This window comes from Musca autumnalis, unplaced genomic scaffold (assembly GCF_047663935.1).
Source record: "Musca autumnalis isolate F117 unplaced genomic scaffold, ASM4766393v1 scaffold_1, whole genome shotgun sequence".
NCBI classification, from domain to species: domain Eukaryota; kingdom Metazoa; phylum Arthropoda; class Insecta; order Diptera; family Muscidae; genus Musca; species Musca autumnalis.
Window position 1 is genome coordinate 10,090,166 of NW_027411644.1, and position 72,089 is coordinate 10,162,254.

Sequence of the window (72,089 nt, forward strand, 5' to 3'; positions counted from 1 at the left end):
ATAAATTTCAGGATTCCAGCTCTATCCGTCCACCTAAATTTAAATTGTATCATATTTAGTACCATTTAGTACTTTATTCCAAATTTCAGGATCCCAGCTCTATTCGTTCCCCCAAATCCAAATTGTACCAAAATTAGTACTTTTCGTACCCATGAGTACGAATTTCCAGGACTAACTCAATCCTACACTCCAAAAGTAATTAAATTCCAAATTTCAGGATTCCAGCTCTATCTGTTCACCCAAATCCAAATTGTACCAAATTTAGTACATTCCGAATCCATAAGTACGAATTTCCAAAACTTCCTCAATCCTACACTCCAATAGTAACATTAATTCGAAATTTCAGGATTCCAACTCTATCCGTTCAGCTAAATTTAAATTGTACCATATTTAGTACCATTTAGTACTTTCCGTACCCATAAGTAAGAATTTTCAAGACTAAGTCAATCATACAGTCCAACAGTAATCTTAATTCCAAGTTTCAGGATCCCAGCTCTATTCGTTTCCCCAAATCCAAATTGTACCAAATTTTGTACTTTTCGTACCCATAAGTACGAATTTCAAAAAACTTCCTCAATCCTACACTCCAACAGTAACCTTAATTCGAAATTTCAGGATTCCAACCTAAATTTAAATTGTACCATATTTAGTACCATTTAGTACTTTCCGTACCCATAAGTACGAATTTCCAAAACTCCTCAATCCTACACTCCAATAGTAACCTTAATTAGAAATTTCAGGATTCCAACTCTATCCGTTCACCCAAATATAAATTGTACCAAATTTAGTACATTTAGTACTTTCCGTACCCATAAGTATGAATTTCCAAAACTACCTCAATCGTACACTCCATCAGTAACCTTAATTCGAAATTTCAGGATTCCAACTCTATCCGTTCAACTAAATTTAAATTGTACCAAATTTAGTACCATTTAGTACTTTCCGTACCCAAAAGTACGCATTTCCAAGACTACCTCAATCATACACTCCATAAGTAATTAAATTCCAAATTTCAGGATTCCAGCTCTATCCGTTCACCCAAATCCAATTTGTACCAAATTTAGTACCGTTTACTACTTTTCGTACCCATAAGTAAGAATTTCCAAAACTACCTCTATCCTTCACTCCATCAGTAATATTAATTCCAAATTTCAGGTTTCCATGTCTATCTAAATCCAAATTGTACCAAATTTGGTACCATTTAGTACTTTTCGTACACATAAGTATGAATTTCCAAAACTACCCCGATATCTCAATCGTACACTTCAACGGTAATCTAAATTTCAAATTTCAGGTTTTCAGCTCTATCTGTTCACCCAAATCCAAATTGTACCAAATTTAGTACCATTTAGTACTACTCGTACACATAAGTACGAACTTCCAAAATCATGTCCTTATATCAACGCCACTTCCCAACCTTGATTCCCATACCAAATATGAAGATTGTAGCTATATCCGCTCAAAATATACAATTGGTACCAAATTTAGTAACTTTTCGTACACTAATAGTTCGAATTTCCAAAAACCCTTTGGTACATCTTTCTAACTCTCTATCAGTTACCCTCATTCCAAATTTCAGAATTCTAGCTCTTCCCGTTTGCCTAATACAAAGGGTACCATATTTAGTACCTTTTAGTACTTTTCGTACCCTTCTAGGTCGAATTTCAAAAAACCCAGCCTTATCTCACCCCTACACACTGACAGCAACCCACAGTCAAAATTTCAGCTTTCTAGCTTCAGCGGTTTCGTCTGGGCGATGATATGTCAGTCACTCAGTCACTCACTCACTCACTCACTCACTCACTAAGCTCTTTTATATATATAGATAATTGTTTCACTAACATCCCAGAAGGGACAAGGGAGACTTCTCTCATATCAATGAGTGCACCCCGATTCATATTCGCTCAATGATATGGGACCCACAGCTTATCTCCGAGCCCGAACGGCGTGTCCTAAGACACCACATGTAGAGAAGTTTTACATTTACTCAGAAATTTTCGCAAACCTTACTGAAGGATATTTTGCCACCGTTGAAAATTTTGATTTTGCCTGGCTGAGGAATCGTTTTGAAAAAAGATGACGAAGCGACCCATGCTGCAATGTATGTATAAAAATCCAATTGGACAATTAAAACGTTAGGGCACCATGTAATTTGCAATAATGCAAAAACTGGGAATGGGCAAATGTGGTTCTCCACACAAAACCCATTATATAATAAGCAGTAGGCCCGTTACCTAACATACACGTTATTGCAATTTGCATCAGAGGGAAGATCAGTAGTTCTATTTCCATATGTAGTCTACTTTACCGGCATATGCCCTCCAGGAAATAAAATATAGACCATTTTTTGTACTTTTCATACAAAAGTAATGGTTCATTTTACCCGCTAAATATTATCAGAACATCATCCAAAATTGTAAGCATCTACTTCAACCTAAAGTCTTACCTCGTGCAAAATGTCGTAATTATTGAGCTATAATTGCGACCTCTTGCGTGTTTATGATTACACTACAAAGAAATAACAGGGTATACTATTAGACTGTAACTGTGCTATCTTATCATGTACACCAACACAATTGACATCAATAGAAAGGTCAAGCGTTCCTCTTCCAAGCATAGCTTTCTTGCCCGGAATGTCTCTTCTAGGAATAAAGATAAAAGCTGTACATTAAAATTTTTCACAATTTTCACACAAAAGTTGTGGTCAATTTAACCATCTAAACATTATCTGATCGCCATCTCAAATTGTAGGCTTCTTCTTTGTCATATTCTCTTAGCTTCCTTAAAATTTCGAGGCGATCGGACTATTATTGCGACCTACAGAGCGGCTATAAAATCGGATAAAAATTATCTTTTTGGTACATTTCACCCGCTAAATATTTCACGATTATCACCAATTAAAATAGCGATCTATTCTGATCTGAAACCGACCGCCTTACCCAATTTAGTGACAATCGGTCCATATTTGCGGCCTGGAGTTTGATTACAATTTATAATGGACAGACGGACACACGGACGGACGGACACATCTCAAAATCGCTTTATCTCGCAGAGATATGAAGATTGGTGTACCACATTGGGGGTCTCCGACGAGTATTTCGCGGTGTTACATGATTTTTTACCAAAACAAACTTATAATACCCTTTCCACATAGTGGTGTAGGGTATAAAGAGGTTCCGCACAAACGGCTTTGATTTTTTAAATGAAATGAAACAAGTAAAAAAGTATCAGTCGGCTTTGCCGACAGAGATATACCCTCAGCCTGTGTAAATTGAAACATTTTTTTCACAAAAAACTTATGTATTTAGGGGGTTTAAAAATTTTGGTCGTATGAACCGACAAAAATGTTGATTAGGATTAAAGTTCAAAAATTTTGCGGAAAAGGTACTTAAAGGAATGGACCGACATAGACCATGGGGGTGCCATAGGGGGTTTTTACACCCTTCGGGCTGTTTTCTCAAGAAGTATGAACTTGCCCCTGAAACAACTTTTACCATCGTAATTGCGGCAGCGAATGTAAGTTTTTTCAACAAAAATCAAAGTGATTCAATAGCAGGTCTTAAAGTGAACTTATCCAAAATTTTGTGTGGGAGGTACGGGATGGAGTGGACATATATAGTCCATATTCGAACCTGATCTATATCTGGTAGATATTATGAGAATGTGTTTAGTATGGACCAAATCGGTCATCGGTTATCGTGCGCACAATTTTTCCGAATATTTTTGAACTTTTGTGGGGTAGGTACCTGAAGGAGTGGACCGATTTGGCTTATCTACGAACTTAAACTAAGTTTGGAAACAATATTACGAAGGCCAAATTTTGGCCGGAATCGGCATTTCCGTTCGAGAATTATCTTGCGCTTCCACCCATAAACATGGTGTTATAGGGTTTGTTTCCAACTTTCAGGCTTTTTGCAGGAAGTATGGACTTGCCCCTGAGGAAACTTGTACCTTCGTATAGGGAACAGTGAATACAAGATGTTACAACAAAAACCAAGGCGATTCGGGAGCAGGTCCTAAACTGAACTTTTCCGAATTATTGTGAGGGAGGTACTCCAAGGAGTTTGCCGATTGAGTCCATATTGGAACCTCATCTAAGTCTGGTAGAAATTTCATAATGTGCAATGTATGGACCAAATCGGTTACTCCCTTCAAGAGTTATCGTACGCACAAATTTTCCGAACATTTTCGACCTTTTGTGGGGGAGGTACCGGAAGGAGTGGACCGATATAATCCATCTTTGAACTTGAACTAAGTTTGGACAAAATATTACGAAAGCCAAATTTTGGACCGAATCGGCAGATCCGTTCGAGAGTTATCTTGCGCTTCAACCACTACACACGGTGTTATAGGGCTTTTTGTAACTTTCAGGCTATTTTCTCAGCAAGTGTGGACTTGCCCCTAATGAAACTTACAGCGTCGTATAGAGAACAGCGGATACAACTTGTGTAAACAAAAATCAAAGCGATTCGAGACCAGGTCCTAAACTAAACTTTTCCGAAATTTTGTGTGGGAGGTACCCGAAGGAGTATACCAATTGAGTCCATATTGGAACCTCATCTAAGTTTGGTAGAAATTACACGATGTGCAAAGTACGGACCAAATCGGTTATTCCCTACAAGAGTTATCGTGCGCACAAGTTTTGCGACAATTTTTGAAAATTTGTTGGGGAGGTACCTGAAGGAGTGGACCTATATGGCCCATCTTCGAACTTAAATCGAATCTGGACAAAATATTTCGATACCCAAAATTTGAACCGAATCGATTGATCCGTTCGAGAGTTATCGTGCGCACCAGCCAGCCAGACAGACAGACGGACGGACATTGCTAGATCTACTCAAAAATGTCTGAAACGGATATCGTACAAACATACTTGGGGTCTAAAACCATTATTTCGATGAGGCACATTTTTGGTCGTATCAAAGTGTAAATACCCTCTTTAGCCTAAAGGCTGAGGGTATAAAAATATGTATTCAAAAATTGTTCCTTTTTTTACGAATGAATGGGCTTTTGCCTAACAATGTAAAATAGTCATAACGCTAGTATACACCTTATCAGCTTGTCGTTTCCGGTTTGAGCAGCTCGACTGGTAAGCCATCCGCTCCAGAGACCTTATTTTCTTTCAGGCGACTTATTTCGGTGCACACTTCATACATCCTTTTACGATTGAATCTGTGGAATCTTCGTCGTCCTCCAACAGTTTGAAAAAATTCCTTCAATAACCTGCGTACATCTTCTGTTACTTGATTACATTGCTTGTCCCTACAGGAGACTGTGCCTGTAGCAAAGCTATCAATTTTAGAATCTTTGGTAAAATTTTTGGACCTCTTCTTGTACCTCACATCTTAATTTTTTGCACTCCCGCTTTTACATTTCTGTCTTTTCCAGCAGAAAAGATGTTTCTTGCTTCCCAATTTCTCCGAGACCTCAATTGTACGCTACGCGTTGCTACTGATTGTAGAGTAGTTCTATCTCATTTCTTGTGGACGGCACAGTTGTTGTTATCTAGCTGACGTATAGACCTTATCAGCGTGTCAGCTGAGGTGGTAGGTCATCGGCTCCAGAAGTCTTATTATTCTTCAGCCAGCTTGTTTGCTGTCTTTACCTCATCTTGACCGGGCGGTACACACTCCATATCACCTTTTGGGATTGGATCTGTGGTATCTTCGTTGACCTGACCTGAGCACACTCTCTGTTAAGAATACCTTGTTTGCCCTTTTGAGGCTGTACCTGTACCAAGGCCATTAGTTCTATGTTCTACTCTTTGGTAGAACTGTCGGATCTCTTCAGGCACCTCACATCTTGATTTTTTGACTCCCGCTTTTTATTTCTCTCTTTTTCCTGTGAAAATAGAAGTTTCTTCTCAATCCTTTTCTCCAATGCCTCTCTCGTGCGCTATTGCAGATTGTAGACTAGCTCTTTTTGTCGCATTCTTCTCTTCGGTAGTAGGACAGTGGATTTTGCCTGTGTGGGCTATATTTTGCCACTGTACTGATATGTTATTGGAACGAGGAGGGTTTTCTTTAAGTAATTGGGCCAGTTGAGTGGAATATTTTGTGGATGTCTCTTGTGATTCAGCGTACCGATGACCACCTTCTTTGTTGTGTGTATTCGTACTTTATTTGCCACGTTTTCGGGATTCGGGTACGTACATTTTCTGCCACAAGGTAGTAGTTGTTGTTGTGTTTTTGTACCCTACACCACTATGTGGTAAGGGGTATTATGTGTTAGTGCATTTGTATGTAACATACAAAAGGAAGCGAGATAGACCCATAGTTCCTTCTAGGGATATACACAGAATCACTTTCTGAGTCGATTTATGCATGTCCGTCCGTCCGTCCATACGTTCGCAACATACAGGTCGCATTTGTTGACCGATTTCGCTGAAAATTGGGGAATACCATTTTTTTAGACGTCGGAAGATCAAGTTCGAAGATGGGCTATATCGGTCCAAGTTTTGGTATAGCCCCCATATAACGGCACCTCCCGATTTGAGGTATTTTAAGGATCTTAACCGCATTTGTTGCCCAAACCAGCTGAAATTTTACATTTGAGGTTCCCAATGGCCGCGAAATTGCTCCACTAAAAATTGTCAAGATAGGTCCACGGTTCGGTATAGTCCCCTATATAACGATACCCTCGATTTAAGGTATTTTATGGATCTTAGCCACATTTTTTGCCCAAACTAGCTGAAATTTTACATTTGAGGTTCTCAATGGCCGCGAAATTGCTCCATTAAAAATTGTCAAGATAGGTCCACGGTTCGGTATAGTCCCCATATAACGATACCTCCCGATTTAAGGTATTTTAGGGATCTTAGCCACATTTTTTGCTTGAACTAGCTGAAATTTTACATATGTGGTTCCCAGTGGCCACGAAATTTCGCCACTTAAATTGAGCCAAATTATATCGAAATCGGTTCAGATTTGGATATAGCTCCCATATATATGTTCGCACGATTTCACGTATTTGCTGCACCAAACACGCTATATACGTCCGATTTTGATGAAATTTGGAATGTTTGACTGAATTCGGTCTAGAAATAAGTGTGCCAAATTATATCGAAATCGGTTCCGATTTGGATATAGCTCCCATATATATTTTCGGCCGATTTCACGTATTTTCTGTACCAAATACGCTATATATTTCCGATTTCGATGAAATTTGGAATGTGTGACCGAATTCAGTCTAGAAATAAATGTGCCAAATTATATCGAAATCAGTTCAGATTTGGATATAGCACCCATATATATTTTTGGCCGATTTCGTGTATTTTCAGCTCCAAACACGATATATAAGTCCGATTTCAATGATATTTGGAATGTGTGACTGAATTCGGTCTGGAAATAAATGTGCCAAATTATATCAAAATCGGTTAAGATCTGGATATAGCTCCGATTTATATTTTACATATTCACAGTGGTGTAGGGTATTATATAGTCGGCCCCGCCCGACTTTGATCCTTTCCTTACTGGTTTTATTATGTTTTTATGTTCGTTCCTCTGTTCAATCTGCCTATCTCCAGTTCCAGAAAAATGGCTGATTTGATGGGATGTAGCCACAGATCCTCTAGAGTTGGATGGGTAGGTTTGGCGGGGCAGTTGAAAAGGTGTTCTGTGTCGTGCGGGTACATGCCGCATACTGGTCAGATGTCAGATGTCAAACCTGCTTGTTATGCTTGTTGATCTAGGGGTTCCCTCCTGTATCGTTGGACCACTCCCTCTAGAGCATGGATATCCATCCTGATCTGCTTGAATGTGTCGGGCCTACCCACAAGCAGGTACTGCAACGAAAGCATTTCATTGTGTTGCATTACTGGAAGAATCTTTGCCTCCTCATGTAGATGGTCCACTGAAGATTTGAGGAGGCACCCTGTTGCTGTTCTCAGGGAGGCATTCTGGAAAGTTTGAATCTTTTTTCCAATTCGTATCACATAATCTGGGGGACCAGACTGGAGCCGCATAACTTACAACAGACCGACATATCGCGTTATATGTGGTCAACTAGGTTTCTAGGCACTTGGGGTGCAGATAGCTGTGGCGTATGCGCACGACGTGAATGTAGTGTCGAATGTGACCCCTAAAATTTTAGGGCAGTTTGTGGTCGGAATTCTGCTAACGTCGGCCACGACATTCAACTCACGTCCAAACTGCGCTGTCTATGTGGTGAACAGACTGGCTGTAGATTTTGTGGCGGAAATCTGAATATACCTCGAATGGAAAAAGGTGGTAACATCGGTTAAATAGTTGCCACAAGGTAGTGATCCGGGTCGATGATTCCTCCTAGGAACGAGTCAAAATGCTTGATGAATGTCTTCCATTTATCGCAACGATATAAAGTGGGTTTCTAGTCCTTCAATCTGGTGTTCTTATGAATGTCGCGATGCTTAAGTCTGATACTGCAAAGTACAATTTTTGGCGATACGAAGTATATCAGCCTTATTCCATTGTCAGATGTTTCATTGTGGAAACGGAATTTCCAGATTTTTGGGCCAAATGTATTCCTCTTTCCAAATTTGGCATTAAAATCGACTAGAATAATTTTAATGACATCGGCAGGACACCGGCCTTATGTAAGGCTCGTAAACTATAACTTTGGTCTGCTCGACTTTGTCCTAAGTATTGTATGGGTGCAAATAAAACTTATGTTAAAACATTAGTTTTTTTTCCAAGTATTTCATCCACCAGATTTCTTAACCTCCGACTGAGCTGAAAGAGGGACGTGGGCTTTGTCAGGTCAGGACCGTCCATTTGTGTGTTACATCCCCTACGTCACCCGTTCCCACTTCATACATTAAAAAACCACACAATTTTCCATGTTGCTCTTTTTTGGTTGAGTGTTAGCCTACGGAGTGTACTGATAATGTCCATCTTCGAACTTGTATAAAAACGTGTCATAAAACCATAAAACCGAAAAATATTTTTCCTGTATACCCGTTGAGCATGCAATACAAATAAAATTTAATAAAAAATATCCCTCAAACAATAACCCTTCAGTGTAACCAGTCATATCCTGAGAACAAATATAAAAATAAGTAAAAGCTACAACATTTATTTTCTACATCCATAAAGTGCTCAACATCAACAAAATTTAGTGCAGTTTAAAAGTCTATTTCCACATCGACATCCCTACAAAAATATTTGCCAGCAATTATTTGAAGCCTGTTATAGCCTGAACCCTCATTGTTTTGCTGCAAATAAAATTTAATTTGTTTAATTATGTTAATAATAAACTTGCAAATAATGTTGTGTACAATTCTCACAATACATACAAATGAGGTGGGGGACAGCTTTTGTTTCCTATTCTTCGCCTCCTTCACACTTCATTTGTGGCAAAAGTGTGTTTGTTGGTTTATTTGCGTAAACATTTACGCATAGTTTTGTAAACAATTTTATAACTTTTGTAAAGGTATTCAAAGACAAACACCCACACCGATGTCATAATGGCAAATGCCAAGAATACCAATACCGGAGCAAAATGTTCCATATCAACTTCAACATCATTTTTGGCCAATGCTGCACAATCGATCTTTGGTACTTTCCATACAAGGTCACTGTATTTCAAGATGCCAGATTCACGAAATTTCAATATGGCACTTTTCAAATATTCAAAATAGGGTGATGTTTTCTCCACGCCGATACCGGTTGTAAATGGGTTACTAAAGGAAATCTCTTGAAGTTCACAGAATTGGGATTCAGTCAAGATATCTGGAAACAAAAAAACAAACACATATCATGGAAATTATGTGTAATAATTAATGACGACTAACATGTGCGGAAAAACTAATACGAAATTATGTATGTGTTACATAAAGTCATACATACACGCATTACTTATTTCACTTAAAAAACATTTTCCACTTCATCATCTCTCTCTCCCTCACCCTCCGCTCATACATACCCACCAATAGCTGGTATACCCGACTAAGTGTTACATGGAAAGCAAAACCTCCCTTGGCCACACGCTGTACACCTTCTTCCAAAGTCAGAATATTTCGTTTGCCATTCTTGCAGATGCGATTCTTGAAAATGGTGCGTACCAACGGATTTGTAGTAGTTGTTGTTGTATTGAACATGTCATAATTATACCAAGCATTTTCCATACCAATCTCCAGACTACTATTGTACAGGGCATCTAGGGTGGTGATGGTGCGTGGCGCTTCCGATAGCAAAGAGCTAACAATAAATGCCGCATAAAACTGCATCAGCAATAGGGCAAACACAGATACCGAGGTCAATAACAAACGCGTCGAATTGGCATGAAAATGCTCAGGTGTAGGACCCTGCATAAATGCCGCCTCCAATATGGTCAATACAATAAAATCCAGTTTATGTTCGGGAACAAGTTGTTGTAATGTTGTGGCGGCGCTCTGATGCGGCTGTAGTGTTTTCAATTTCCAATAAAGTTGATATTCGGCATGTACATGTATGCCCAGCATAATTCCTGTGATTACAATTATGGCCAGCACTGACCACCACACGGTAACTGTTAGGGGTTCAAAGAAGATATTACGTATACCGGTACGTTTTGGATGGCGCAGAAGAAAGCGAACTCTGTAATAATACAAAAGGCGTGTTATTGTTTTTTTACAGCTGAAGGTAAGGTGTTTTATTATCATGTCTAAACACAATTCACTTACAATTCAACATGCACCTCTGGCGTATAGCTGATTATATGCAGACGTTCGCTCATATAACGTAGTGGCAATAATGTAAATTCAATTTCATGATTGTTAAGAAGGCCTAGAACTCCGGTCCATGTTCCATTAGTAAATAATCCCCATTCATCCTCTATACGTAGGTGAAAGCTAAAGTGAAACATTGAAAAATAATCAAATGGTTTTGCAGATAGTTTTTTACCCCAGTCTATGGCAATATGAAAGAAAAGAATGTGTATACCCTACACTACACTATGTGATGAGGGCATTATAAGTTGGTTTTGGCCAAAAAGTTGTAACGCATCGAAAAAATGTTCGTGAACCATACATATATGTATATACCAAAATGAACGTCTCGACGAGCTGAGTCGATCTGGCTTTGTGCGTCCGTCCGTCTGTCCATCTAAACCTTGTAATCGCAATTTTGATCGGATCGTCACCAAATTTTGGTAGTTGGCCAGATAATATTCAGAGGTCGGCAGCTGCAAAAATTGTATTTGGATAAATAGTCAAACTTTCATTACAAAACAAATATCTACGTTTCTAAAAGGGGTATACCACAAGAAAAATCTGGCAATGAGAGAAGAAAATATCACCTTTACAACGATGTAAAATATGTTTTCGTAGGTGATCAAAAAACGGATACAAGTTTTCATTTTTGCGATCTTAATTGTAATGACAAATATCTCAGCGTTGGTTGGAGACATTCCAAATGCAGTACTTTTATAAGAAAGTAGAAAATCACACCTTTACAACAATGGAAATTAGGTTCGAGTACGTGGTTTAACAACGGAGATATCACAATAGTCGGTCATGCATCCCATTTTCACTTTTTTTATAATAACGCTACATATCGCAATTTTGATCGGATCGTCACGAAATTTTGAGAGTGTATATGGGACCCACAGAGGAAGAAGCCTATTAGGTTTAGTGACGGTCGGATAATATTCAGGAGTCTGAATAAGCAAAAAAATCTTATTTGGATAAAACGTTAAAGTTTTATTACAAAGCGAATATCTACGATTCTAAAAGAGGTATACCAAAAGAAAACCTGGCAATGAAAGAAGAAAATTTTACCTCTACAACGCGGAGATATCGCAGTAGTCGCCAATCCAACACAAGTTTTCATCTTTGCTATCTTAATTGTAATGACGAATATCTCAGCGTTGGTTGGGGACCTTCCAAATGCAGGACTTGAACAAGAAAGTAGAAAAATCACACATTTACAACGATATAAATTAGGTTCGAGATATCACATTTTCCCTTTTTTAATCACGCTACATGTAGCAATTTTGATCGCATAGTCACGAACTTTTGAGAGTGTATAAGCTTCTAGAATGAGTATTCCAACGGCAAAGCTTGTCAGTGGAAGAAAAAATATCATATTTACATTAATGTAAAATTGGTAGGCGAAGGTGGTCAAACAAGAGAGATATCACAACAGTCGGTAATGCATCCAATTTTTGCATTTTTGTAATCACGCTACAGCTCGCAATTTTGATCGGATCGTCAAAAAATTCTGTTGGCCAGAGAGGAATGCGCATATTGAGTTTGGTGGTAGTCAGATAATATTCCCTAAAAGAAATGTTTACCAGTGAAAATCTTATGCACGGGAGTAGTAATGTAGGGTATCACATAGTCGGCCCCGTCCCGACTATAGTCTTTGCTCACTTGTGTGTGCTATGTATGCCTGTTTTGGCATACATTAATTACTGTTTTGGCTACAATTTGTGTCTTTGTGTTGGATCGAAAATCTCAATGGTTTGGCCGTTATACGCCAAAATGTCAAAAAAGTGGATAAAAAAACTTAAAGTCAAAATCGGGAGTCTCGATTTTCACCGTAGACCTATAGTCTAATCAATCCCAGGAATCAGAAACGCGAAGGGCCCATTAAGGTTTTAAAATCGCCCCGGCCTAACCCTCAGCCTGTGTGGATTGAAATACTTGTTTCCCCAAGAAAAACTTACGTATTTAGGAGTATTTTCAAAATTTTGGGCGTATGAACCGGCAAAAGTATGGATAGGCTTAAAGCTCAAAAACTTGCGGGAATATCAATAGATAGAGCTTGGGGGAGGTACCGGAAGGAGTGGACCTATAAGCACCACCTTCGAATTGCATCTTATATTAGAAGAAATATTAGAATATCCAAAGTGTGGACGAACGCAGTATTCGGTTCGAGCTTTCCAGCTATACATATTATGCCATATGGGATTTTACAACTTTCGGACTGTTTTCTCAAGAAGTATGGAATTGCCCCTGAAAAAACTTTTACTGCCGTAGTTGAGGCAGCGAATGCAAGTTGCTTCAACAAAAATCAAAGTGATTCGAGAGCAGGTCTTAAGGTGAATTAATCTAAAATTTTGTGTGGGACGTACCCGATGGAGTGTACAAATATAGTCCATATTCGAACCTGATCTACATCTGGTAGATATATAAGGATGCGTAAGGTATGGAAATTGAAGCATTTGAAATATGGGTCTATCGAAGAATTCTAAAGGTGCCCTATACATCGCACACTTCAAACCAAGAAATTCTAAGACGAATGCATCTCGACAGACAACTCTTGAACACTGTCAAATCAAGAAAAACCGCATACCTTGGACACTTGATGAGTAATGATAAATACAAGTTTATGCAATGTATTATTAAATGTACCATAGAAGGACAACAACCAAGAGGCAGAAGAGAGATATACTGGCTAAGTAACATCCAAGAGTGGACAGGATACAGATGTGAAACAAATCTGCTACATGCTGCTAAAAACCGAGAGCTGTCAATAATTTCATAATATAAAATATTAAAACATATTCAGATGTAATACTATAACATTGTATGGTCGCTTAATATCTGAAAAACGGATTAGCAAATAAAGAAGAAGAAGGTATGGACCAAATCGATCACTCCCATCAAGAGTCATAGTGCGCACAATTTTTCCGAACATTTTTGAACTTTTGTGGGGAAGTATTGACTTGCCCTGATGAAACTTATACCGTCGCACAATGGTTCAAGAAACGATTTTCCTGGCCAAAAATCAAAATTTTGTTTTGTCACAGTTATTTAATTTCTATATGGGATTCGATAGTAAACATATTGAAACTAAGGAAACCAAAAAATTAGGTCAAAATATTGAAAGATGCGAACGTGGGATGCCCGTAAAGACGAACATTTTTCCCATGTTTGAGAAATACGTAATTTTTGCAAACTTCTGGAGAAAGAAATAGCTATTTCTCGGAAACCATAACAGATATTGCGTTCATTGTTCTTTTTTAGGTATGTTAGATTGTGGCTTTTAAACATAGTGTAAACGAATTACTGTAGAGTTTACACAACATGAGCTATTTTATTTTTCCTCAGGTAATAGTTTGAAAAATGTTATTACTCCTACGAAAAGCCACATAACCTATGAAAAAAATGAGACATTGATCATAAAAATCGATGAACATCTCACGTTTTTATTTACAATTAAGTGAAGGTATCACATGTTGAATCGTATGTATCTCTCTGGAAAAATACTTTGACGGTTTTTTATGATTCTCACAATTTCTACATTAGTGAAAAAAGGATAACTCATTTTTATGATTGCGGTAGGGAGCTAATAAACTTTCATAAATTTATGACTAATTGCTCTACTGGTTCATTTATGAGAGTTACTCCTTTACGTTCAATGTATGAAGGAAAGGATTTGCATTTTTATTGATGTGTGTTTTTCTGTTGACTACAGAAACCACATTTGTTAGCCTTATTTTTATGGAAATTTTTTAAAATTTTACAACGCACACGTGCTGAATCAGGTATAATGTCACCATAAATAAGCCCACTTATAAGTACCTGTTAGAAAAATATTGAAAAATTCTTGTATAAATAGGTGTTCATTGATCGTTTTGTGTCATTCAACAAGTGTCGAAAACCCCCCCCCAAAAAAAAAAACAAATATAAAAAGTGAATAGTGAAAGTGAAGTGAAAAGGGAATTATAACATGTCATTCAAGAAGAGTGCTTCCAACGCAGAGAAGAACAAAGAAACCTGGACAAAAAATCTAGTCCAGTTTCAAGCGCCATTAAGAAGAGGCATAGTGGCAATTGTGGAAACAGCAGTGAGTGAACGGAGTCGCTTGCCTCTGAAGATACACGTCATTGGTCGCATCAAATCTCTTCAGTCTACAGCAAAAGGACAGACAGAGAGGATCGCTGTAATTGCTGTAGAGCTTAAGGTTCTAGGGATGAAATATTGAACTTCCCGCATATATCGGACCAAGCCATTCAGGCAAAACTAATAACTCTTCTGAAAGACTACGAGCGCTGCAGAAGAAAACGAAACTTTGATCCAACGAGGGAACTGTTTGACATCACCAATGTAAAGGGCGAGTGGATTACAAAGAAGGCGAGAAACTCTCAAACTGCAAATTGGGGGCAAAGGCCGCGTTGGTTATTCAAGCGGCAAACCTGCTGGTATCAATACTATTCACACGTCCAAGCGAAGGAAGACAATAAAAGCGAGTGCGCCCACATTTACCAGTTCAGCGATATCTGATTGTTCCGAAGGTGGCTCAGATTTTTACGACAGTAGTACAGATAGTCCTTGGGAGGATGAAAATTCAGCATCAACTAGCAAAGGAAGCATAAACAAACAGGCATTGCAAGAAGCCTTGTTACAAGTTCAAAGATTTCGTCCGATGTTCCAGTAGCTTTCCACTGAAGGCATTTAAATCCCAACCCCATGTCAGTCAGAGAAATCCACATGGCTATCTTCAAGGAAGCTGCTCGGTTGAAGAACCACTTGGTAAACACGATTTATCTGCAGAAGTGGAGCATGCATTTTGATGGGAAACACTTTGAGAGCTATGAATATCAGACAGTGGTCCTCAAGAACGAATTTAAAGAAATTAGATTGACTGGGCTCAAATTGAAAAATGGGAAAGCTAAAACAATCGCAGAAGGTCTCCAGAATGTGTTAGAGGAGTTCAACCTCTGGGGATCAATTGTGATGATTGTTGCCAATACAACAAGCGTGAATACCGGCAAAAAGACAGTCGACAGCAAATGTTTGAAGCGAAAGGTTACACCGCACCCAAGTTCATCAGTTGCCAGGACCATGTGCTGGATCGAGTTCTTCGGGTTGTTATGGACGACGAACTCCATTCGTATACAACATCACCAAACACCGAATACTTTCTTGTGAAGGATTTGATGAAAAACTATATTCAATTGAAAGTAGCCTTCAGTAATGGTACAACATTGATTAAAGAAACAGGTCGCTGGAGAGACGACATGAAGTTTCTCTTCCACCTTACTCGTGTTTTCCGCCATTTCACTGAGAAGAGTGAGATTCCTTTTGTAGATTTTAGGCAGATCCCAAACATTTGCAATGCACGCTGGAACTCTCGTGCCATTCTAGCTTTACTTGCTTTTATACTGATGCCTGAAACCCGGAGAAGATTGCGTAAAATCTGTTTATCCATTTCCTACTCATGGGCTGATCATTGTTCCAGTAGTCAATTGTTCGGCTCCGAAGATTTCGAAGAACTATCTGCAGCTCTGAATGACTACCCAAAGCTCTCAAATGCTTGAATACTCATTGGAAAAAAGATGAATTTCCAATCGACATTGCCCGAAGCAACCAGTATGCAAGACTTATAAAACTCCTCCATTGACAATGTGAATATTTAACTTTCTTTTGTGTTTTATGATCCCTGTTATGTTAGTATATTTATTTTATTTACTATTTATTTTATTATTTATATATTTTTTAATATCTACTTATAGTGACTCCAAAAAATGACAAAAATGCATAAATAAAATTTTTCAAATGATTTTGTGCGTGAGGTTTTTTTATCCAAATTAAGATTTTATGTAATCTTATGTAAAAGTTCATCCCAACATGATACAGGGATATGAGGTTGTAAAAACGTCATAACCCTATTGACCATATTTAGTATATAAGAAGATATAAAAAACACAGAAACACTGATATTTTGATGAAAAATAGTAAAAAATTCAAAAGTTCATCTTTGACCTTGAATTTCTCTGCACCTACCACACCGAATTTGACCGCTTATAATTCACCGGAAAGCTGATTGTGTTATCTGTCTAACAAAAAAAATTGTAAAAATATCTCTATGCGTTCAAAAGATACAGAATTTTGACCAGGAAAAACGATTCTGAACCACTGTGCGTCGTAAGGGGCCGTGAATACAAGTTGCTACAACAAAAATCAAAGCGATTCGAGAGCAGGTCCTAAACTGAACTTTTCCGAAATTTTGTGTGGGAGGCACCCGAAGAAGGGGACCATTTGAGTCCATACTGGCACCTCATCTAAGTCTGGTAGATATATTATTATGTGCAAAGTATGAACCAAATCGGTTACGCCCTGCAAGAGTTATCGTGCGCACAAATTTTTCGAACTTTTGAGGGGGAGGTACCAAAAGGGGTGGACCGATATAACCCATTTTCGAACTTAAACTAAGTTAGGACAAAATTTTACGAAAGCAAAATTTTGGACTAAATCGGTTGATCCGTTCGAGAGTTATCGTGCGCACGACCCAGCCAGACAGACAGACGGACGGACGGACATTGCTAAATCAACTCCAAGTTGTCTGAAACGGATTTCGTCCAAAAGCATTATCTCGATGAAGCACATTTTGTCCGTATGAAAGTGTATATACCCTCGTTAGAATAAATGCTGAGGTTATAATAAAAGAAGTAATCCTATAGGTTTTTCTTCCAAAATATTCAATTACAGAATGCAAGTGAAATCTTTTTTTTGCAAACTAAAATTTATTTTTTGTTACTATAACATCCAAACTTTTATCTCGATCATTGTAATTTTGGTCGCATTTTTTGTAACTTTGGCGGGTAAATAGACCTATATTTTGAAATAAAGTCGGATTACATTTAAAATTTTGCCAATTTTTTGTAAATTCCGCGAATGTTGAGTAACATTTTACAAATATTTTGCGGTCTACTCACTTACGTCCCTTCGTGATAACTTTTTAGTGACAATTGTGCTTTGCTTTTTTATAATTTTTTTCTTAAAAGCAGAAGTAAAACCGCTATAACTTTTATCCGCAAAACCAAAAATTTGCTCGCGAGCGGACTTTTACAGGGAATTTTTTTTTTCTTAAAAATCGTTGATATAGCGCGAAAAGATAATATTATTTTTTTTGGAAATGGCATATGAAAGAATTGGCAACATTTCCCATATGTGAGTAAAAATCACAATAAAAATTGATTATTGAAGTAAAATATACAAACGTTGAATTCAGGTGCCACCATGGTTTAACGGACTTTACATCCAACTTGAGCACTGTTCGATACCCCTAAACTATTGTAAGCGGCGTGTTCTGAGTATTTCAGCCATGTACCATTTCTTTACAATCGGAATCTTAAAATGCCTTTCGGACTCTGTGATTGAAAGCAGGTCCCATATCATTGACCATTTATGAATCGGTGTGTACTCATTGATAAAAGAGAGTTCTCATATGTAGGTAAGCAAAAAAACTTGGTGCATAATTCCATGGACACAAGGAACGATGTATCTATTTCGTCAACACATGTAAAATTTAAGTCCATTTTCTTAGATTTTGAAAAAACCCTAAAAAACTCATGTCTGCTGTACAAAATTATTGTTACTTTTGATATTGGTGTTTCGTCACAACTGTTTTACCTGAAATTATAAATATCCTGTGTTATAGACATAAGCTGATATGTCTTCCTTTGCATAAAATCATTTTGCAAATAACGTTTGTTGTCGTTCAAATATTCCGAAATCGACATGTTTAGTGTTGGAGAATAGTTAACGAGCTACAATGTAATAAAAACAAAATAAAATCCATAAGATAATTGAAATAAATCGGACTTACTGCGGTAGCCACTGCAACTGATGTGTTTTCAAAGTTACGCCTCCGCAATACAAATAGTTGCATAAAATCTTTTTCAACCAAAAAACCATTCTCCTGCGAAAAATTCCCTTTATACTCCACGGTCAGTTTATTATCATTACATGTTTGGCATATTTTATAAATATCAACCAAATCCAAGAAACACCTAAATAGCAAGATAAGAATTTTCATATTGTTCATAACATCAATTTTTGATTGTCTCACTTTTTCCTCTTCACGGCCACCGTAACATCCGCATTTATTAGTATATTCAAATTTCCAAAGACCGCTTGAATGTTATCCTTTAAATTTGGTTGATTGTTTTTATTGCAATCATTTTTCAAGACAATAAACCATGAGAGGGAATTATTAAAAAGCAAATTTTCCGATGATTTTATCAGGAACCGATTCTCCATGGTATCACATGCGGAATGGGTTATAAAAATACCCATTCGAGGAGAATTTCCTCGAAATAGTTTCTTAATATCCGTATCACTTTTCAAATTGTTAAGGTTAAAGAACGTAAGATAGTAATGAGATGTTCGGTTAGAATCTTGATGTAAAGTTTCGAACGAGTAGTGATTTCGTGCAGCTCCACCATAGATTATAATGGCTTGTTTTAGATTTTTAAACTCCAGATATTTTTTAAAGGCCTGCAATTCACTGGATCTTCCATAGCAAGCTGACTGGCCCAATATTGTAATTATGATACCCAAATTGAAACACAAGATTTTAAATATGTTAAACAATTCCATATTGTCGCTGTCGTTGTTGTTAATGTTAATGGTTAATGGTAAGGTAATATAATGCGTTGATGGTCAGGGATTTCTTGTATATATATCGAATAACCATATGTCTAGCAGTCACACGATTAATGTCATAACTAATTGCGGACATCAAAAGCAGTAATAGCTGGGCTGTTAGACCAAATTAACTGTTTCTCTCCTATGTACACTAGGGTTATACAATTTTTACAATCTTGTCATTACCTAAGATTAGACCAATCTTAAACTTGCTTTTCAAAATAGGCAGGTTTAAGCCCATAGTCGTTGTTTTAATATTTTTTAAACAACTTTAATTTATTAGGGGAAAAATTGGCGATGTTTACCAAGGGGTAAGGCAGGGAAGCCTATAGTTTCGGACCTCATCAGTCCAAGGGGTAAGGCAGGGAAGCCTATAGTTTCGGACCTCATCAGTCCCTTGTTTATTGTTTTTCAACAAGAAACTTTTTATACCCAAGTGTGAATTGTTCGCTCAAATAGATACCTGACCAAAGAAACAGTCTGATTCAGAATTTCTTTGGCACTACCTAAATTCGAACAACTTCACTTTAGATATTAGGTAGTGCCATAGAAATTGTCAAACATAGTGTTTCTTTGGACACGTATCTGTTTGAGCGAACAATTAGCGCTTGAGTATAAAAAGTTTCGTGATGAAAAACAAGAAACAAGGGAACTGATGAGAGTCTGTGGCGAGATCCGAAACAATAATCTTCCCTGCCTTACCCCTTGGTAAACAAAGCCAATTTTTTCCACTAACAAATTAAAGTTGTTTTAATAAAATATTAACGGAACGACTTAAGCCTGACTATTTTGAAAAGCAAAATAAAAGCCGCCATCCAATATAAAAACTCCAACCCTCATAAAATCTTAATTATAAAGTGAAGCGATAAAAAACCTCATGATCCGTTGAAAATGTTTCTATATGAGCCTTTTGAAGTCACCATTGTCAGATATATAACTAAAACAACTTTGAAGCCACGCGAACCAAAGTGGCACAACCTTTTGTATCTCACTAAATATACCATTTTATATCATACTAGCAAAATACCCGCTACTTCGTATGCGGAAAAGGAATAATATACACATAAACAATATATAATATGGTGAACAGTGAAAATTTTGATGTACTAATACCTATTTGAATTGATATTTAATTTCATTTAAATACTGTTCGTACAGGTTTTGTTCGAATTTCAACAAAGACCTCTACACTTCAGCAGCGGCCTACATTTTAAATTCCAGTCTAAGTTTTATTAGAACGGTATGGGTATTTTGGAATTTGTGATATAAAAATGTAGAAAACCTTTATTCAAAAGATCTTACCCTATATAACAGTTAATTTTTGAGACGTTTTATTTTAGGCCTTTTTGTTCTCAGGGTGTAAAAATCTTCTTGTAAAACATTAGCCGCATAAATTTTCCGTTTTCAAATGAACTTACTATAACGATCAGAATAGACAACAAAAATAAACGATCAGAATAGACAACAAAAATAAAAAATAGACAAAAAAAAATAAAAACAATTTTGTTGAAAAGATACGTTTGACTTGTTGATTTCAGTACATTATTTAGAAACCGAATTCGTGGTAAGTCCACATTTACATTAGGCAATTTTCCTTGCGGCAATTGCCAGTTTGTTGGTGAGAGTTACCATATGCCTCACCTCTCTCACCTTCAAACTGACAATTGCCGCAAGGAAAATTGCCTAATGTAAATATGGACTTACATAAAAACAATAGTACACTATTTAGTAAAATTTTAAAACTCAAGACCTTAGCTCAAATTTCACAGTTTTAACTCTATTTGTTCACCCAATGCCAATGGTACTACATGTAGGAACCTTTCATACATTGAAAGGTGGATTTTCATAAACATTCTGATCTTGTTAAGTTTCATTTATCGATTCACTCAATACCAGTGCTTTAATATTTGGTATTATTTAATACTTCTAGTACACTTATTGTACGACCACCTCTAACAATGAACCTGACAAATAAATAATAAATCGGAATTCCACTTCTATTCCTTAGCCCAATACCAAACTTATTGCAATTTTGTACTTTTCACACCCTAATTATATAATTGCAGCTTCAATGCTACAACCAATGTCAACACAACGTCAAATTTAATACTATTTAGTACATTTTCTATTTCTCAATAAATCAGCCAGCCCTCAGCCTAATTTCAGAATTTGTATGCATTTCAAAAAATCCCTTGTCTAAACAGCATCACAAACCCTCATACAACAATTCGAAATTCAATTTCTATCCCTTCATGCAACACCAAACTGATAGCAAATTTAGTACTTATAATATGTACAGTATCGGCCAAAACTAAAGCACCCCCTCAGTAAATTTTTTTGAAATGATAATTATTTTATGAAAACTAAATTATAAATTTATTTTTTATTTTTCTTTTTATTTATTTATATCTTTATAATTGAAAAATACAAAAATAAGGAGTTCAGAATTTAATAAACAAAAGTTAAAATTCAAAAAACATTTTAGGTCGCAAATATAAGCGGACAAAACTAAAGCACCCCCCAATTTGAGGTGCAGCAAAAACTATTGAAATCAATATTTCGTTGCTTATCCTCTATTCTGAATGACACAATCACATCTTTTAGGCATAAAGGATACTAAATTATTAATTATTGCAGGCGAAATAATCGGTTTTCGGAAAATTTAGCTTAAATCCTCAAAATACTGAAAATCGGAAGGTACCGTTATATGGAGGCTATACCCAAACATGGACCCAGGTCCACGATTTTTGGTGGATATGTTTTGTGACCACTTAGAACCCCAAGGTCCAAATTACAGCTAATTTAGTAGGAAAATGTGGCTTAAATATCCGAAATACCGAAGATCGGAAGGTACCGCTATAAGGGGGCTATACCAAAACATTAGCCGATATTGTTCATATTCATCCAAAAATGATGCTACAGCATTCTCTGGTCAAATACTAAATCCCTTAGGTTTAAAAATTAGGAAAAGAACGAATTGCAAAAGAACGGTAGACGCCGGCTTATTCAGCCGACGACCAGCAAAAAACCTTCCGCCTCCATGTTTTACAGTGTCTTTGCAATATTTAGGATTTAACGGTTGCCCATTTGGTCCAAGCCTTTTACCATCTGAATACTTTAAATTAAACATAGATTCATCGGAAAACAGTTCAAATGGGTCTTGGCGAATGCCAGTCTGGCTCCTTCATTTTTAGTCGATATGAAAGGTTTTTTTTGCTGGTCGTGGACTGAATAAGCCGGCGTCTATCGTTCTTCTGCAATTCGTTCTTTTGCTAATTTTTAAACGTTAGCGTATTGTATTTGACTAGTGGATGCTGTAGCATCATTTTTGGATGAATATGAACAATATCGGCTAATGTTTTGGTATAGCCCCCTTATAGCGGTACCTTCCGATCTTCGGTATTTCGGATATTTAAGAAACATTTTCCTACTAAATTAGCTGTAATTTGGTACTTAGGGTTCTTAGTGGTCACAAAAGATATCCACCAAAAATCGTGGACCTGGGTCCACGTTTGGGTATAGCCTCCATATAACGGTACCTTCCGATTTTCAGTATTTTGAGAATTTAAGCTAAATTTTCCGAAAATCAATTATTTCGCCTGCAGTAATTAATAATTTAGTATCTTCTATGCCAAAAAGATGTGATGTGTCATTCAGAATAGAGGATACGCAACGAAATATTGATTTCAATATTTTTTGTTGTACCTCAAATTGGGGGGTGCTTTAGTTGTGTCCGCTTATATTTGCTACCTAAAATATTTTTTGAATTTTAACTTTTGTTTATTAAATTCTGAATTCCTTATTTTTGTATTTTCCTATTATAAAGATATAAATAAATAAAAAGAAAAATAAAATATAAATTTATAATTTAGTTTTCATAAAAAAATTATCATTTCAAAAAAATTTATTGAGGGGGTGCTTTAGTTTTGGCCGATACTGTATAAGTTTAAAAATAACTTCCTTATATCCAAAACTATATCCAAACCGCGATTTAACATTTTTCGTACACATAATTTCCAAAACTTCCTCTCTATCTCCACTATAAACGCCAACTGCTATATGAATACCGAATTTCACAATGTCAGCTCTACTCTTTTACACAATAACAATTTGAACCAAATTCTGTGTTAGTTTCATTTAATTCATAATTTTCGTACACTTATTGTACTTATATCCACAACTACATTCATATCTAAACCTATATATATATAAGCGGCTATAATACCAAATTTCCGAATTCCTCTATCATAATACAATAAATACTTTTCGTATGAAAGTACGAATTTCAATTACTATCTCCAACAGTAATTCCGAATTTTTAAGGATTCCACCTCTATCCGTTACCACATGTACGAACTTCCAAAACTATTCCAGTTCTACACTCCAACAGTAACCTAACTTCCTAAATTCCAGCTATCTCCGTTCACTCAAACCCAAATTATGCCATATTTAGTACCGTTTAGAACTTTTCGCTCTAATACGTACGAATTTCCAAAACCACCTCAAACCTACACTCCAATTTCAAATTTTAGTATTCCAGCTCTATCTGTTCACCCAAACCCAAATTGTACCAAATTTAGTACGAATTTCCAAAACTTCCTCAATCTTATACTAAAACAGTAATCTTTATTCCACTTTTAATGATTCCAGCCCTATCCGTTCACTCAAATGGTAATTGTACCAAATTTAGTACCATTATAATACTTTCCGTACCCATAAGTACTAATTTCCAAAAGTACCTTAATCCTACACTCCAAAAGTAATTTAATTCCAAATTTCTGGATTATTAATTATTTTTTTAATATAATTTATTATAATTTCAGGATTCCAGCTCTATCTGTTCATCCAAATCCAAATTGTACTAAATTTAGTACCATTTAGTACTTTCTGTACCCAAAAGTACGAATTTCCAAAACTTCATCAATCCCTAACTCCATCAGTAATCTTAAATCCAAATTTCAGGAATCCAGCTCTATCTGTTCACCCAAATCCAATTTGTAAAAAATTTAGTACTTTCCGTAGCCATAAGTACCCAAATCCAAATTGTACCAAATTTAGTACCATTTAGTACTCTTCGTACACATAAGTATGTATTTGCAAAACTACTCCCATATCTCAATCCTACACTTCAACATTAATCTAAATTTCAAATTTCAGGATTCCAGCTCTATCCGTTCATCCAAATCCAATTTGTACCAAATTAAGTACCATTTTGTACTTTTCGTACCCTACGAATTTCCAAAACATCCTCAATCTTCACTCCATCAATAATCATTCTAAGTCCAAAATTTCAGGTTTCTAGGTCTATCCGGTCACCCAAATCCAAATTGTACTAAATTTAGTAACATCTAGTACTTTTCGTACACATAAGTATGCATTTCCAAAACTATGCCCATATCTCAATCGTACACTTCAACGGTAATCTAAATTCCAAATTGCAGGTTTTCAGGTCTATCCGTTCACCCAAATCCAAATTGTACCAAATTTAGTACCATTTAGTACTACTCGTACACATAAGTACGAACTTCCAAAATCATTTCCTTATATCAACACCACTTCCCAACCTTGATTCCCATACCAAATTTGAAGATTGTAGCTATATCCGCTCAAAATATACAATTGGTACCAAATTTAGTAACTTTTTGTACACTTATAGTTCGAATTTCCAAAAACCCTTTGGTACATCTTTCTAACTCTCCATCAGTTACCCTCATTCCAAATTTCAGAGCTCTAGCTCTTCCCGTTTGTCTAATACAAAGGGTACCATATTTAGTAACTTTTAGTACTTTTCGTACCCTTCTAGGTCGAATTTCCAAAAACCCAGCCTTATCTCACGCCTACACACCAACAGCAACGCACAGTCAAAATTTCAGCTTTCTAGCTTCAGCGGTTTCGTCTGGGCGATGATATGCCAGTCACTCACTCACTCACTCACTCACTCACTCAGTCATCACTAAGCTCTTTTATATATATAGATATAATTTTATTTCATATATCAGATCAATTTAAAGTGTTTTGTGCGGGACCGTTTTCAATATTTAAATGGAATACAATTTATTATTTACTGTGATATTGTACGAACTTTGAATGAAAGGAGCTTCCACGTGGGAAGTTTTTGCGGATTCTGAAACTACAATGTTCATATATGCGAAAAATCAAAATACAAAAAAAAGCCGGAGCGCTTTTTAAAAAAATCGCGGTCACAGTTTACATTTTTAGGGTTTGTTTAGGTTTTCACGATTTTTGTGGAAACCGCAAGTCCTTTCGAAATGAGATTTAAGAAAATGTTGTAGCGGTGAAAATTCTCTGCTAGATTGACCTTTACGATATTATCGTAGGTTTCACCTGTTTTGAGATATAGAAATTCAAATAGGGACAATGTACTGACTGTATTGCCTCCTTATAAAACAATGTCATGCACGGTGCGCCCTTACTAACTTTAAATGAAAACCGGAAGGGTCGGAAGGTCTTGCGAATTCTGAGACAGCAATGTTAATATATGAGAAAAATCCAAAAACAAGAAAAATCGCTGGAGGTATTTTTAAATACATAGCGGTAAAAAATTCACATTTTTAGGTTTATTTTAGTCTTTCGCAATTTTGCTTGAAAATGGCAATTCTTATCGGAATAAGACTAGAAAAAATCTTATAGCTGTGAAAATTCTCTACAAGATTGGCTTTCGCAATTTTTTTCTAGGTTGTACCATTTTTGAGATATATAAGTTAACGTTGGGAAATTGCTGTCATGACATTGTTTTATAAGGAGACGATACAGTCAGTGAATTTTCCCAATCTGAACTTCCTTTAACACCCGTTAAAGGTAGTGAGCTAACATGTGCCGCGGGTTCACCCATAAGAACGTTAAAAACTTGGGTTTGGGCGTCGGGTTAGTAACCCTCCCCTAGAAAACAACAGCCTACTATGAAAAACGAAAGAAAAGAAAAACAAACCTCTCTAAAGTTGACGAACCCCGCAAACGTTTTAAGGACCATGATCTGCGAATCTACACCTGGAATGTTCGCTCTCTTTATAGAGAAGGTGCAGTTTACGCATTGGCAGATGTACTTGAAAAGTACAAGGCCGACATTACCGCCATACAGGAAATACGATGGAACGGGAAAGGCGTCACAACAACACCTAAAGGTGACGCACTGTATTATAGCTGCCATGACACAAAGCATGAGTTTTGTTGCGGATTTGTAGTTGGTCGGAGGTTAAAACATCTGGTCTCCAGCTTCACCCCAGTGAATGAAAGACTCGCTGCAATTCGATTAAAAGCAAAATTCTTCAACATCAGCTTTATTTGCGCTCATGCTCCCACTGAAGACAAGGACGAACAGACCAAAGATATATTTTACGAGCGCTTAGAAGAAACTTGTAACCGTTGCCCTGCCCATGACATTAAAATTATACTAGGCCCAACAGTCGGAAAATTCAGTCTCCACAGTGAAACATCTGACAATGGTATGAGGCTGATAGACTTTGCAGCTGCAAGAAACATGGTAGTTATCAGTACCACATTTAAGCATATCGATATTCATAAAGGCACCTGGCTGTCGCCAGATCAAAGAACAAGAAATCAAATTGATCACGTTGTGATCGATCGTTCCGAGGTGCAAACATAGAGGACCACTACCTTGTTGCAGAAAAGGTACGTACCTGATTAATAGACTGCGGAATCCTATGCAAATGCATATATGGTTAGGATGGTCGTAGAGAAAATCTGATTAGACAGAAACTCGTTTTATTACAAAATAAAACGAATTATGCCCAGAAATTTTTGCATATTTTGCATATTCTGCATATCGTGCATATTTTGACATATTTGTACATATCTGCATAAAATGAGCATATGCAAAACCATATGCAAAAATATATTCAAGGGTTTGTGGTCTAAATATCCCACCGAAATGGCTGAAATTTGGTATTAAGTCTTCGTTAGGGGTATGCAACTTTACAACTGAAATCTGTCCGCATAGGTCCACGTCTTCACATAGTCCCCATAGAACGGTACCTACCGATATTCGGTATTTTGAAAGTTGTGCCCTCAATATCCCTCCGAAATGGCTGAAATTTGGTATTAAATCTTCGATGTGGGTATAAAACTTTCCACCTGAAATTTGTCGGTATAGGTCCACCTCTTCATATAGCCCCCATAGAACGGTACCTCCCAAATTCCGGAATTTTGAAGGTTGTGGCCTCAATATTCCACCGAAATGACTGAAATTTGGTATTTAGTTTTCGTTGGGGGTAAAAAACTTCCCAATTGAAATTTCTCGGCATAGGTTCACGCCTTCATATAGCCCCCATAGAACGGTACCTCCGGATTTCTGGTATTTTGAAGGTTGTGGCCTCAATATTCCTCCGAAATGGCTGAAATTTGGTATTAAGTCTTCCTTGGAGGTATTAAACTTTCCACCTGAACTTTCTCGATATAGGTCTATGTCTTCATATAGCCCCCATAGAATGGTACCTCCCGATTTTCCGTATTTTGAAGGTTGTGGCCTCAATATCCCACCGAAATGACCTAAAATTTGTCAGTTTGGGTGCAGGTATTTTGAAGGATGTTGCTGTGGTTATACATTTCTCTATTTTATTGACTTGAAGAGAATTTTAAACAGAAAAATTTTACACACAAAAATTTTTGTACCTATTATTGAAATATTTGTTGCATAAGAAAATATGTAAAATGCATAAATTTTGCATATGCAAAAATTTATGCATTTTGCATAATTTTGCATATGTCATATGTTTCGATTGCAATGTAATCAGAAGCCAAAAATATGCCCAGTCTCAAAATTTGACATGAATCGGACCAAAAATAGGGGTTGCATAAAATTCCGCTGTCTACTGATTAAACGTAGGAAACAAAGTGCGAACAGGCACAACACGGAAGTTGGCTATCGGTAAGCTGCAATCACAACAGATAACCACAGCATATTCCACTCAACTACCCCAATTACTTAATTAAAGCACTCCTCATCCCGATAACATATCAGCGCAATGGCAAAGTATTGCCCACTCTATGCAAACAGCCGCAAACTCCATACTTGGATACCAGAGACCTCCACCAAGGAATACATGGTATGATCAAGAGTGTCGTGCTGCTATCGAAGAGAAAAATGCGGCATATAGGGCTAATTTACAATCCGTAGCAACGCGTAGCGCACGAGAGAGGTATCGGGAGAAAAGGAGAGAGGAGAAACGTCTTTTCCGCAGGAAAAAGAGAGAGATGGAAAAGCGGGAGTGTGAACAAATCGAGATGTACAGGAGACAGAATGAAGTCCGAAAAATCTACCAAAGAGTGAAACATCAAACTGATGGCTTTGGAACTGGCACATCCTCCTGTAGAGACCAGCAAGGTAATCTGGTAACTGATACAGATAGTGTGCTAAGGATATGGAAAGAGCATCATACCACAGATCCAATCCCAGAAAATGGGATTGAATGTATACCACCCGCCAAGAGTAGGTAAAGACAGCAATAAACCGGCTGAATAATAATAAGGCAGCAGGATCTGATGGCCTACCAGCCGGGCTGTTTAAAACCGGAGGCGACACGTTGATAAGGTGTATGCATCAGCTAGTTAGCTCCATCTGGCAGGAAGAACGCGTACCCGACGAATGACACCTGAGCCTCCTGTGTCCCGTCCATAAGAAAGGAGATAAGACTTTATGCTCCAACTATAGGGGCATAAGTCTTCTCCCTATCGCATACAAGATAGTGTCAGGGATATTGTGCGAACGACTAAAGCCCATGGTCAACGAAATAATTGGACCATACCAATGCGGTTTTAGACCTGGCAAGTCCACCATTGACCAGATATTTACCCTGCGGCAAATCCTGGAGAAGACCCAAGAGATGCATATCGACACCTACCACCTTTTTTTCGATTATAATGCAGCCTTCGGCAGCCCGCTACGTTCAAAGGTATTCCAAGCCATGTCTGAATTTCGTATCCCCATTCGGCTTTGTAAAATGACTCTAACTGACACAAGATCTTCAGTTAAAATAGGAAAGAACCTCTGCGAAGAGTTTTGTACCAAAAGAGGTTTCAGGCAAGGGGACAGCTTTCGTTTGTACTTTTCAACATCCTGCTAGCAAAGGTTATACGAGAGGCAAACGTCAAAAGAAGTGGCACAATCTACACCAATAGCCACATGTTACTTGCTTACGCTGATGATATAGACATCATGGGACGATCAGTAAAAAAGTAACCGATACCTTTATGAAGGTCGAAGGAGAATCTGCTAAAGTGGGTCTGGCGGTAAACGGTGAGAAGACCAAGTTAATGGCGTTGACGCGCGTCTATTGAGCTCGGACCAACTGTGGAATTTGGTTCCTATAATTTTGAGGTAGTAAAAGACTTCGTCTACCTCGGCACCTCCGTAAACACAACAAACGACATCAGCTGTGAAATGAAAAGAAGAATTGTATTGGCTAACAGATGCTACTTTGGCACTTTAAATACAAAGCCACAACACGTCAAACAAAAATAACGATTTACAAAACAATGATACTACCCGTGCTGATGTATGGTTCCGAAGCCTGAGTACTTGCGCAAGGAGATAACGCAGTGCTTGACGTGTTTGAGAGAAAAATTCTTCGAAAGGTCAACGCAGATCGGCTACGGTGAATATCGACGTCGTATAAACCCCGAGCTGTATCTGCTATACAACGACATCAATATAGTTAAACGTATCGGATGCAGCGATTGCGTTGGCTAGGCCATATAATAAGAATGAGCGATGATGAACCCGCTAAAAAGGCGTATAAATTCGATTCACATGGCGGTGCACGCAGAATTGGCAGGCCAAAGAATAGATGGCACAAACAAGTGGATGAAGAGATGACAAGACGCGGTATTCCAAAAAGCGAAGCACGAAACAGAGAGAATTGGAGATCTTTTCTTAGTTCGGTCATGGAACAAATGTTCTGTAATGGGCCAGCTAAGTAAGTAAGTAAGAACTTCTATATATTTAAAATTATAAAAAATGGTAAAACACATAAAAATGTGAACTTTTGCCGCTATTTATTTAAAAAGCACTCCAGCAATTTTTTGGGGTTTTTGATTTTTACCATCTATGAACATTGCAGTTTCAGAATCCGCAAAAACTTCCCAGGTGTAAGCTCCTTTCATTTAAAGTTGGTTCAAGAGCACCGTGTATAGTCAATAATAGGCAAAAGGTCACTCATTCATGCAATAGGAAAATGTTTAAAAAAATCATTTCATTTCATAGAATTTTTTTTAATTTTTTTTAATTGGTTTGTGCGTTACCATTTTCAATATTTAAATATAATAAGCGTTATTTTAGTTATTAATAGGCAAGAGTTCATTCACTCAAAGATGGAGAAGTCATAACCCTAATGTATACATGTATGTCTAGATTGGAAAAAATAATAGAGCCATTTAATCACCTGTCAGAAAAATACACTCGATTTGACACTTTAAATTGCATCGATTTCTAGAAGATTCAGCAAATGATATCTTCCGATTCGAAAATTGAAAACAATAAAAAATTAAATAATTGATTTCTCGTGAATTTAGAATTTCAGAGAATAGTTCATATTGAAGATAGCTTGGGTTCTATGGGGCAAACTCAAAAAATCTACAACAATTTTTAGATCGAAGAACCGAATATAATGTGTTACAAACAAATGTACAGCATAATTCAACTATTGTTCTTTTATTTTCACTCTTTTGTTAAGTACAAAGGGAAACCCTTTCCGCAAACGATACCCGTAACAAAGTATACAATTTATGCAACAGCAACAACATCAATGAAGGATATTAACGTGGCAATTGTATTGTTAACAACAAACAAACATATTTCATTTGTTTGTTATTCAGCAAATTTATCTGCCACATAAACTGTACAAAAATATTTAACAATTTATTTATGATTCTTACAAATAAAACGTGAAACGAGTAAATCCTTTGTTGGCACTTTCGCAACTCCGTATTATTGTTCTGTATGGGTGATATGGTTGTGGGAAAGGTGCAAGAGTGGTTGGATACCACTTGGACTGTCAGCCAGCCTCCACATGCCACAGATGCACAAATCCACAACGTAATCACCAGGCTATGAATTATGAAAACCCATTCAACTGTTCTTAACCAAGATTCTCTGGTAGGAAAAATAATTTATTGGTACATATTTTAAAATAAAATAAAACAGCGAGCAATTTTAATGGGCTTTTAAAACAAAGTCTTTCAATTGGTAAGATGGTGGTATTTTACAAATTATGGTCAAGTGCCCTATTTAAATGGTATTCCTCATACTCAATATTATAACCTGCGCAAAAATTATAATGTTTCGTATACGGTTTTTTGCAGATTTGATTTTTTTAAATTTTATGCGCAATCGGACTTTCTGCAAGTTAAGGATGGCACACGCTTTCGATACCAAAGTACCTACAGTATATCCTTTATAGAATTTCCTTAACAATATGGCGAAAACAGATACTGACATCATATGCTTCCGCGTCGAATTGGAATTAAACTGTGCCTGGCTTGGGTCTTGCATAAATGCAATTCAAGAACTTGTCCTGGTTTTTGTAATTTTAACCATAGATACGTCCACATTAACCATGATATTAAAATAGCAAAATATTACTTCTATATGTATGTTGCAAACCTCTGCCGTTATTGATTTGCTGTTATTGAAGATTAACAAACATATCTGATACTTCAGCAAAGGTCTCCGTTTCCACATTCTCATTGCAGTTATTGAACATCAACAAACCAATCACGAACAACAAATCAATCTTATGCCTTTTTCCACATTCTCAGTGTAGTAGGTTATTAAAATATTCATTCGATAAAAATTGTCTTCAAATAATTTTTAAAAATCAGTGATTCCCTTAAGACTTCTAAATTCAACAAATTTAAGTAAATATGTATTAACAAATTCATTTCGACAGCATAACGTTTTATGTCATCCTCCAACATAGATTGCAGTGACCTGTTTTAAATGTCGAAAATCCAGCAAAATCTTAAAATCCAATAGTTCACAATTTCCCCTACAACATGCCAGTTGACCCACTCATAATTATGCCACCCACAGTGTACCACATAAAAGTGAAAATTTTAGTTAATGGTAACAATTTCATGATACCGCCGTCGTTATCGTTTGATATTAGATTTCCGTTAAAGACCACCACAAAGCTATACCAACTATAAATATGAGGTTTAGGGTTTTTATATTGAAAAATGTTAAATTGCTTTGATGGTCAGGCATATTTTCTGCGTGTTTCGCAAAACAACACACAAAGCCATCCATCCTTTTCAACTACAACAAACACACACACATATACATAGCTATACACATGTCTAGCCTTACAATGCCTTTCGCACGACCTCGGGTAGCCATAAGCGTTAATGCCATCATTACCAGTTGCAATCATATCCTCTTAATAATTTGGTGCAAAAACGGGGGCTTTGTTGTTATGTTAAAATGGCGACAGATGAAATTATAGTCAATTGTCACTAAAGCAAGCAATATTCATAACGAGACAACAACTGCAATAACAAAGTCATAACAAACGCCTGTTAGTAGTAGTTTACACAGTGGGTAGATATTGAAGATCGAAAGAAGGAAACACAACTCTAAATAAAGAGGCATGGGGAAGTCATTGACATAACCCTGACCAACATGGACGACTCTGATGTAGAGAATTGGAAAGTATCAGAAAAGTGCTCCTTTTCGGATCACAGGATGATGCTATTTCAAATCTCTATACTTGGGGTAACACAGAACCCTCATAGAAATGCCAGGAGGACGGATTGGGGTAAATTCGAAGCTCTGACGGCCTCAAAACTATGTGGAAGTAGAAGTAACACTCTCCATACTGTCGAGGAGGCTGAGAGAGCTGTGGATTCCCTAACCAAAATCCTTCTGAAGAGCTATGAGGACTCTTGTCCAATCACCTATCCGGGGAAGAAATCCCAACCGGTGTGGTGGACCAAACAATTAGCCAAGCTGCGTAATGCAGCAAGGCAATCCTACAATAAAGCCAGTAAGACGAAACTCAGTACGGATTGGGATGCCTACAAGGTCAATTTCAATAAGTACAAGAGTGAAATCAAGAAAGCTAAGCGAAATTCTTGGGTTAGCTTCAGTGAGTCGATAGAAGGAGTTAGTGAAGCTGCCAGGTTCCGCAAGATACTATCTAAGGACCCAAAAATCCATAGAAATTTTCAAGGCTTGTTTATTGTTACTGTACATACTTGGTCTGTGGAAGGAGGTTAAGGTGATCTACATCCTCAAAGCGGGAAAGCCAAGTCATATTCTACCAAAAGACTACATACCAATTAGTCTTACTTCCTTTCTCTTAAAACATTAGAAAGGTTACTGAATCTTGAAATTAGAACACAATTAATTCCCATTAACATCAGCAAATCACAACATGCCTACACTAAAGGCAAATCAGTGGAGACTGCCTTGCATGAGGTGGTCGGGCAGGCTGAGAAGCATATGGAAAATTCAGGCTTCACGCTGGCGGCCTTCCTCGATATAGAGGGGGCTTTAAATAACGTGAAGCTTGAATCAATCCACAATTCTCTCAGCAACACAGGCATTTCCTCCATCCTTGTGGAATGGATTGATGAGATGCTGAAGAGTAGAATCATCAACTCATGCATAGGAGAGACTTCCGTGAGAAAATCTGTTAACAGAGGCACTCCGCAGGGAGGAGTTCTCTCACCACTGCTATGGCTTCTGGTAATAAATGAAATACTTGTGTGCTTCGACCGGCTGAAGATCAAGGTGTTTGCTTATGCTGATGATGTGGTTGTGCTGATAAGTGGCAAATTCCTGCCAACCCTGTCTGAGCTCATGCAAAGAGCCTTAGTACAACTTGCAAACTGGACCCACAACAACGGTCTGGGAGTAACCCCGGATAAAAACAGAGCTTGCACTATTCACTAAGAAACGCAAAATTCCCAATTTCGAGCCTCCAGTCCTGGACGGGGTGGCCCTGGAACTTTCTACGGAAACTAAATGCCTCGGCACTATTCTGGACCATCGCTTGTCATGAAAAAGAAGTGTAGAGGAGCAAACGAAGAAAGGACTCATGGCACTCTATTCCTGTAAGAACTCCATTATGAAAAGCTGGGGATTGAAACCACAGATCATACATTGGCTGTATGTAACCGTGGTCCTACCCATACTTACCTATGGTCGACTGATCTGGTGGCAAGCTCTTGGGAACAAAGCGTTACTTTCCAAATTATCAAGTGTACAAACAACGGCGTCACTGCTGATTACCGGATCCATTAAAAGCACTCTTCAATCTGCTTTAAACGTCATCCTGGATCTCCAACCTCTGGAAATCCTAATCCAGTTTCAGGCGGCGAGAACTGCTTTTAGACTCCGTTGGCGTGGTTCACACTTTGGACACTCGAATGTCCTAAAACTAGTTGATAGTCGACTTGAGTTAGGTGACAATAGTTGCGTAAGCGATTATATGCCTACCTCATTCAAGTTTGACTCCTTAACAGTTATCTTCCCAAGCAGAGACGCATGGGCTGAGTGCATATCTCCTCTGGACGGTCTGGCAATTTACACAGACGGCTCCAAGATGGAAGAAGGTGCTGGCGCTGGCGTCTACTGCAAGAAACCACTAATTAAAAACTCATATAAGCTTGACGATAATTGTAGAGATTCTTGCTGTCAAGAAAACAGCTGAATTGGTGAAAGGGCTTGAAGGCAGTCTTACAGGACCGGTGACTATATGTGTCGACAGTCAAACGGCCCTCAAGGCTCCAAAGTCACAGACCATAAATTCAAGAGCTATTTTTGATTGTAGGAGAGCTCTGCAGGATATAGACGATATTGCAAAGCAATGTTGGGTTCCGGGCAACATCATGGGAAACGAGGTAACAGATGAACTGGCTCGAGGTGGCTCTAGGTCTATCGACTTATCAGTATCAGTCCGGCCACCGATGTGCCACTACATCGGCAAACTTCGGGGGATCTTCAATGAGAAAGCACATCAAAGATGGCTATTGGAAACTGGTTGTAGGGTATCCAAGGCAATCCGGCCTCACTTGATAAGTTATCCTCTCACTTGATAAGTTAGGGATGAAAATCGCAGTGGGACTTATAACTGGTCACTGCAGAGTGAGGTCCCTAACTCCAAAATGGGACGACAGTGGCATTGACTACTGCAGACTATGAGAAGATGCGGAGGAGATAGAGACTGTCGAACATCTGTTTTGTAGGTACCCCATGTTGCAAGCAAGGAGATACAGTACACTAGGCAGATAAGAGAAAGACACTCTGACCTTCTTGTCTAACATAGATCCCATCGTCCTACTCAACTTTGCTAGACATCTAGCATGGCTTGGCAATGGTCCTTACCAACCCTTAATAATCAGACACTTTTCACTCTTGCAGATAATTCCTTGGCGTCAATATCCGGGACTGCTTTTTTCTTTTGGGCGCATGTGCATTGATCAATTATTTGTCACTTGTGACGATCTTATAAACGTCTTTTGAAGCATAGAGATATCATTTTTTACTAAATTTCTTTGTACCAATCGACAATAGAAATTTTGTCGATCGATTGTCAAATTGTACGGGATCCAACGATAAGACACCATTTTGGCGGCCTGCTTCCGTAATCAGTTCACGTACGACATAAATGTTGGCACGACAGCAGTTGTCGACGCACTATTGTCGAGATAATCCACGTCGATTAGTTGACAAATTATTGCACGAAAACTTTTGCTGGAAAATTGATTTTTCAAGTCACCATTAACAATAAGTTTGTTCTTGTACATGATAATTTTTAACAAATGTTGTGAAAAAGTTTTTATCAAGTTTTTAGTTATACAACTGTCAAAATTCGAAACATTTGTAATAATTATTACAAATTATCGAGTGCACTGACAGGCATAATACAACACATGGTCGTAAGTCAAACCGTCAGATAGTGTCAGACAACACGTGCCCAGACCAAAAATATATGGGGATTTTTGAGTGAAATCGGACAAAAATTTTAAGACTTTTGTAGTAGGTTTCGAATAATAATTTTTTTCTAATTTCTTTAAAATTTGTCAATAAACTTTTTCCTTTATATCACTCGGTGCTCCTGAAGCAACTTTAAATGGAAGGTGCTTACACATGGGAAGTTTTTGCGGATTCTGAAACTACAATATTCATAAAAATGTCTACTGGAATCGTTGGGGGTATAAAACTTTCCATGTGAAATTTGTCGGTATAGGTCCACGCCTTCATATAGCCCCCATAGAAAGGTACCTCCCGATTTTTTGTATTTTGTAGGTTGTGGCCACAATAATCCATCGAAATGGCTGAAATTTGGTATTTAGTCTTCTTTGGTGGTACAAAACTTTATATATGAAATTTGTCGGAATATTTCCACGCCTTAATATAGCCCCCATAGAACGGTATCTCTCGATTTTCGGTATCTTGAAGGTTGTGACCTTAATATTCCCCCGAAATAGCTGAAATTTGGTACTTAGTCATCGTTGGTGATATAAAACTTTCCCCATAAATTTGTTGGTACAGGTCCACGCCTGCATATAGCCCACATAGAACAGTACCTCCCGATTTTCAGTATTTTGAAGATTGTGGCCACAACAACCCACCGAAATGGCTGAAATTCGTCGGTATAGGGCCACGCTTGTATATAGGCCCTATAGAACGGTTCCTCCCGATTTTCTTAATTCTGAATGTTGTGAAATTTGTTATTTAGTCTTCCATGGGGTTATAAAATATTCCAGAAGAGAAATATCAGTATAGGGTCTTCCTATATCCCTATAGAAGCGTACCTCTTAATTTTCAATATTTTGAAAGTTTTAGCAACATTATCTCACCGAAATATAGGGAACTTGGTATTTAGTCTTCTTTGAGTCTAACAACTTTCCGCCAGGATGTGTAGGTATAGATCGGTACCTCCCGAATTTCGGTATTTTGAAGGTTAGACACATTGTTTTACCGAAATTGCTGAAATTTGGTATTTAGTCTTCTTCGCAAACGAAAGTAAACTAATTGTTCCATTTTATAACAAGTTCGGCCAGGTCGAACATAACGCCATTCTTACTTGTTTTTGAGTTATTAATGCCACATAGTTGTACTTTTTGAAAGCTTTCCATATCACTTTGCGTTTTTGAAAATAATGTTCCGTTACTGATATATTTTTCGAAAAACTACCACGGTGCTCTTAAAACAATTTTAAATGAAAGGAAGTTTTTTGCGGATTCTGAAACTACAATGTTTATAGATGAGAAAAATCAAAAAACAAAAAAAAAATCGCCGGAGCGCTTTTTAAATAAATCGCGATTTAAGTTGAAATTTTGAGGGGTTGTTTAGGTTTTCACGATGTTGACTGGAAACCGCAAGTCCTATCAAAATGGGACTAAAAAAAATATTGTAGCTATGAAAATTCTCTACAAGATTGTCTTTTACGGTATTTTCGTAGTTTTTACCATTTTTGAGATATTGAAGTTCAAATTGGGACAATGCACTGACTGTATCGCCCCCATATAAAACAATGTCATGAAGGGTGCGCCTTAACTAACTTTTGATGAAAACCGCTTACACAGGGAAAGTTTTTGTGAATTCTAAAACAGCAGTGTTCATAGATGAAAAATATCCAAAAACAAGAAAAAATCGCTGTATTTTTAAATAAATCGCAGTCAATATTCACATTTTTAGGTGTTTTTTAGATTTTCACGATTTTGCTTGGAAACCGAAAGTCCAATAGAAATGGAGCTAAAGAAATGTTGTAGCTGTGAAAATTCTCTAGACGATTGACGTTTATCACTTGTTCCCATGCCTGTACCATTTTTGAGCTAAAGAAGCTCAGTTTACATTTTTATGTTTTTTTTTTGTTAGAGTTTCGCGAGTTTGCTTGAATACGGTAAGTCTTATCGATATGTGACCTTAGAAAATCTTAAAGCTGTGAAAATTCTCTACAAGACTGGCTTAAGTGACTTATCCTAAGTTGTAACATTTTTTTTAGATATATAAGTTTAAGTTGGAAATTTGCAGTCATGACATTTTTTTAAAAAGGAGCGATACAGAATTGAATTGAATTTGAATTGTCCCAATTTGAACTTCTATATCTCAGAAACGGTAAAACCGACGAGAATACCATAAAGGTCAATCTTATAGAGAATTTTCATAGCTACAACATTTGTTTTAGTTCCATTTTGATAGGACTTGCGGTTTCTAGCAAAACCTAAACAACCCCTACAAATTTCAACTTAAATCCCGATTTATTTAAAAAGCGCTCCGGCGATTTTTTTTTTGTTTTTTGATTTTTCTCATCTATAAACATTGTAGTTTCAGAATCCGCAAAAACTTCCGAGGTGTAAGCACCTTCCATTTAAATTTGTTTCAAGAGCACCGTGCTACGTAAATGGGCCTTTTTATAAAATAATTTTCATAATCAACTTATTAACTGGAAATAAGCAGCAATTAATCCCAAACATTTTCATAAAAAGACACAGGACGACTTAGGTCATTTTGGATAAAAATAAAATTAAAGTATTTATTGATTCTCTTTCAAGTGAAAACAACGTAAAACTAAGTGAGCTCTTTTGCATGCTATTTTATATTACTTTTCTGTTTATATGTAGTTTACTCCCTAACACAAGTCTCGTTGTGTAATTTTTATGAAACAGGAGATCCATGGCCCAAAAAACAGCAAGAACTGCTGATCATTCATTTAACTACTAAAGTACATAATTGTGATGTAATCGCTGCACAACAAAATGAATAAATAAGTACAAATTCATCAAATTCTAAAAGCGTGTTATATATCTATAATGAAAAATTTATAATACCCCCTACTATTTCTAAATAATATTGGTATGAGGAATATTTTGATTTTGTTTTAGTTTATTTCCGTCTTCGACCGCTATTTGACAATCAAATACAAAAACTTATAAAATTTTTGAAATACAAATTCTTTATTTACTTTTTATCAAAAATTTTTTTATTTCATTGAAGATTGGATTATAATTTGTAAAATTAATTTCACCTAAAAACAGCACAAGTGCACATGTGTTTTCCATTTTCCTCCGCTATTTTTCATAGAAAACAACATAATTATAAATGTGTCATTTTCTGCAAGAAATAAAACGCACACCCAAAGATATGTTTTTTAAAAAAAATTAATAAAAACAAGTAAGCCAAGGCTATAGCCTTTACCACTGGGAATTACCTTTCACAAATCAAAATTTCTTTATGGAGCAAATAAACTTATTGTAAGAAATACCTTTGTGAATTCTGGTACCGTATCACACCAAGTTTAAATAATAATATAATAATTGTTTCACAAACATCTCAGAAGGGACAAGGGAGTCTTCTCTCATATCAATGAGTGAGTGCACCCCGATTCATATTCGCTCCATGATATGGGACCCACAGCTTATCTCCGAGTCCGAACGGCGTGCCCTAAGACACCACTTGTAGAGAAGAATTTCGTGATTTTTGAGTGATTATTGAGTTATAATTGCGAACTCTAGCGTGTTTATGTTTGATAACACTACAAACAACTAACTGGGTATATTAGGCTGTAACTCTGTTATCTTATCATGTACACCAACACACTTGAAATCAAAAGAAAGGTCAAGCTTCCTCTTCAATGTGTAGCTTACTTGCCCGGAATATCTCTTCCAGGAAAAAAGATATAAGCTGTATATTAAAAATTTTCAACATTTTCACACAAAAGTTGTGGTACATTTAACCCTCTAAATATTATCTGATCGCTATCTCAAATTGCAAGCTTCTTCTTTGTCATATACTCTTACCTTATTTAAAATTTCGAGGCGATCGGTCTATTATTGCGACCTACAGAGCAGCTACAAAATCGGATAAAAATTATGTTTTTGGTCCATTTCACCCGCTAAATATTTCACGATCATCACCAATTAAAATAGCGATTTATTCTGATGTAAAACCGACCTCCATACCATAATTGCGGCCTGGAGTTTGATTACAACTTATAATGGACAGACGAACGGACACACATCTCAAAATTGCTTTATATCGCCGAGATATGATTGGGGGTCTCCGACGAATATTTCGCGGTGTTACATGCACTTTTACCAAAACAAACTTATAATACCCTTTCCACATAGTGGTGTAGAGTATAATTAGATTTATAAAAAAAATTGAACATTTTCTTATTCCTAACGTTTGTTTTTGACAAGCTCTATAAATTTGTAAGAAAAGACCAAAACAAAAACATCGACATGCAGCAAATATTACAAAAAATATTGTTTTCGCTCTCCTGAAAATTTTAATTTTTTGGCTTATGTCGTTTTCCAAGAAAACCAGCACAAACGGTGACAAATTTTCCCTGAAGATGATCGGCGATGTCAATTGAAATATCGGAATAACATATTATTTCATATTTCAATAACAACAATTTTGTTTTTTTTTTTTTTGGGTAGTCTAGTTTATATTCTTTTGTTAGCCATAGAGCTGAGGGTATAAAAATTATGTCAGATGAAGTTGGCAACGGAGCGAACAATAGCGAACCCTTAATCAGAATACAAATTATGGATCAGAATACCAAAAAGATAAGTTTAGAAAGGGTATTCTACGTTCGGCTTCAAGGACAGGTTTAGAAGCATTATTTATAATTATATTACATTTACATACTTGGTTGCCCATTGTGCAGGATAAACAATAACGGAGTCACTGTCGTTTGAACAGAATAAAGTCATAATTACACAATTAAGGCTTTTCAAATGAAAGCACATAACGATGAATGTTCGTGTATGACAATTTGCACAAATTTTAATACAATGCCATGGATACAATACGAGCCTATACACAACTTAAATATTGATGTAATGTGTATGGAAAACATGTGAAATTCTAAAAGAAAATATTTTAATGCTTTTCGAAGAAACAAAACTGATGAAGATCTCTAGGCGAGATCCAAAACTATAGTCTTTCCTGCTGACCTCTTAGTGAAAAATGCCAAATTTGCCCTACTAATAAATATTTTTTTAATAAAATATCAAAATAGACATCGCTTTCCCAACTGGAAAACGCTAACCTTCTCTAATGTGCATATCATTTTTAAACCTTCTAGTTATTCGCTATAATATAAAAATAAGATACATATAATAATGAATTCACATTTAAATAGAATCACCCATATCCATTATTCCGTCATTAAGTATCCAATTTGCCTCTGGGCGGCTATGTATAAAGCGGTCAATGTACAAAGTAACATAGGATCTGGCACATAAAGCTGTCAAGCTTTCAATTACGCTGTCAAAATAATATTCATATAGAAAATTGACGTTTCCCTGATTATTGGCAAATACAAAGTCAACAGCTATTTAAATTAGAAATGGCGATTGGGGTTTTAGCTGAACATGGATTTGATCAGTACGAACTTATTTTCGTATGGTGTTAGCAATGGAAAATATAGCAATTTAAAATTAGTGCGACTATTATCACATTGGCATTTAATTTTACATTTTTAGAAAAAAAACATTTTGGAATAAATGTGGCATTTAAATTTTACAATGAAATTCAAATATTTTTGACTTTTATGGATTAAGTCTCTCATATTACACAAACTATTAAAATATAACGGCTGTTATAATAATTAAAGTAATCTATAAAATGGAATTGAAGAAACGATGTCTTCTAAAAGCAGAGCTTACAAAACTGGACTTAAGTTATGGCTACAGAAGCAGAAGATGACAAAGTAAACAGTTATTATAAACTCTACAAAAGGAATGAAGCTACTATTAAACTGTTGAACAAATGCAGCTTAGCAAAACTTGGGTTCAACATTGGATAATGGGTGGCGTATGATTATTATTACTGAGAAAAAAATACGCCACCCATGATTCAACGTTAAAAATACAAAATATTAATAAAAAATCAAAGAAGCTTAAACACACTTGAACCACTACAACTATTCGTTAACCAATGCAAAATGATAGAAATTCGTTGTGAAAAAGAAAGTTATGTCCATTGAGGATATAAGGAAAAATATTACTGCTCACTTTGAAGGCCGATTAAAAAAAAAATTCCAACAGACATAAACAAACGCCGCGTCACCCGCATCTATCAGAATGGACCTATTTTTTGCTAACCTGAATTTGATCCACAGTGTTATTCAAGTAAGACGTCCATATTCCTGCATTAGTAAAATGATGTAGACTCTGGTGGTCTCTTTTGATAGTCAACACAATGTCCATAGATGAGAAAAATCAAGAAACAAAAAAATCGCCGGAGGGCTTTTTAAATTAATCAGAGCTCCGAAATACTCGCTCGAATTCTACTCACGAGTGAAAAAATAAATCGAGTATACTCTATTTTTACTCGTCACTCGCGAATCATATTTCAGACTCGCTCGTTTTTACTCGCGAGTGAAAAGTGTTTGCGAGTGAAGAGCACGAGTTTTCCAAGAAAAAAAAAGATTGCACATGTCATTACTTCATGCATTACCGATTAATGTCATATTTTAGATTGTTTCAGGAAATGACCTTATCCCATAATTAAATTTCAGTTAAATAAACCACTTTTAGTCCTTTTAACAATCCCGCGACTGCCAGTTCTATGCACCGGAGTGATTCGGAGGAATCACCTCAACAATTAAGTGTTTGTGTTCGTGTATTTTTTTCACCATGGGAGCGGCAATTTATTCCGGAATGCCTGCTCCGAGCTCTTCTGGTCCGTGCCGGGATAGAAATGAACCCCGGGCCAGTATGGATATGTTCCGTTTGCCAGATCCGCATCCACCACATATCAACAATGGTGAGATGTAATGGATATATGGAATGGGTGCATTTTCGTGGGAGCTCTGGTCTTAGTAGCACCCCGGATTACAGCGATAGGTATGTTGCTGCTTGCTGCGTCATCGCATACCAGAGTGCGTCTTCTATGTCGTCGTCTGACTCTTCGTCGTCGTCGGAATACGAGACGCCCCCGCAGTCTTCCCAGCAACAACAACAAATGCAGCCTCTAACACCACATGTTGTTGTTCAACGGCCAGGAAATGCACCATTCCTGCAATTCAATTGCAATGATCTCCGCAATAAGGTCAGTGAAATAGTGGACTTTATGAGTCGGAAAAATATCATGGTCGCCGCGATTCAGGAGGCAAAGCTCACCGCCACCTGTAGCTTACATTGTGATGGTTACAACGTTTTGCGGAAGGATCGCACAAGAAGCAGAGGAGGAGGACTTGCCTTCCTAATACACCAGTCTGTCCAGTGCAGACCTATCTCGCTTGAGCTTGGCTCTAGTGACCCATACATGGAGCGTATGGGGGTAGCAGTAAAGTGTAGTACTGCCGAGGAAGAGCTGCTTAATGTGTACATACCGCCGATGAATAGCTGTGCCTGGCGTTATATGCCCAATATTAGTTTGCTTTTAGAGGGCGATAACCGTCTGGTGCTAGGGGACTTTAATGCTCATCATGAGCTTTGGCATTCCGTCCTAGGTAATAACCAGAGGGGTACAGCGCTGGCAGAGCAAATCAATAGCTTTACGTTTTGCGCGGTGAATGAAGACGCTCCTACGAGGATTAGAGGAAACTGCCACAGCTCGCCAGATATCACCATTGTGGCACCAGGTCTGATAAATGACGTATCCTGGCAATTCGTAATTTCCCTTAGTTCGAACCACCTCCCTATCATCGTCTCCGTAAACAGACCACCCGACTTCATAACCTCTGAACGCCGTACTTTCCTGAACCATGGGAAAGCTGATTGGCAAGGTTTCAGAGAATTTACCAATCACCGCTTCAGACAATTGCCCACCCCCTCAGATCCTCGGGTAGCTGAGAGAACTTTCCGAGACATCATCACTAAAGCAGCCGCTCGCTACATACCTGCTGGTCGAATACCCGAAATAAGACCAAATTTCCCAGCAGAGGCGACGGTACTAGCAAATGAACGTGATGAGCTTCGTCGTACGAACCCCGAAGACCCAAGAGTTAGAGAACTTACTCTTGAAGTCAACAGGCTAGTAGGCGAACATAAGCAGAAAAAGTGGCTAGACCATCTGAAGCAATGCAACATTGGTGCAGGTATAAGTAAATTGTGGGCAACGGTTAAATCACACTCGAGTCCGGCTGTTACTTTCAACGGCGTGACAGTAACTGACCCAAAGAGGTGCGCGTGTTATTTTAACCGGTAGTTCATAGAGCATCCCGAGAGTGATAGGGCGAAGAGAAGTGTGCTACGCCGTATAAGAAGAGCTCTCCCAGCCGAGGAGGTACAACCAAAATTTACGATGAGCGATGTTGCAGATGCCATCCCAACCGCTAAATCATCCAAAGCGTTGTTAATGCTTAAGCAGCTGGATGAACCTGGAGTTGAGTATTTAACAAGTGTTCTCAACCTATCGTTAGTCACCCATGTTGTACCAGATGCCTAGAAAGTTGGCAGGGTGGTCCCGCTACTGAAGCCTGGCAAGGATGCCAGCAGAGGTGAATCGTACAGACCGATTTCACTCCTGTCGCCAGTAGCAAAGATCCTAGAGGCGCTACTCCTTCCTACGATGAGAAGGTGTTTTCCAGTCGCCCAACATCAGCATGGATTTCCGAAAATGCATAGTACTACAACAGTATTAGACGCCATATCCACACATATCTGTAGAAGACTGAACCATAAAAGGCCATGCGACCGAACAGTCATGGTGGCTCTTGACCTATCGAAGGCTTTCGATACCGTCAACCATGTCAAGCTGTTCGAGGATATAGAGAAAACTAATCTCCAGCCATGTATCAAACGTTGCGTAATTAACTATATGTGTGGACGCCAGTCGTTTGTAGAATTCAGAAACAAGAAGTCCAAAACCCGTAGAGTGAAACAGGGAGTTCCCCATGGAGGGGTGATATCTCCGGAACTGTTTAACCTCTACCTTTCTGAAATTCCACACCCTCCAGATGGCATAGAGATCTTGATGTATGCGGATGATTGTACGATCTTGGCGTCGGGTCCTATCGTCGATGACATATATGATAGGTTAAATGTTTACATAGCTGATGTAGTGCAGTTCTTCCATCTGAGGAATATGAAAATATCCGCCGCTAAATCCACAGCCACGCTGTTCACCACATGGACGGCTGAGATGAAGCTCCCAAGGAACATATTGGTCGATGGTGCACTGATTCCGACCACTAACTACCCTAAAATACTGAGTGTTCGATAGCATGTTCAAGTCGTTCGATAGCATGTTCAAGTCGTCCGCGCATGCCACAGCAATTTGCAAAAAGATCAGAAGTAGGAACAAGGTTCTCAAGTCGCTGGCCGTCAGCACTTGGGGTGCTGATAAAGAAACCTTTTTTGACCACCTACAATGCAATAGGCCGGTCTGTGGTAAGCTATGCGGCGCCAGCGTGGTCTGCAAAGGTTAGCGCATCGCAGTGGAAGAAGATTCAAACCTGCCAGAATGCCGCCCTGAGGACTGCCACAGGGTGCCTCCTCATGACACCAGTGGACCATCTTCATGAGGAGGCAAGGTTTTACCGCTGCGTCAGCACAATAAGATGTTGTCGATGCAGTACCTGCTTGGGTGTTACCGCAGTGAGTATCCCTGTCACGATTTAATGGACAGGCTCCCCCCACCCAGGCACTTCAGGAGAGACCTTAATGATCTAGAGAGAGAGGTATAAAAGAGAACCGCTAGATCAACGAGCCTATCAGACAGGCTTAAATCGCATTCACACCAACATGGTTACGCAAGCAGTGCGAAGATACAGTGTGAATGCCGTACTTGGAGACCATCTCTAATCCATCGCAGCAGAAGAACGCCAGCTGTCAAGGCAAACACGAGTGGTTTTAGCTCAGTTAAGATCCGGACGATGCAGACGATGTGGATTGGGACCACACGATACTCTGCATTTATTCAACTGCCCAGCTAACCCCACTCACCTGTCTCCTCATTCTTTATGGACGCAACCAGTCCAGGTTGCAGAATTCTTGAGTCTGGATACAGAGGAACTTGATAACTGAAATAATACACGAACGAACATATATGCACTGCTACAACAACAACAATTTTTAGCCCCTGGTTATGGAACTAGGTGGTCTCGTTTACTATTAATATGGACCGGAATTTTTTTAGTCGACCTGGCAACCCTCCCGATTGAGTTCTGCTAAAGGTAATTTTTATTGTAATTTATGGCAGGCTATCCTGGTTAATTAAAAAACGCCTTAGTATCCGGATATTCCCCGATTTAGAACCTATAGGACATTGTTTACATGTAATATGGTCTGGTACCCCCTTGGTCCATATGGTATCCCTCTTAGCAGGGATGTTCTGTACTTAATATGGTTGATACTTGTTAGTAGTTAAACCTTATTAAAAATAAAATTCATTTTACGAATTTAATGATTGTTAAGTATTTACCGAAAACATGGGGTATTTTGGAACATTAATTAAATTTTGAAAACATTTCTTTGGCACCTTGAATTACATGTTATTTATTTGTTTTTGGCTATTATTGTTGAAATTTTTTATTTATTAACTGCTAAGAAATAAAAGTCAACTTGATTTACCTCAAAATTCAAATTTATCTCAACAAATTTTCCATAAGCACATTGTATTTAATTAAAAAAATGTTCCGCTTTTCCAACACCCATACAAAACAAAAACACACATCTATATTTATTCTATCATTATTACTGTTCTTTGCAGCATCCATGTCGAAAACAAGAAAAAAAAAAACAAATGAATGAACTATGGAGAAAGTGATTGTGTTGTTGTTTTTTTTTTCGTATTTTGCTTTAACAAATCAATACTTGTACGAGACAAGTGTATGTTCAAACTTACTTCGCCAACTCTCTTCTGAACTCATTGATACGTTTAAGTGCATTGACATACTTTCATTAACAAGCACCTCCTAACAACAGAACGTGAACAAGTCAGCTGCAACAGAGCCATACACGAGGAGGCATATATATGGACACACACACACATATATAGATACAATATTAATACAAAACACCCACACATAAATATGTATACTCTAGCAGTCATCGTTGTGAGTTCTCGTTGCGCTACTTCAATCATTGGAACACAACCATGCATTCTATACCAGGATACACATAACTCACCTTTCACATCATAACACAACAACAATGCTTCGTGTTTACGTGTAGTACATGGTAGGTTTTCCATGCAACAACATTTAGGGGGTTTTGTTTATTAGATCGAATAACCTTAAAAGCGAGATAAAATAACAATTTTAAGAAATAATCGCTTCTGGTTAAAAACTATAGAAAACAAGTATGTATTTAGAGGGTTTTAAAAATGTTGGCCATATGAAACGACAAAAATGTTGATTGGGATTAAAGAGCAAAAGTTTTGCGGAGGAAATACTTAAAGGAATGGATCGACATTGACTATTATGGAGGTGGATCTCCAGCCACTACATATGGTGCCATAGAGGGTTTTTACACCCTTCGGGCTGTCTGCTCAAGAAGTGTGGATTTGCCCCTGAAAAAACTTTTACCTTCGTAATTGAGGTAGCGAATGCAAGTTGCTTCAAAAATCAAAGTGATTAGATAGCAGGTCTTAAAGTGAACTTATCCGAAATTTTGTTTGGGAGGTACTGGATGAAGTGGACTAATATAGTCCGTATTTGAACCTGATCTACATCTGGTAGATATATTAGGATGTGTAAAGTATGGACCAATTCGGCCACTCCCTTCAAATGTTACCGTATGAACAATTTTTCCGAACATTTTTGAAATTTTGTGGGGGAGGTACCTGAAGGAGTGGTCCGATATGTCTATCTTCGAACTTAAACTAAGTTTGGACAAAATATTACTAAGGCCAAATTTTGGACACAATCGGCAGATCCGTTCGAGATTTATCTTGCGCTCCAACCACCTCACACGCTGTCATAGGGGTTTTTGCAACTTACAGGCTATTTTCTCAGGAAGTATGGACTTGCCCCTGATGAAACTTGTACCGTCGTATGGGGGGCAGTGAATACAAGTTGCTAAAACAAAAATCAAAGCGATACGAGAGCAGGTCCTAAACTGAACTTATCCGAAATTTTGTGTGGGAGGTACCCGAATGATTGGACCGATTGAGTCCATATTGGAACATCATCTAAGTCTGGTAGACATTTCACGAGTTGAAAATTACGGGCCAAATCGGTTGCTTCTTTCCAGAGTTATCGTACGTACAAATTTTCCGAATATTTTCGAACTTTTGTGGGGGAGGTACCCTAAGGAGTGGACAGATATAACCCATCTTCGAACTTAAACTAAGTTTGGACAAAATATTACGAAAGCCGAATCGGTTGATCCGTTCGAGAGTTATCGTGCGCTCCAGCCAGCCAGATAGACAGACAGACGGACGGACATTGCTCAATCGACTCCAAATTGTCTGAAACACATTTCGTCCAAACATACTTGGGGTCTAAAACCATTATTTCGATGAGGCACATTTTGCCCGTATGAAAGTGTATATACTCTCGTTAGCACAAATGCTGTACATATTCTACACGTCTTCTGAGGATGCGGACCTACCAAAACTAAGACGAGCATGTGTAACGTTGTTCTGGGATGCGGCGCAAATGTCCACCATTTTCAATGGGGTAGTAGGGACACCAAAAGCAGAGGTGAGTCAATATGTATTCGATTTTTAATTTACGAATATGTAAGAAGGAGAGAGGAAGTTGTTGATAATTAAACTCCCCCCAATCTGGAAGAGTATGTCATCAAAAGCTAGAAGGTGACTAACAGATGTTTCCTCCGGACTATATGAACATACTTTTCTAAATCTCTTTTGACATAGTCTGCTAAAATTCTTATAGAAATCCGAGAAGAACAAATTGGGATAGAAATACAAATCTATCGCAAATATAGAAAAGCTAAAGGGATTAATAAAACTGTGGACAACCTGACTGACGTTCTTTTTTGCTGTCATAAGGATGACTGTCCACTAATATGCCCAGGTAAAAAATCCCCACAGGTGTGGTGGTTATAGTAGGGCACACGCCAATAAACCCGATATTGATTGATTTCAATTAGTATAAGAGCGAAATCAAACGCGCGTATAAAAAGTCAGTTTCTGCGAACCGATAAAAGAAGTCAACTACAGACCTAGGTTGTATAGAATACTCTCCAAGACCCAAGTCCATTGGGATCGCCGCACGGCGTGTAACGACTTCCAAATCCAAGCGGATTTAGATATGGATCGCATTGAAACAAGATAAAATGGGCAGAACATATACTGAAATCTTGCAACACAACTGGTCCAGAATATATCAAATGCTGCAGAAGATCTATAGAGCTTGTCTGTAATTTTTCTGCCTGTGGAAAGATGTCAAAATCACTTACCACCCGAATGCAGGGAAACCTGATCACTCTGTACCGAAACACTACAGAGCCATTAGCTTATCCTCTTTTCTACTGAAGACACCCTAGTAAGACTGATAGACCTGGTGATTAAGAGCCATGTGAACCCCGCCTCTAGAAACAGCAGTTCCTAAAGTTGTGTGTTTTATCCGAAGAACATGGAGATTGAAACGATAACAGAACTGATACAGTTAACTAAATATGTTGGTTCGATGATTTTTTGCTTCCAGTACTGATGGAGTGTAACTACATCTCTCACCCGAAGCTAAGTACCTATGTAGAGTTCTGGCCTATCAATTGCGATGGAAAATGAGCGTTGAGGAGCGGACGAAGAGAACAATTATGGCACTCTATTCCTGGAAGAATTCCATTGGGAAGAGCTGGGGACTGAACTGAACTAGTGTATGGCGACACATCTTATCCTATGAGTCTCTTGTCTTGTGGCACTCATTATGCCAGAAATCGATACTCAGCAAATTAGACAAAAAGCAGCTTTGATTCTAATAACGGAAGCCTTTAAAAGTACTCCACACGCGGTTCTGCTTTTTGGGACTTAACATTAAATGTCAAGCATTACGTAGAGTGCTAAGGTTACATGAACTGAATCTTTGGCGCGACAGCACCTAAATGCATGGATGTATCTGAGGGAATAGGAGCAGATTTTAAAGTGGGCTCTCGTAGGAAATTTAGCGACTACCACCAGTCTTGATATTTGATGATATTGATGTTGCTATCCCAAGTACAGATGACTAGAACCGAAGTATCCCTAGGTCTTAAATACTCATAAAACGACATAATTGATAAAAAGCCGGGATGCTGAGATCTTTGAACCGGTGACGGTTTGTGGATATTCAAGCGGCTTTTGAACCCATCAAATCCTTTAGTATCAAACCTGAGGCATTTCTTCTGAGCAGAATGTGACGCAAATGCCTACCATTTGCACCAAAAGCAGACGTGAGTCAATATGCGATTTTATAATTAACGAATATATAACAAGAGGAGAGGTAGTCATTGATAATTGAACTCCCTCCAATCTAGATGACTCTGCCAACACAAACTGTATGGTATCTGACAGATGTTCCTTCTCGGACCATGTGGAGCTACTTTTCGAAATCTCTTTTGACATAGTCGGCCAAAATGCTTATAGAACTCGAGAAGAAATATTAGGATAAGTACTTACTTACTTAGCTGGCCCATTACAAAACATTTGTTCCATAGACCGAACTAAAAAAAGATCTCCAATTCTCTCTGTTTTTCGCTTCGCTCTTTGGAATACCGCGCCTTTTCATTTCTTCATCCACTTGTATGCTCCATCGAAGCTTAATCCTCCCGATTCTGTGTGCACCGCCATGTGGCATGTATTCATACGCCTTTTTAGCGGGTTCATCATCCTTCATTCTTATGATATGGCCTAGCCCACGCAATCGTTGCATCTCGATACGTTCGACTATATTCATGTCTTTGTATAGCTGATATAGCTCGTGGTTCATACGACGTCGATATTCACCGTCAACGCAAATCGGCCCGTAGATCTTTCGAAGAATTTTCCTCTCAAACACACCAAGCACTGCCTTATCTGCTTGCGCAAGTACCGATGCTTCGGAGCCATAAATTAGCACGGGCAGTATCAGCGTTTTGTATAATGTTATTTTTGTTTGACGAGATGTGGCTTTGTTTTTAAATTGCTTATTTAAACCATAGTAACATCTGTTGGCCAATAAAATTCTTCTTCTTATTTCACAACTGATGTTGTTTGTCTTTAACTACCTCAAAATTAAAGGTACCAACTTCCACAGTTGGTCCGAGCTCTATGTATGCTCTGCGCGTCGACACCATCAATTTGGTCTTTTCGCCGTTTACCGCCAGACCCACTTTCGCAGATTCTCCTTCGACCTTCCTAAAGGTATCAGTTACTTCCTTTACTGATCGTCCTATGATGTCTATGTCATAAGCGTAAGCAAGTAACATGTGGCTATTTGTGTAGATTGTGCCACTTCTTTTGACGTTTGCATCTCGTATTACCTTTTCCAGCAAAATGTTGAATAGGTCACACGAAAGGCTGTCTCCTTGTCTGAAACTTCTTTTGGTACTAAACTGTTCGAAGAGGTTCTTTCCACTTTTAAATGATGACCTAGTGTCAGTTAAAGTCATCTTACAAAGCCGAATGAGCTTTGCAGGAATACCAAAATCAGACATGGCTTGGAACACCTTTGAACGTATAGGGCTGTCGAAGGCTGCTTTGTAATCAACAAAAATGTGGTAAGTGTCGATCTGCATCTCTTGGGTCTTCTCCAGGATTTGCCGCAGGATAAATATGTGGTCAATGGTGGATTTGCCAGGTCTAAAGCCGAATTGGTATGGCCCAATTATTTCATTGACCATAGGCTTTAGTCGTTCGCACATTATCCCTGACAGTATCTTGTAGGCAATTGGGAGAAAACCTATGTCCCTATAGTTAGAGCATACAGTTTTATCTCCTTTCTTAGGGACAGGGCACTGGATGCTCAGGTTCCAATCGTCGGGTACTCATTCTTCCTGCCAGGTGGTTCTAACTAGCTGATGGATACACATTATCAGCGTGTCACCTCCGGTTTTGAAAAGCTCGGCTGGTAAGCCATCGGCTCCTGCTGCCTTATTATTCTTCCGCCGACTTATTGCTGTCTTTGCCTCATCTTGGCTGGACGGTAAACATTCAATACTATCGGATACCAACAGTTTGGAGAAATGTTCTTTCCATATCCTGAGCACACTATCTGTATCAGTTAGCAAATTACCTTGCAGGTCTCTACAGGAGGATGTGCCTGTACCAAAGCCAACAGTTTTTACTATTTTTCTTTATTTGCATTCCTTGTTTTTTCCCCACAGGTCTCCGAGCGGTGTAGTGAAACAAATGCCTACCTATCACCTAACCTAATCCAATCTTTGATGTAGCTACCACATAGCGGTAAATTTCGATTTTAGCGATCTCGATTATCCAACTGAAATATTAAAAAATGTGTATGAAGTGTTCGTTGGAGGTATAACTATTCCAACAGCGAATTGTTGGTATCCCATAGGCCGGTACCGACATCAACCAACAGAAAGTGCTGATATCTGGTTTTAATGTAATTTATGGGGGAGGGTATAAAATCTTCGACCCGGCCGAATTAAATGCCGTTTTTACTTGTTAACAATTATATCTGGTATTTCAACCGAACTAAATCTCACTTTTAATTGCATCAACAACAATGAAATTTTATGGAGACCCTTTCTAATCTTTTAATCCGAAATTAGTACAGCCTAATGTAAATGACTGAGTACCTCTCATTTATATAACAACAACTTTGGAATAAACAAGTTGCATCCATCTTTAAACTAACCAGCCAGAAAGAATGAGTAGCATCATCAGCATCATCATTATTTCCCATTTTTTCATGGTTGCATTCATAAGTGAAGATGTGGATAAATATTAGAGTGGGAATAATAAGGGCATCCACACAAAGATATCGTCATGTAACTGACGCTGTATGGTAATGCAGCCATATTGATGAGTTGTTCAATATTAGCCAAAAAGAAAAAAAGTTAGTTCTGTAAAAGTTTTTTTTTTTTCATTACACCCTACAATCAATCAACTTGACAAGCGGTACCTGTTACAGCTTCGCCTGTTTTTGTTGTTGTCGTTACACTTTAATGATGTGGTTCTTATTGTTGTTGCGTTTATGTTTCATTGTTTTTGTCCATGGGTTTCCAGGATTCTATTGAAAACCACCAAACTGTAAGCGGCTGCTGCTATGCCTTTCATTATAAATTTGCATTTTAAAGAGTGGCTGGTCATTACCAGTTATGTTACAAAACTGTTGTTCTCCATGGGAATGTAAAATGGTATCTTGATGCATATTTTTCATAAGTTTTAATTAAAGCTAAACCATTCTCCTTAGAATATGTGCAATGCAACAATCTCAAAACGATAATCCCTCTGAGTTGTATGAGCGGTATATGCAGTATGTGGGTTAAGTATTAATTTATTGAAAGCAACTAAACAAAATTGAAATATGAGCAAGTTGAATATTATTAATTTATTATAATGATTTATTAATTGCAAGGATTTATCTAATGTTTACATCAAATAAGGGAAAAGTATTGTTTAATTCAGACAACTAGTATTAAAAAATATATTAATTCAATTTTAATTTAAACAAAAACCACGAGTTTGTGCACAGTAGAATCAATGATCTGGGTGACGTAGAGGATGAGAGATACCAAGGAACGATCCTGACTGGCTTTAACATGGCAAACTCCAGGATTTATCTTAGTCCCTCTCTCATCTCAAGTGGGCACTGACCTCCTCGTGGTGTCATCTGGGGAGCTGCCTTTAACACCCGTTAAAGGTAGTGAGCAAACATGTGCCGCGCGTTCACCCATAAGAACGTTAAAAACTTGGATTTTGGCGCCGGGTTAGTACCCCTCCCCTAGAAAAAGCAGCCTACAATGAAAAAACAAAAGAAAAGAAAAACAAATCCCTCAAAAGTTGACGACCCCCGCAAACGTTTTAAGGACCATGATCTGCGAATCTGCACCTGGAATGTTTACACACTTTATAGAGAAGGTGCAGTTTACGCATTGGCAGATGTACTTGAAAAGTACAAGGCCGACATTACTGCCATACAGGAAATACGATGGAACGGGAAAGGCGTCACAACAACAACTAAAGGGGACGCACTGTATTATAGCTGCCATGACATAAAGCATGAGTTTGGTTGCGGATTTTTAGTTGGTCGGAGATTAAAACACCTGGTCTCCAGCTTTACACCCGTGAATGAAAGACTTGCTACAATTCGAATAAAAGCAAAATTCTTCAACATCAGCTTTATTTGCGCTCATGCTCCCACTGAAGACAAGGACGAACAGACCAAAGATAAATTTTATGAGCGCTTAGAAGAAACATATGACCGTTGTCCTGCCCATGACATTAAAATTATTCTAGGCGATTTTACTGCCAAAATTGGAAAGGAAAATATCTTTGGCCCAACTGTCGTAAAATTCAGTCTCCACAATGAAACATCTGACAATGGCATGAGGCTGATAGACTTCGCAGCGGCAAAAAACATGGTAGTTAGCAGCACCAGATTTAAGCATCTCGATATTCCAGGTGCCCGGCTGTCGCCAGTTCAATGAACAAGAAATCATATTGATCACGTTGTGATAGATGCAAGACATTCATCGATCGTGTTGGATGTGCGCTCGCTCCGAGGAGCAAACATAGATTCGGACCACTACCTTGTTGCAGCAAAGGTACTCACCCAGTTAAACGTAGCAAACAAAGGACGAACAGACACAACACGAAAGTTACACATTGGTAAGCTGCAATCACAACAGATAGCCACAGCATATTCCCCTCAACTAGTCCAATTGCTTAATCAAAGCACTCCTCATCCCAATAATATATCAGAGCAATGGCAAAGTATTGCCCACTCCATGCAAACAGCCGCAAAATCCATACTTGGATACCAGAGACCTCCACCAAGGAATCCATGGTATGATCAGGAGTGTCGTGCTGCTACCGAAGAAAAAAATGCGGTACTGCTTTACAATCCGTAGCAACGCGTAGCGCACGATAGAGATATCGGGAGAAAAGGAGAGAGGAGAAACGTCTTTTCCGCAGGAAAAAGAGAGTGAGAGATGGAAAAGCGGGAGTGTGAAAAAATCGAGATGTACAGAAGACAGAATGAAGTTCGAAAATTCTACCAAAGAGTGAAGCATCAAACTGATGGCTTTGGTACAGGCACTTCCTTCTGTAGAGACCATAAAGGTAATTTGGTAACTGATACAGATAGTGTGCTCAGGATATGGAAAGAGCATTTTTCAAACCTGTTGGTACCCAGCGAAGACGACGAAGATACCATAGATCCAATCCCAGAAGATGGTATTGAATGTATACCACCCAGCCAAGATGAGGTAAAGACAGCAATAAACCGGCTGAAGAATAATAAGGCAGCAGGAGCCGATGGCTTGCCAGCCGAGCGTTTCAAAACCGGAAGCGACACGCTGATAAGGTGTATTCATCAGCTAGTTAGCGCCATCTGGCAGGAAGAACGAGTACCCGACGATTGGAACCTGAGTATCCTGTGCCCCGTCCATAAGAAAGGAGATAAGACTGTATGCTCTAACTATAGGGGCATAAGTCTACTCCCGATTGCCTACAAGATCGTGTCAGGGATATTGTACGAACGACTAAAGCCTATGGTCAACGAGATAATTGGGCCATACCAATGCGGCTTCAGAACTGGCAAGTCCACCATTGACCATGTATTTACCTTGCGGCAAATCCTGGAGAAGACCCAAGAGATGCAGCCCGACACCTACCACCTTTTTGTCGATTATAAAGCAGCCTTCAAAAGCCCACTACGTTCAAAGGTATTCCAGGCTATGTCTGAATTTGGTATCCTCGCAAAGCTTATTCGGCTTTGTAAAATGACTTTAACTGACACGATATCCTCAGTTAAAATAGGAATAAACTCTCCGAAGAATTTTGTACCAAAAGAGGTTTCAGGCAAGGAGACAGCCTCTCGTGTGATCTTCTCAACATCCTGCTGGAAAAGGTTATTCGAGAGGCAAACGTCAAAAGAAGTGGCACAATGTACACCAATAGTCACATGTTACTTGCTTATGTTGATGATATAGACATCATGGGACGATCAGTAAAAGAAGTAACAGATACCTTTATGAAGGTCGAAGGAGAATCTGCTAAAGAGCGTCTGGCGGTAATCGGCGGGAAGACTAAGTTGATGGTGTCGACGCGCAATGCGTCCATAGAGATCGGGCCAACTGCTGACGTTGGTTCCTATAATAATGAGGTAGTAAAATATTTCGTCTACCTCGGCACCGCCGTAAACACAACAAACGACATCAGTTGTGAAATAAAAAGAAGCATTAAATTGGCTAACAGATGCTACTTTGGCTTAATTAAGCAGTTTAAAAACAAAGCCACATCTCGTCAAACAAAAATAACACTTTACAAAACACTGATACTACCCGTGCTGATGAATGTTTCCGAAGCCAGGGTACTTGCGCAAGCAGACAAGGCAGTGCTTGGTGTGAAAAATTCTTCAATGGTGCACGCAGAACTGGTAGGCCAAAGAATAGATGGCGCAAACAAGTGGATGAAGAGATGACAAGGCGCGGTATTCCAGAAAGAGAAACAATAGACAGAGAGAAATGGAGATCTTTTCTTAGTTCGGCCTATAGAACAAATGTTCTGTAATGGGCCAGCTATGTAAGTAAGTAAGTAAGAATCAATGATCTACGTAAACGGAATATAGAAATTATTTTTTTATAAAATGTAACGTTTGATTAAAAATGTGACGTTTGAGGAATAGAAGACGATGTTAACTAGAGACTTAACAAGGCTAGATCCGCATTTGGTCGACTTAATAAAACATGGAAATCGTCCCAAATATCACTTCGAACAAAGCTCAGCATATTTAACGCATGTGTTAAAAGAATATTGCTATACGGAAGTGAAACCTGGCGACTATCTAACGCAGTAACACAAAGACTCCAAGCATTCATTAATAAATGTCTTCGCATAATATGCCGTGTATTCTGGCCGAATAAAATATCAAATACAATGTTGTGGATTAAAACAAATGAAGAATCCATTAGGCTTCAAATCACTAGGAGAAAATGGAAATGAATCGGACACACGCTAAGAAAAGGCCCAGAAAGCATTGCCAAAATCGCACTAGATTGGAATCCTCAAGGCTCCAGAAGACCGGGCCGCCCCAGAAATACATGGCGCAGAACGTTATCCCTGGAAATAAGACATATCAATAAGTCATGGGAAGAGATTAAAACTGTTTGTCATAATAGAGTAGAATGGAATTTTCTTGTAAATGCCCTATGTTCCCAAGTGGAATAAATAAAGGAAAAAAAACCTTTGATTATATAATCCACAAATTATACCGAACACTAAAACGCACTCCTTTGAATTGCACAGAGATAATTTTCAACTTGTTGTAAAATAGTTATCAATGGTTTTTGGTTTGAATAAGATATGTATGATCATGAACTAGAAACTATTATTTTGTGTTTTACCCCAATTTTTGGAAATAATCTTTTTTTTAATCTGTCAATTATTAGATTAACAATTGTCCATAAAACTGTAACAAATGGAAATGGTTACAAAATTGTTACACTTGTAATGATATTTATTCTTTATTCGGCATTCATGTCCAAACACAATTCAACTGCCTAGCTAAGTTACCTTCTAAATGCCACATAGATTTGTTAGCAACCGTACTGACTACAGCAAACAAATAACAATGACTATTACAATTGTTTATAATGCCATTTTAAGTTGCTGATGCTGTTGTGATTCATTTTGTCTACTTGCTTTTTGGAGCATTTGCTTTTTGTTTATCTGTTGCAGGGCTGCCTCCAAGCCTCTGAATGATGATGCAACATCCAACAAAAGAAGTAGAAAAAGTAAAGAGATCTTTAAAGGAAAATAGGGACATTTGTTGCACTTTTTTTCGTTGTTTTATTTTAGAGCAAACGTATCAGCATTCATGCTCGTACTTAGGTCCTTTTCATAGTTTTATTTTTTGTTTAAGAAAAAACAAAACAAAAAAATGAAAATCATGTTCTTTTGTACACAATTGTGTTGTGTATCTGCCCGTGTACCAGCTCTCCTTGCTACCTCACTTTTTGTCCCTCTCGCAGATACTCGTACCTTGTGAATGTGAGACAAACGATGGATGGATAGATGCTACACGCTTAACAATTACATATTGTGTGTCATAATTTGAGCAATTACATGTCACTGTGACATGTTCTTGCCATAAACAATATTGTTGTTGCTGCTTCAGTTGTTTGTTGCAGTGTGTTTTGTGTTTTTCTCCACGTTTCGCTAGTTGGTGTCCATCTTCCTTTTTTCAACTCGCTTTTGTTACTCGTCATTGCATTGTTTTGACACAATAACAATATGTTGTAGTTGTTGCTACTTTTGTGATTTCTGTTGCAGCTGTTGTTAGCTATGCTGTTGTTGCTTTTGTATTTTGTTGTCTGAATAAGTAATAAAAAAGTAGACGTAACAAATCTAGGAGGGATATTTAGTTGGGAACAAAAGAAAAAAAAGAAACAACTACAACATATTTGGTGTGAAAACCATACAGCCATGGGTAATGTTAATTGGAAAGATCAGTAAGCAGTGATAAAAAAACGTACGAAAAAGGGGTGAAAACGCCCCTCGCTCAATGCGAAAACAATCAAAAATAATGACCTTTTGGACCATTATGACAGAAAACATGGACTTGCCCACGGAAACGATAATATCGATGTTAACAGGATCACCTTCGGTAAAAATTTGCACCAGAAGCACTGAAGTTGCACTTAAGCGAAAATGTTTAAATTTTGTGAGGGACGGAGGCCCTCTTGAAACCTTATGACCGTTTGGAGGCAATTTGGTGATTTGTACTTTTTCGACAAAATTGGATACACCCAAGCATGTTCTCCGTACCGTGTTCTCCGTAGACATAATTAAATCGACTCCTAATAATCTGAAACGGATTCCGTTCGAACGTATGTGTGGTCTACAACATAGATGAACAAGATGAGCACTCGTTTTTACGTTTTCGTACGATTCGCCATACAAATGCTCTCTTCGTACTCATGTCTGGTATACAACCATTATTCTGACGAGGCATATTTTTTTCGTATCGAAATCTAACGGGCCATTAGCATAAAGACTGAGGGCATATGTGCTCATACAGGTAATAGTTTTAGACCCTTTATAAATTATTTGGGGTCGATCTGGCTATGTAAGCCCATCATCGATAACTCTCGACCGAAGCCAAATTTGCCATTCGTAATATTTTGTCAAAACTGAGTTTAAGTACGAAAATGAGCCATATCGGCCAACTCCTTCCGCTACCTCCTCCACAAAAGTTCAAAATTTTTGCTGAAATGGTGAGCACGATAACATCTGAAGGGAGTAGCCGAATCGGTCACAAATTTGTATATTGTAATATTACTTCCAGACAAAGATCGGGTTCGAATATAGAATATCTATCGATATTCCCAACATTAAATATTATCGATATTTTATTTAAAAAAATCGATAGCTATCGATATTATCGTTAATTTGTCATCACCATTAATTTGGAAATACAAACTGCCGAAATGTCTATGCGTTTGTTGACACTTTGCACAAGTACTTCACAGAAATATAAAGGAGAAAAAACAATTGCTTTTATTTAATGAAAAGACTTAAAAGTACAAATTAATTTTCCGAAAAAAATTTCCGTGTGATTGCGGAATTACTTTCTGACTTCCACAAAACCGCTCTAGTACCTCCCACAAATTTCGGGCAAAATTCGGAAAAAGGGTAGCTTAAAAGCTCCTCATTATTTCAGCAGATTGTCCTGGCGGCCCCCTTTTCAGGGGCAAGTCCATTCTGCCTGTGGACCAACTAAAATGACAAATCTGCAAGACAACTCTCGCAGGGAGTTTCTGTTTGATCCAAACTTTGCACATCGTATAATTTCATATATCATGTTAGAATATGGACTATATCGGTCCACTCCTTTAATAATTCATTTCCGATCGTTTTTAAAGTTTTTCCAAAAAGTTCTTCTTGCGGGCGTAATTTTTATGCCCTCAGCATTTATGCTAACGATGGTATACACACTTTCATACGGGCAAAATGTGCCTCATCCAAATAATGGTTTTAGACCCCAAGTATGTTTGTACGATATCCGTTTCAGACAATTTTGAGTCGATCTAGCAATGTCCGTCCGTCTGTCTGTATGGCTGGCTGGAGCTCACGATAACTCTCGAACGGATCAACCGATTAGGTTCATCACTTGGCTTTCGTAATATTTTGTCCAAACTTAGTTTAAGTTCGAAGATGTGTTATATCGGTCCACTCCTTCCGGTACCTCTCCACAAAAGTTCGAAAATGTTCGGGAAATTTGTGCGCACGATAACTCTTGAAGAGAGTAACCGATTTGGTCCATACTTTGCACATCGTGAAATTTCTACCAGACTTAGGTTAGGTTTAATATGGACTTAATCGGTCCACTCCTTCGGGTACCTCCCACACAAAATTTCGGAAAAGTCCAGTATAGGACCTGCTCTCGAATCGCTTTGATTTTTGTTTCAACAACTTGTATTCACTCTCCCCCCAAACGACGGTACAAGCTTCATCAGGGGCAAGTCCATACTTCTTGAGAAAATAGCCTTAAAGGTGCTAGATATTTCTCGAAGGGTTCTGCCGATTTTTTGTCCAAACATAGTTTAAATTCGAAGATATGCCATATCGGTCCACTCCTTCAGGTACCTCCCCCAAAAATGTTCAAAAATGTTCGGAAAAATTGTGCGCACGATAACTCTTGTAGGGAGTGACCGATGTAATCCATACTTTGCACATCCTAATATATCTACCAGATATAGATCAGGTTCGAATATGGACTATATTTGTCTACTCCTTCTGGTACCTCTCACACAAAATTTCGGATAAGTTCTCTTTAAGACCTGCTCTCGAATCACTTTGATTTTTATTGAAGCGATTTGCATTCGCTACCTCCATTACGAAGGTAAACGTTTTTTCAGTGGCAAGTCCATATATCTTAGGAAAACAGCCCGAAAGATGTAAAAAATCCCTAAGTCACCATATGTGGCAGTAGGAGAGCACGATAACTCTCGAACTGTTCAACCGATTTGGTCCAACATATAGTCTTCGTCATATTATATCCAAACTTAATTTCATGGGGCAATACCGGTCCACAACTTCCGGTACTTCTCACCAATATTTAAAAAATTTCACTACAAAATTCTGAAGTGAAGGGCCACAAAATTCTGAAGTGACCTTAAATACATTCGATCTGTCCGTAGGTGAAAGTTTCACTTCACATTGGCTGAGGGTATATATCTGTTGGCAAAGCCGACTGACACTTTTTTACTTGTTTTTTACTATTTTTCATCAAAATATGAGTGTTTTTGGGGTTTTATATATCTTCATATGCGTTAAAGATGGTCAAACACCAACAAATAAACTATAAAACGAGTAAGAAAAGTCTATAGTCGGACGGAGCCGACCATGGGATACCCTATACCACTATCCCTGGACAATCGCTCTCAACGGATCTTCTTTTCAATGATTGTGAAAATTTAATTATCAAATATCAGAGATGTAATGTATAATACTTATGACCAAAACCAAAAAGTTATCTAGCATAACAAAGACATTTTTGTAGCAGGAAAGGAACATTTAGTTCACACAAACTAAAATGTAATGAAACCCACTTATGTAGTACTGATACTTCCGTTGTTTAACCGCTACGTTATTGAAATTTTTACCAATTTCACACAAAAGTTTCAGACCATTTTACCCGCTAAGTATTATCTGATCTTCACGTTGGTTTATACGCTTCTTCTTGATCATAAACTCAAACTTTGTTTACAACTTTGCGGGTTATTATTTTGACCTACAGAGCCGCTACAAAATTGGTTAAAATTTTGTTTTTGGTCCAATTCATTCCCTGAACATTTCGCGATCGTCAGCAAAAACTAATCATTTCTATTTTGGCCCGAACCCAACCTCCTTAAGAAATTCGTTACAGTCGGTCCATAATTGCGGCCTTAAGCTTGTTTACAATTTTTAATGGACAGACACACATCGCTAAATCGCTTTATCTCGTCGAGATATGAATTTGGCATACCAAATAAGGGGTTTAGGACGAATATTTCGTGGTGTTACATAAACTTTTGGAGAGACAATATGTAGCATGGGACAAAAATGTGGTTCTCTACACAGAACCCATTATATATTAGGCAGTAGGCCCGTTATCTAGCAAACACTTTATTGCAATTTACATCAGAGGAAACGTCATATATGTCCTCAAGGAATTAAAATATCGACCAAAAATAAAATTTTTATAATTTTCATACCAAAGTAATGGTCCATTTCACTCGCTAAAGAATATCAGATCATCATTCAAAATTGTAGGCATCTTTTTCGACCTATACTCTTACCCGGTGCAACATTTCGTGACTATTGATGTATAATTGCAACTTCTAGCGAGTTTATTATTACACTACAAACAAATAACGGAATATATTAGGCTGTAACTATGTTATCTGATCATACACACCAACATAATTGGCATCAATTGAATGGTCAAGCGTTCCACTTTCAAGTATATCGACTTGTCCGGAATGTCACTTCCAGGAATTAAGATATAAGCTGTATATTAAAAATTTTCACAATTTTCACACAAAAGTTTTGGTCCATTTAACCCTCTAAATATTATCCGATCGCCATCTCAAATTGCAAGCTTCTCCTTTGTGATATACTCTTACCTTATTTAAAATTACGCGTTGATCGGACTATTATTGAGACCTACAGAGCCGCTAAAAAATTGGATAAATATTATGTTTTTGGTCCATTTCACCCGCTAAATATTTTACGATCATCACCAATAAGAATGGGGATCTATTCTGATCTGAACCCGACCTCAATACAAAATTTCGTGACGATCGGTCCATAATTGCGGCCTGGAGCGTGTTTACAATTTATAATGGACAGACGGACGGACGGACACACATCTCAAAATCGCTTTATCTCGTCGAGATATGAAGATTGGTATACCACATTGGGGATCTCCGACGAATATTTCGCGGTGTTGCATGAATTTTTACCAAAACAAACTTATAATACCCTTTTCCACATTGTGGTATAGGGTATAATTACCAACAAAAAATAAAAAAAAAACGACAATTTTTTTTTTCAAAAATTTAAAAAAAATTTAAAAAAATAAATTTTTTTCAAAAATTAAAAAAACTCATATAACTCGTATAAAAACCCATATACTCAAAAAAATTTTAATTCGTGTCGAAAAGTTCATAAATAAATTGAAAAGTTTTAAACGGGTCGGTTACAAAAGTATATATGCACTAACAGAGGAGACTCTCGGACATATTTCTGTGAAAACAGAACATTGTTACATGTTGTTCCACAAAAGTTCTAGTCCACTAAATTTGGAATTTCATAAAATTTAGTACCTGAGGAAAAATAAAATAGCTCATGTTATGTAAACGCTACGGTAATTTACTAAAACGACTTTTAAAGGCCACAATCCTACCTGTCCTACAAAAAACAATGAAGATCTGTTATAGTTTCCGAGAAATAGCTACTTCTTTCTCTAGAAATTTGCAAAAATTACGTATTTCCCAAAAATGGGGAAACACGGTGCGTCTTAACTAATATTAAATGAAAAGTGCTTCCACCTGGGAAGTTTTTGCGGATTTTGAAAATACAATGTTCATAGATGAGAAAAATCAAAAAAATGGAAAAAAGTCGCCGGTCAAAGTTCAAATATTTAGGGCTTTATTAAGTTTTCACGATTTTGCTCAGAAACGGTTCTACCTCGGAACAAATCATAAAGGCGAATCCTCTAGAGAATTTTCACAGCTACAACATTTTCTTTAGCACTATTTCGATTGGACTTGGGATTTCTAAGCAAAATCCTAAAACCCTAAAATAGACCTAAAAATGTGAACTTTGAGCGCGATTTATTTCAAAAACCCTCCAGCGACTTTTTTTGATTTTTCTCATCTATGAAAATTGCTGTCTCAGAATCCGCAAAAACTTTTCAGGTGAAAGCGGTTTTCATTTAAAGTTACTTAAGGTGCACCCTTCATGACATTGTTTTATAAGGAGACAATACAGTCAGTGCATTGTCCCAGTTTGAACTTCAATATCTCAAAAATGGTAAAACTTATGAAAATAACATTAAGGTCAATCTTGTAGAGACATTTCACTGCTACAACATTTGCGGTTTCCGAGCAAAATCGTGAAAACCTAATAAAGCCCTAAAAATTAAAACTTTGACCGCGATTTATTTGAAAATCCCTTCGGCGATTTTTTTTCGTTGTTTTGATTTTTCTCATCTGTGAATATTGTGGTTTCAGAATCCGCAAAAACTTCCCAGGTGTAAGCACCTTTCATTTAAAATTAGTTAAGGCGCACCGTGGAAAATGTCCAATATTTTTACCTTATTTTCTGGTTTCCTTAGTTTCAATATGTTCCCCATATAGAAATTAAATATCTTTGACAAAACAAAATTTTGATTTTTGGTCAGGAAAATCGATTCCTGAACTGAGGCGTCAGAAGTATATTTTTTGTTTCTTTTCTTTAGATCCGAGGCTGAGGGTATATCTCTGTAGGCACATCTGACTGATACTTTCTTACTTGTTTTATCGTATCGTTAGCATAAGTGCTGAGGGTATACAAATGTGTCTGATGCAAGTAATAGTTTTAGACCCTTTATACATTAAAACTAATTCTGTGCCAGGCATTTTCGGGTCAATTTAGCTATGTACGTCCATTTGTCTGTTTACATGATGATCGTGCGCATCATGTAAACAGGCAAATGGATCTCTCGAAGATTAAAACGATTTTCTTTGAACATAAAACAATTCAGTTCTAATATAGAATATATCGGACTTCGGGTACCTTCCCGATAAAAGTTAAAGAAATGGATCTAAAGGGATCTTCGAGGATCACTTGAACTTTTTATTAAAGGAATTCTTGTGGTATTCATACTGAAGTAATGACTCAAAAGTTCAAAATAACCCCTAAATTGAGTATCCTATATGGTCCAAACCTTGAACGTCGCAATACCTTTTCGAAATTTATTTCATATTTGAATAAGGTCTACTAAAGTACTCCGAAACATTTTACTATCAGATCTGTTCATGAGATAATAATGTTGAAACACTTGGATTTTGTCAAGTTCGGTCCACGTTTTAGTACAATGGCACCTCCGGATTTTAGGTATTTTTAGAATTTTGGCTGTATATTTTTTTTTCGGAACTATCTGTATTTTGACATTTCAAGTTCCAAGTGGTCACAACATTTCTGCACCAAAAATTGTCAACATAGTTCCATTTGTTAGTATAGCACCCACATAAAGGTACCCCCCGATTTCCGGTTTTTTGAAGATATTAGCTACGTTTTTGATCGAACTATCTGTAATTTATGATTTAAAGTTCTTAGTTTCTTCTTAAGTTTCGTGACTGAACTTCTTCACCAAAAATTGACAATATAGGTCGATATTTTGGTATAGATCCCATATAACGGTACCCCCCAACTTTCGGCATTTTGAAGATTTTAGCTACTTTTTTACTGCACTATCCGTAATTCGACATTTGAGGTGCCCAGAAGTCACGAATCTTATCAACCAAAAATTGTCAACATCGGTTCATGTTTTAGTGTAGCCCTCATATAACTGTACCTCTAGATTTTAAGTATTTTGAGGATCTGAACTCCATTTTTTACCGAACTACCTGTTATTTGACATATGAGGTATCCAGTGGTTACAAAACTTCTCTACCAAAAATGATCTATATAGGTCCATATTTTAGATATAGCGGTATCTACCGATTTTCTGTATTTTAAAAGTTTAAGCTTTTTTGACTGAACATTTGATGACTTCCACCCTCTTTCCTGAAAAAAGTAAAACATATTAACCTTTAATTTTTATTGATCATAAAATGAGTTTTCTCACCTCATTAGCAGTTAAAATTCCGAAAAAAAAATTTTCACAAAAGTAACCCCAGCTGGATGTTAAAACTTCCCCGTGCATCAATAAACACTACCTGCAATAATTTATTTTCACACCCTCCTCGATTTTTTTTATTACTCTTAACTCCTAGCCGAAAGAAATTTAACACTTTATTCTAAAATCATTACCAATTCAATTGTCAAACGCTGCCTAAACTTCTTCTCTTTAACAAAAGTAACAACAATTGTTGTTGAGTTTTTTATTGCTATCATTTACCACCATCTACAATCATTCTCTTGTGTCTACCCAAACATACATACATATGTACATATGTATGTACAGTTGCCATATAAAGAAGATGTATGCGGATGTTGGTGTGTATTTCGTGTAAATATTTTGTACACAATATATGTAAGAACATCTTTTGTTTTCGTGTGTGTGTCAGTGTGCATGTGTTTGTATTTGTTTGTAGTCGCTGTAAAAAGTGTAAAGCTTTAGATTATTGTTCAACATGTTTAGATATTGTTTAAAATATTTCTCTTCGGATTATTGTTGTGTACGCAATGGGAACACATGCATACATACATACATATGCATTACATTTAGAAGAGAACAAATTGTAATCTTTTTTGTTGAGAAATAATTTTTACAAACAATTTGTTACTGGCTGCTGGTTGCTGCCATACATCTTTATAATGTTTATGTGTTGAAACTGGAACGGAAACCGGACATTCTAAACCATGCAAATACATTTTTATTTTCTTGCAATTTGCTTAAAATCCTGAAAAAAAAACATTGTTTGAATGATAGTTTTTTAGCTTTGACATACTTTGGCAATGTAGAAATTTTTAACAATAAAACGGATTTTAAAGTTCCCAAAACAAAATGTCAGTGGACATGGTGACGTATGATGGATAAGAATAACGACGCCAGCAACATATACCGTATACGCAATGTGTTTATATGTACATACATATTTAGCAAATGTGTATTTTTGAAATAATATTTAAGAGGCAACAGCACAAGATCGATGTCCTGACTTGCAAATGTGAGCTTGGAATGTTCGAATGCTGCCTTAAGGGAAGTAATGAAAATTCTTAGGAAAGTAAAGCAGATTCTGAGATATGTGCCAAAATCGCCTTGCATCAGGTGCTTTTGACCTGAGTCAAATATTTTAGACATCCGTTTGACCATAGTACGCAGGGTATATTAGGTTTGTTTTTATACTTTCAGCCAGTGTTTGAATTTGCTGCTAGTTTTTCACAGCACAGCACAAGGTCTATGCTGGCGCTGTGAAAGTGACGCAGCATAGCACATAGCCACAGCATCAAAAATAAAAACGAGTGCTATTGCTATGCTGTGCTGTTTTCAAAAACAAAATCGAAAACTGTTGCTGTGCTATGCTGCGAATATAAACGTAGCATAGCACAAGGTCTATGCTGTGCTTCTGAAATCTTCACAGCACATAGCATAGCATAGTCATCAAAATCAAAAACGAATGCTGTTGCTATGCTGTGCTGCGAACATAAAAGTAGCATAGCACATGGTCTATGCTGTGCTTCTGAAATCTTCACAGCACATAGCATAGCATAGTCATCAAAATCAAAAACGAATGCTATTGCTATGCTGTGCTGTTTTCAAAAACAAAAACGAAAACTGTTGCTGTGCTATGCTACGAACATAAAAGTAGCTGTGCTCTGCTGTGCTGTAAACATTTCTACATAGCATCGCATAATTAATGTTAACCCAGCAAACTCACTAACCCCCATTATTATAAATAAGCTTTCGTTGGTTATAGTTTGGATTTTTCGATCAGATTTTTTAGCGTTCCGGTTGAAATAATATTAAAATGTGAAAATTATATTTTTAATGTCTTCAAAATCGTTTATTGTGCGTTTTCAAATACATCCAATAGTAAAAGAAAACTTATAATAATGGCCCTATGAGTTGTTCAGTGCTGTTTATTGCTTACAAGGTACATACATGGTACTTTTTTGATCGATTGGATAATAAATGTGGTCTATAGAGTGATTTTTTGAAAATTCGCCTTTGGCCCTATAAAATGGGGATCAATTTTAATTTTAATTTGTATTGGCGAATTTTCACTTTACAGATCACATTTATTGTCCAATCGATGAAAACAGTTTACAAGTTGCTAAACAAATCGGGTCAGATTTTAATTTTGGCTATATAAAGGGCCCATGGAAACTTTGAGGCACCAGTGGCACGTGTTAACATACTCCGATTGAGCTCAAACTCTGTCAATCTTAATTGTTAACAAAACTAAACGTTTGGACATCGATTTTTAAAACCACTCTAGTACATATATTAAAACAGGTACAAGTGGCAATAACATGCATTTAGAAACTCGAAGTTCGCTTCCATAAGCCATAGACGCCACTAACGAGAATTTTATTAAATTTCATGAAATTAGGCGTTCTTAGATCGAATTCTCCACTACAGCAATTTCACGATTTTACTCTACTGTGGAACTTGATCTAGAAACACAAAGTGTTATTAAGTTGTTTAATGAAATTCATGCTAGTGTGGTTCCCGACTAAATAAATTAGTTTCAAGAAACTATTGTTACTATATTTATACCCCCAGCCTTTAGGCTAAAGAGGGTATTTACACTTTGATACGACCAAAAATGTGCCTCATCGAAATAATGGTTTTAGACCCCAAGTATGTTTGTACGATATCCGTTTCAGACAATTTTGAGTAGATCTAGCAATGTCCGTCCGTCTGTCTGTCGGTCTGGCTGGCTGGTGCGCACGATAAGTCTCGAACGGATCAATCGATTCGGTTTAAATTTTGGGTATCGAAATATTTTGTCCAGATTTGATTTAAGTTCGAAGATGGGCCATATAGGTCCACTCCTTCAGGTACCTCCCCCACAAATGTTCAAAAATTGTCGCAAAACTTGTGCGCACGATAACTCTCGAAGGGAGTAACCGAATTGAACCAAACTTTGCATATGGTAATACTACCTCTAGGCATACATCAGGTTCGAATATGGATTATATCGGGCCACTCCTTCAGGTACCTCCCACACAAAATTTGAAATAAGTGCAGTTTAGTGACACCTCACGAATCGTTATGAAATTTTTTGTAAAAGGATGTTCGTGCGGCCTCTTTTACGTCATTGTAATTTTTTTCGAGGGCAAGTCCATAGTTCCCGAGATAATGGCGCATAACCTCAAAAAACGCTGCACTATGTCGCGAGTTCGAATAAACGCTGGCAAAATATAAAAGGAGTTGGCGTTGTCAGATGAATTTTGGCATAAATACTTATAGTTCACTGACAATGTTGAGACTCAATCGGTCCACTCCTTCGGGTACTTCCCACACAAAATTTCGGTAAAGTTCAGTTTAGGGCCTGTTCAAGAATCGCTTTGATTTTTGTTGTAGCAACTTGCATCCACTGCCCCTCATATAACGGTATAATCTTCATCAGGGCCAAGTCCATACTTCCTGAGAAAAGTCCACAATTTGGTCTTTGTAATATTTTGTGCAAACTTAGTTTAAGTTCGAAGATAAGTCATATCGTTTCACTCCTTCAGGTACCTCCCCCACAAAATTTAAAAAATGTCGGAAAAATTGTGCACACGATAACTCTTGATGGGAGTGACCGATTTGGTTCATACTTTACACATCCTAAAATATCAGATATAGATCAGGTTCGAATATGGACTATATTTGTCCACCCATACAAGTCCATACTTCTTGAGAAAAGAGCCCGAAAGTTGTAAAAAACCTCTATGGCACCATATGTAGTGCCTGGAAGGCTCGAACCGAATATAGCTATATTATGTTTTTCGCAGGCTAGTGTGATAATCCTATCCATACTTTTGTCGGTGCATACGGCCAACATTTTGAAACCCCCCCTAAATACATAATTTTTTTTTTTGGGAAAAAAGTATTTCTATCCATACAGGATGAGGGTATATCTCTGTCGGCAAGGCCGACTGATACTTTTTTACTTGTTTTATAATATTTTGTGTCAAATTTGTTATATTTTAGCGGTCTATCGAAATGTTTTTATATTTGTCCTATGAATAGTTTTAGCACGATCAATTATTCAATATTTTCTTTCTTTCTTTCTTTTCTTTGAAATTTTGTTATCTATAACAACAATTATTTAGTTGCAGAACATACAGGAATGTTTGGGCTTTTTACAGTAGACCAATAATAATAATCAGCAAATAGTCATGCGGTTTCTTTCCTTATTTCTCAAATTTTTCATTCAGGCAAGAGATTCGTAACAATTTGACATAAGAGATTTTTTGGTACTTTAAAAAATTATATATTACTGTTTTGTCAATTAACAGACATAGTAGTGTGTTAAAAATATCGAAATGTGCATTTAGTCATGGTTTCACAGGTCAATAGCAAATTCTGTTATATTTAAAATACATACATACTTCTTTGCCATCAAACATTTTTCTGGGTTAAGTTTGATGCTATGCTGTTGATTTTGTTCATAGGACAGTACAGCAATAGTTTTTGTTTTTGTTCTCTTGACTGCGGCTGTTTACTGTGCTGTTAAAATGTCTGCAGCACAGCATAGCAACAGCATTCGTTTTTGATTTTGATGACTATGCTATGCTATGTGCTGTGAAGATTTCAGAAGCACAGCATAGACCATGTGCTATGCTACTTTTATGTTCGCAGCATAGCATAGCAACAGCATTCGTTTTTGATTTTGATGACTATGCTATGCTATGTGCTGTGAAGATTTCAGAAGCACAGCATAGACCATGTGCTGTGCTACTTTTATGTCCGCAGCATAGCACAGCAACAGTTTTCGATTTTGTTTTTTAAAACAGCACAGCATAGCAATAGCATATTTTTAGTGATTTCAGTGCTGTGCTGGTAGCAAATTCAAACACTGCTCTCAGCCTTTAGGCTGATACGACCAAAAATGTGCCTCATCGAAATGTTTGAACGATATCCGTTTCAGAGTAGATCTAGCAATGTCCGTCCGTCTGGCTTGCTGGTGCGCACGATAACTCTCGAACGGATCAATTGATTCGGTTAAAATGTTGGGTATCGAAATATTTTGTCCAGATTTGACTTAGGTTCGAAGATGGGCCATATAGGTCCACTCCTTCAGGTACCTCCCCCACAAATGTTCAAAACTTGTCCGCACGATAACTCTCGAAGGGAGTAACCGAATTGAACAAAACTATGCATATGGTAATACTACCTCTAGGCATACATCAGGTTCGAATATGAATTATATCGGCCCACTCCTTCAAGTATCTCCCACACAAAATTTGAAATAAATGCAGTTTAGTGACATCTCACGAATCGTTATGAAATTTTTTTGTAACAGGGTGTTCGTGCGGCACCCGTTACGTCATTGTAATTTTTTTCGAGGGCAAGTCCATAGTTCCCGAGATAATGGCGCATAACCTCAAAAAACGCTGCACTATGTCGCGAGTTCAAATAAACGGTGGCCAAATATAAAAGGAGTGGGCGTTGGCAGATGAATTTTGGTATAAATACATATAGTTCACTGACAATGTCGAGAGCAAAATTGGGAAGGTCGGTCCACGTTTTGGGATAGTCCCCATGCAACGGTACTTCTTAATGTTTCGGCATTTTGAATATTTTAGCTAAACTTATCAACCAAATTGGTTGAATTTTGAGATGCGGGGTTTTACTTTACAAAAAACTTTTCCGATAAAAATTATGGGCATAGGTCCACCTTTTGATATAGACCCCATGTAACGGTACCTCCCGATTTTCGGAACTTTCGAAGTTTTAGCCACATAAAACAACCAATTTTACATATGTTTCACACCCAAATACTCCGAAATTTTGCATTGAGGGTTCCCAATGGACCAAAAAACTTTTCTGATACAAATTATGTA

The 72,089-nt window shown here is 37.6% G+C and overlaps 1 protein-coding gene across 2 annotated transcripts; it reads right to left on the reverse strand.

Moving 5' to 3' along the window:
* Positions 1–9,039: 9,039 nt before the first annotated feature.
* On the reverse strand, positions 9,040–19,418 carry Ir84a (Ionotropic receptor 84a). 2 transcript variants are annotated; one of them, XR_012409326.1, is made up of 7 exons: positions 18,759–19,418; positions 18,516–18,699; positions 18,320–18,456; positions 10,640–10,807; positions 9,901–10,553; positions 9,272–9,707; positions 9,040–9,190 (listed from the first exon to the last, which is right to left on the reverse strand). XR_012409326.1 is itself a non-coding variant. In XM_073963251.1 (6 exons), the coding sequence occupies exons 1-6, from the start codon at positions 19,286–19,288 to the stop codon at positions 9,352–9,354; spliced, it is 2,028 nt and encodes a 675-aa protein (XP_073819352.1). In that variant the 5' UTR covers positions 19,289–19,418; the 3' UTR covers positions 9,271–9,351. The 2 variants fall into 2 exon arrangements, 1 of the variants encoding a protein (XP_073819352.1); XM_073963251.1 differs by lacking the exon at positions 9,040–9,190 and having other exon boundaries at positions 9,271–9,707.
* Between the last annotated feature and the right edge of the window lie 52,671 nt (positions 19,419–72,089).

Coding starts and splice junctions, on each gene's coding strand:
- Ir84a (XM_073963251.1), bottom strand. CDS start 19,288: ATGGAATTGTTTAACATATTTAAAATCTTGTGTTTCAATTTGGGTATC. Junction 10,808..18,319: donor CAGGATATTTATAATTTCAG/GTAAAACAGTTG, acceptor GTTTCACTTTAG/CTTTCACCTACGTATAGAGG. Junction 9,708..9,900: donor GGTATACCAGCTATTGGTGG/GTATGTATGAGC, acceptor TTTTGTTTCCAG/ATATCTTGACTGAATCCCAA.